General features: G+C 42.6%; 1 long non-coding RNA gene across 8 annotated transcripts; it reads left to right on the top strand.

Annotated features, from left to right (window-relative positions):
• Window positions 1-30,400: 30,400 nt before the first annotated feature.
• Window positions 30,401-59,006, top strand: LOC149128857 (uncharacterized). 8 transcript variants are annotated; one of them, XR_016211332.1, is made up of 4 exons: window positions 40,684-40,964; window positions 46,565-46,666; window positions 56,365-56,501; window positions 56,716-59,006. It is a non-coding gene; the product is annotated as an uncharacterized LOC149128857 (long non-coding RNA). The 8 variants fall into 8 exon arrangements; XR_016211330.1 differs by lacking the exons at window positions 40,684-40,964; window positions 46,565-46,666; window positions 56,365-56,501 and adding exons at window positions 30,401-30,585; window positions 31,331-31,512; XR_016211331.1 differs by lacking the exons at window positions 40,684-40,964; window positions 56,365-56,501 and adding an exon at window positions 31,296-31,512.
• The last annotated feature ends 12,809 nt before the right edge of the window (window positions 59,007-71,815 follow it).

The raw sequence follows: 71,815 nt of genomic DNA, 5'->3' as shown, positions 1-71,815 counted from the left end.
ACTAGAACCCGGTGTGCTGGCGCCACTAGGCGGAGGATTAGCCTAGTGAGCCGCGCACCGGCTCCCTCCCCTCCCCTCCCCTCCCCCCCCTCCCCTCTTTCTTTCTTTCTTTCTTTCTTTCTTTCTTTCTTTCTTTTTCTTTCTTCTTTCTTTCTTTCTTTCTTTCTTTCTTTCTTTCTTTCTTTCTTTCTTCCTTCTTTCCTTCCTTCCTTCCTTCCTTCCTTCCTTCCTTCCTCTCTTTCTCTCTTTCTCTCTTTCTCTCTTTCTCTCTCTCTTTCTCCCTCCCTCCCTCCCTTTCTCTTTCTTCCTTCCTTCCATCCTTCCTTCCTTCCTTTCCCTTTCTCTTTCTCTTTCTCTTTCTCTTTCTCTTTCTCTTTCTCTCTTTCTCTCTTTCTCTCTTTCTCTTTCTCCCTTCCTTCCTTCCTTCCTTTCTTTCTCTCTTTCTCTTTCTCCCTCCCTCCCTTCCTTCCTTCCTTCCTTCCTTCCTTCCTTCCTTCCTTCCTTTCTTCTTTCTTTCTTTCTTTCTTTCTTTCTTTTCCTTCCTTCCTTCCTTCCTTCCTTCCTTCCTTCCTTCTTTTCTCTCTTTCTCTCTCTCTCTCCCTCCCTCCCTCCCTTCCTTCCTTCCTTCCTTTTTCTTTCTTTCTTTCTTTCTTTCTTTCTTTCTTTCTTTCTTTCTTTCTTTCTTTCTTTATTTCTTTCTTTTCTCTCTCTCTCTCTTTCTCTCTTTCTCCCTTCCTTCCTTCCTTTCTCTCTCTTTCTTTCTCTCTTTCTTTCTTTTCCTTCCTTCCTTCCTTCCTCTTTCTTTCTTCCTTCCTCTCTCTCTTTCTTTCTCTCTCTCTTTCTCTCTCTTTATCCCTTCCTTCCTTCCTTTCTCTCTTTCTCTCTCTCCCTCCCTTCCTTCCTTCCTTCCTTCCTTCCTCTTTCTTTCTTTCTTTCTTTCTTTCTTTCTTTCTTTCTCTCTTTCTTTCTCTCTTTCTTTCTCTCTTTCTTTCTCTCTTTCTCTCTCTCTTTCTCTCTCTCTTTCTCTCTTTCTCTTTCTCTCTTTCTCTTTCTCTCTCTCTTTCTCTCTCTCTCTCTTTCTCCCTCTCTTTCTCCCTTCCTTCCTTCCTTTCTTCCTTTCTTCCTTTCTTCTGAGTTAGAGAGAAAGGTCTTCCTTCTGTTGGTTCACCCCCCAAATGGCTGCTATGGCCAGCGCTATGCCACTCCAGAGCCAGGTACTTCCTCCTAGTCTCTCATGTGAGTGCAGGGCCCCAAGCACTTGGCCCATCCTCCACTGCCTTCCCGGGCCACAGCAGAGAGCTGGGTGGAAGAGGAGCAACCGGGACAGAATCCGGCGCCCCAACTGGGACTAGAACCCAGAGTACCAGTGCCACAGGCAGAGGATTAGCCTAGTGAGCTGCGGTGCTGGCCCTGGGTTGATTTCTTATCTTAGCTACTGTGAATTGAGCTGCAGTGAACATTGGGGTACAGATAACTCTTCCATATCTGATTTTTATTGGTTTGGGTAAATTCCCAGGAGTGGGATGACTGAGTCTCTATTTGGATTTGTGAGGTATCTCCATACTGTATTTCACAGTGGCTATACCAGTTTACATTCCCACCAACAGTGAGCCAGGGTGCCTTTTCCCCCACATGTTGCCAACGTTTTTTTGTTGTTGTTGATTTCTGTATGAGAGTCATTCTAACTGAGGTGAAGTGAAACCTCATTGTGGTTTTCACTTGCATTTCCCTGATGGCTAGTGATCCTGAGCATTTTTTCAAGTGTCTGTTGGCCATTTGAATTTCCTCTCTTGAAAAATGCCTGTTCAAGTAATTTGCCCATTTCTTAACTGGATTGTTTGTTTAGTTGTTGTTGAATTTCTTGAGCTCTTTATAGATGCTAGATGTTAACTCTTTATCAGTTGGATAGTTTACAAATATTTTCTTATATTCTGTCAGTTGCCTCTTCACTTTCCTGAGTGTTTTCTTTTGCAGTGCAGAAGCTTCTCAATTTGATATAATCCACTTGTCAGTTCTGGCTCTGATTGCCTTACTTCTGGGGTCTTTTCCAAGAAGTCTTTGCCTATGCCAGTTGTTTCAGGGTTTCCCCAATGTTCTCTAGTAATTTGATGGTATTTGGTCATATATTTAGGTCTTTGATAGATTTTGAGTGGATTTTTGTTTAAGGTATAAGGGAGGGGTATAGTTTCATAGTTCTGCATGTGGAGATCTAGTTTCCCCAGCATTATTTGTTGAAGAGACTGTCTTTGCTCTATGGATTGATTTTAGCTCCTTTGTCAAAGATAAGTTGGTTATAGACGCATGGATGTTCTCTTCTTATTAAAGCAGATGGCAAAGATAGATAAATATATATATAATATATATGTAGTTTATATATTATAGTTTATATGCATATAATCTTTGCAGGGCAATATATAAATAAAAATAGTAATTATTAGTAAAATTATGAAAACTTATCCCTCAATGAATACCACAATTTCAGTTACTAGAGCTTTATAATAAAATGAATTAACTGGAAGCAGACATTTAGCTTAGTGTCCACATCAGAGTACCTGAGTTTGATTTGTGGGTCCACTTCCTGACTCCAGCTTCCTGCTAATGCAGACTCTGAGAGATAGTGGCTTAAGTGATTGCATTCCTGCCAACCATGTGGGTGACCTGGAGTGAGATCCTGGTTCCTGGCCCTGGCCCTAGCCCTAGTCCAACTCCTGCCATTATGGACATTTGGGGAACCAGCACTTGGGAGCTCTCTTTCACTCTCTGTGTCTCCATCTTTCACATAAAAATATTTCTAAAAAAAAGTAATAACTGATAGAGGTAGTTCTCTTTAAATTATTCCTAAGATGTTTAAGTTGTTACTGGTTATTTGTGTTTTCATATGTATCATAACATTATTTTCAATTTTATGTAAAACCTTCTTCTTGGATTCTGACTGGGATTATTGAATGTCCTTTCAATATAAAGTTTCCCAATACATGAACGTGAAATGTCTCTCCACTTACATAAGTATTTTAAATTAAAATCTCCTGGGGCCTGTGCTGTGGCATAGCAGGCTAAGCCTGTGCCTGCAGTGCCAGCATCGCATATTGGCGCCGGTTTGTGTCGCAGCTGCTCTACTTCCAATCCAGCTCTCTACTATGGCCTGGGAAAGCAGTAGAAAATGGCCCAAGTGCTTGACCTCCTGCATGTGTGTGGGAGACCTGGAAGAAGCTATTGACTCTTGGCTTTGGAGCAACTCAGCTCTGGCCTTTGCAGCCATTTGGGGAGTGAACCAACTGATGAAATACCTCTCTGTCTCTTCCTATGTCAATCTATAACTCTACCTCTCAAATAAATACACAAAATCTTTTAAAAATAAGTTAAGGCCGGCACCGTGGCTCAATAGGCTAATCCTCCGCATTGCGGCGCCAGCACACCGGGTTCTAGTCCCAGTTGGGGCACCAGATTCTGTCCCGGTTGCCCCTCTTCCAGGCCAGCTCTCTGCTGTGGCCCGGGGGGTGCAGTGGGGATGGCCCAAGTGCTTGGGCCCTGCACCCCATGGGAGACCAGGAGAAGTATCTGGCTCCTGCCATCGGATCAGCGCAGTGCGCCAGCCACAGCGCGCCGGCCGCGGCGGCCATTGGAGGGTGAACCAACGGCAAAGGAAGACCTTTCTCTCTGTCTCTCTCTCTCACTGTCCACTCTGCCTGTCAAAAAAATAAAAATAAAAAATAAGTTAAAATATCTTTCAATAAAATTATGTAACTCTTTCACCTGTATCAATCATGAACATTTCTTGGTAGATTTGTTAGTACTTTTAAACCAAAGTAAAAGTTTTATTGCAGGTATATAGAGTCCAATTGATTTGTATATATTGATTATGTATTTGTATGATTTGTAAACTCATGCTCATTCTAATAATTTGTAAAAGCTGGATTTCAAATATTTATATTCATATAATTTTCAATAAAGAGGTTTTAATGTCGTCCTTTGTAATATTTTTGCTTATTTGTTTTTCTTGATTTATTGTGCTGGCTTGGACCTTTGTTTTGTTGTTAAACAAGTGCTTTTGTTTTGTTCGATTCTCTAAAGGAAAATGTCAGTCTTTGACCAGATTTTTATTCCTAGCTACTTTTATTAGACAAATGATATTCTTTTCCCAGTGTGTTTAGATTTTAAAAAAATGAATCAATGTTGAATTTTGTTATGTGTTGTTTCACCAGCTATTGAAATGATCATATAATTTTTTCTTTTAATGTGTTAATATTTCAAATATATTAGTTTTTATATTAATATCAATTTTAAACTCTTAGCTTAAATTAAATTTTGTCATGATATACCACCATTTTATATATTACTAAATTCAATTTGTTAATATATTTTTTACTTTTGTGCTCCTCACTGAAATTGATCTGTGATTTTTCCTTTCTTACACTGGATTTGTTGGGTGTTGATATTGAAGAATGCTAGCACCAGAAAATTAATTTGCTAGTGTTTTCTCTTTATTCTCTGATAGTGTGTGTGTTTATGTGTAAAAATTGAAATTATACTCGTTTTCCTTAAGTATTTGGTAGATTTTATTGCAGTTTATTTTTTTTCTTTATGAATATGGGTGAACAGAATTGTAATCCTAATCTTTGGGTCATGAAATAATTTTACCGTTTGTCTTTCATGGGTCTATATTTATTTTAAATAATATAATGAATATCATGAACCTACTGTTTTTATTTTTATTTTCAAATTTTCAATTAAAGAAACATGTAGTTTGTTACTCCTGCTCTTTAAAAAATTTTATTTAAGGTATAAAAATTTCATATAAGGTATAAAAATTTCACATATACAGATTTAAGAACCTAGTGAAACTTCTTACTTTCCTCTCCACTCCCCCCATGCTCCCACCCTTTTACAATGATCTACATTCAGTTTAATTTATACTCATAAGAGTAACCCTACACCAAGTAAAGAGTTCAACAAATAGAAGAAAAATAAAAACACTGTTCATCAATAGTAAAGACAAGGACTGTAAACAATCATTGAATCTCAAAATGTCAATTTCACTCATAACATTACATTTTTGGTACTCTATTATCTACCACAGATCAAGGAAAATGAATGTATTTGTTTTTTTGTGACTGGCTTATTTCATTAAGTATAATGGTTTCCAGTTATATCCAGTTTGTTACAAAAGACAGAATTTCTTTCTTTTTTATTGCTGAGTATTACATTATATATATATATAAAAATTATGGTACATATATTTATATATATATTTAGAAATTATGGTATATATGTATATATACCTATATATATACACATATATGTATATATATACATACCTATATATATATAGATATGTGTATATATATACATATATATATCTATATATATGTATATACCATAATTTCTGTATCCAGTCATCAGTTGACAGACATTTGGGTAGATCCCATATCTTAGCTATTGTGAATTGAGGTGCAATAAACAGGGGGGTACAGATAACTCATTCATGTGTTAATTCATTTCCTTTGGGTAAATTCCTGGGAGTAGGATTACTGGGTTTGAGGTATCTCCATACTGTCTTCCACAATGGCTGTACTAGTTTACGTTTCTACCAACCGTGGATTAGTATACTTTCCCCCCACATCCCTGCCAGAATTTATTGTTTGCTGATTTCTGTATGAGATTTGTTCTAACTGGGTGAGCTGAAACCTCATTGTGGTTTTGATTTGCATTTCCATGATGACTAGGGATCCTGAGCATTTTTTTTTTCATGTGTCTGTTGGCCATTTGAGTTTTCTCCTTTGAAAAACGCCTGTTCAAGTCCTTTGCCCACTTCTTAACTGGATTGTTTTGTTAAGGTTGAGTTTCTTGAGTTCTTTATAGATTCTAGATATTAATACTTTGCAAGTTTTATAGTTTTTTGCAAATATCTTCTCCCATTCTCTCAGTTGCCTCTTCACTTTGCTGAGTGTTTCCTTTGCAGTACAGAAGCTTCTCAGCTTGATATAATCCCATTTGTCTATTTTGGTTTTGATTGTCTGTGCATCTGAGGTCTTTTCCAAGAAGTATTTGCCTGTGCCAATGTCATGCAGGGTTTCCCCAATGTTCTCTAGTAATCTAGTACTTTGATGGTATCAGGTTGTTGATTTAGGTCCTTGATCCATTTTGAGTTGCTTTTTGTATAAGGTGTAAGGTAGGGGAATGGCACTGTGGCACAGTGGGTTAATGCCCTGGCCTGAAGCACCAGCATCCCATATGGGCACTGGTTCTAGTCCCGGCTTCTCCTCTTCCAATCCAGCTCTCAGCTATGGCCTGGGATAGCAGTGGAAGATGGCCCAGGTCCTTGGCCCCTGCACCCACGTGGGAGACCCGGAGGGAAGCTCCTGGTTCCTGGCTTTGGATCAGTGCAGCTCCAGCCGTTGAGGCCATCTGGGGAGTGAACCAGCGGATGGAAGACCTCTCTCTCTGTTTCTACCTCTCTCTCTCTAACTCTCTCAAATAAATAAAATAAATTCTTAAAAAAATAAGGTGTAAGGTAGGGGTCTTATTTCATACTTTTGCATGGTGAGATCAAAATTCCCAGCACCATTTGTTGAAGAGATTATCCTTATTCCAGGGATTGATTTTAGCTTCTTTATCAAAGATTAGTTGATTGCAGTTGCATGGATTCATTTCTGTAATTTCTTTTCTGTTCCTTGATCTATATATTTATTTTTTTGGGAGTACCAGTCTGTTTAGATTATAATTACCCTGTAGTATGTCTTGAAATCTGGTATTGTTATGTTAACATCTTTGTTGTTTAAGATTGCTTTAGCAGGGCCGGCGCCGCGGCTCACTAGGCTAATCCTCCGTCTAGCGGCGCCGGCACACCAGGTTCTAGTCCCGGTCGGGGCGCCGGATTCTGTCCCGGTTGCCCCTCTTCCAGGCCAGCTCTCTGCTGTGGCCAGGGAGTGCAGTGGAGGATGGCCCAGGTGCTTGGGCCCTGCACCCCATGGGAGACCAGGAAAAGCACCTGGCTCCTGGCTCCTGCCATCGGATCAGCGCGGTGCGCCGGCCGCAGCGCGCCGGCCGCGGCGGCCATTGGAGGGTGAACCAATGGCAAAAAGGAAGACCTTTCTCTGTCTCTCTCTCTCACTGTCCACTCTGCCTGTCAAAAAAAAAAAAAAAAAAAAAAAAAAAAAGATTGCTTTAGCTATTCATGGTCTCTTGTGTTTCCATATAAATTTTAGATTCCTTTTTTCAAGATCTGAGAAGAAAGTAATTGGTATTTTGATTGGGATCACATTGAATGTATAAATTGCTTTTGGTAGTATGGACATTTTGATTATATTCTTCTAATCCATAAACGTAGAAGATTTTTCTATTTTTTAAAATGTCTTCTATTTCCTTCTTTAATGTTTTGTAATTTTCATTTAGAAATCTTTCACCTCCTTGGTTAAATATATTCCAAGGTATTTAATTTTTTTGGTAGTTATTGTGAGTGGGATTGATCTTAGAGGTTCTTTCTCAATGATAGCATTGTCTGTGTATACAAAGACTATTATTGATTTTTGTTTGTTAATTAAAAAAAATTTTTTTTATTTATTTGAAAGAGTTACAGAGAGAGGTAGAGAAAGAGAGAGGTCTTCCACCTACTGGTTCACTCCCCAGATGGCCCCAATGGCTAGAGCTGAGCCGATCCAAAGCCAGGAGCTTCCTCAGGGTCTCCCACATGGGTGCAGGGGACCAAGGATTTGTGCCATCTTCTACTGCTTTCCCAGGCCATAGCAGAGAGCTGGATCAGAAGAGGAACAGCTGGGACTAGAACCGGCACCCATATGGGATGCCGGTGCTTCAGGCCAGGGCTTTAACCTGCTGCAGCACAGCACCGGCCCCATTGTGTGTTAATTTTATATCCTGCCACTTTCGCAAACTCTTCTATGAGTTCCAGTAGTCTCTCTCTTTTTTTAAAGATTTATTTTATTTATTTGGAAGACAGAGTTACAGAGAGATGTAGAGACACAGAGAGGTTTTCCATCTGCTGGGTCACTTCCAAAATGGCTGCAATAGTTGGAGCTGAGCTGATCCAAAGCTAGGAGCCAGGAGCTTCTTTTGAGTCTCTCACGTGGGCCATTCTCAGTTGCTTTCCCAGGCACATTAGCAGGGAGCTAGATTGGAAGTAGAGCAGCCAGGTTGTGATCAGGTGCCAATATGGAATGCCAGTACTCCAGGCTGGAATGCCAGTACTCCAGGCTGGGGCTTTAACCCACTGTGCCACAGTGCTGGCCCCCAACAGTCTCTTAGTGGAGCCTCTTAGATCCACTATATATAGAATCATCTCATCTGCAAATAGGGGTAGTTTGACTTCCTCCTTTCCAATGTGTATCCCTTTGATTTCTTTTTCTTTTCTTTTTTTTTAAAATATTTATCTTATTTATTTGAAAGACAGTTACAGAGAGAGGTAGAGACAGAGAGAGATGTCTTCCATCCGCTGGTTCACTCCCCAGATGGCCGCAATGGCTGGAGCTGCACTGATCCAAAGCCGGGAGCCAGGAGCTTCCTCCAGTCCTCCCATGTAGGTGCAGGGGCCCAAGGACTTGAGCCATCTTCCACTGCTATTCCATGCCATAGCTGAGAGCTAGATCGGAAGAGGAGCAGCCGGGACTAGAACCGGCACCCATATGGGATGCCGGCACTTCAGGCCAGGGCGTTAACCCATTGCACCACAGAGTCGGCTCCAATTTCTTTTTCTTGCCTACTGGTTCTGGCTAAACCTTCCAAGACTATTTTGAATAGCAGTGTTGAAATTGGGCATCCTTGTCTGGTTCCAGATCTTAGTGGAAATGCTTCCAGTTGTTCCCCATTGCAAGAGATGCTGGCTCATGGGTTTGTCATAAAATGTGTTAAGGAATATTTCCTCTATACCCAATTTGCTTAAGGTTTTTATGGTGAAAGAATGTTGTATTTAATTTGATTTATTTTTAAAAATAATTTATGTATTTGAAAGTAGACTTACAGAGAGGCAGAGGCAGAGAGAGAAATAGAGAGGTCTTCCATCTGCTGATTCACTCCCAAAATGGCCACGATGGCCAGAGCTGTGCTGATCCAAAGCTAGGAGCCTTCCTCTGGATCTCCCACTTGGGTGCCAGGGCCCAGGGACTTGAGCTATCTTCCACTATTTTCCCAGGCCATAAAAGAGAATTGGATTGGAAGTAGAGCAGCTGGGACTCAAACCTGTGCCCACATTGAATGCCTGCATTGCAGGCAGCGGCTTTTCCCACTACACCACTGTGCTGGCTCCAAGGATGTTCTATTTTAGCAAATGCTTTCTCTGCATTTGAGATAATTCTATGGTTTTTATTCTTCAGTTTATTAATGTGATGTATCACATTGATTTGGGCATGACAGATCTGCTCTGAGAATGTCAGAAATAGTCACTGAATAGAAGAGACTGTGTAGACCATTTATTGTGGGCTGTGGAAGCAAGACATTAATTTTATGCCTTTTCCCTTTTACCTGGATGACAGTCACCTGTGGAGCTTGTTGTAGATGAAGACTTTTGGGCCTCACTCCATAGTTCTGATTCAATAGGTCTGGGACAACACCTAGAAACTTGCATTCTTGCAACACTTCTTGGCTTCTCATGTGGAGAAGTCAAAGAGTTGCATATTTAGCTACACAGATCTTGAGGAAAGCCCACAGTTTCCAGGGGAAACATTATTTTTAAATTTCTCTTACTCCCTATGGAACCTCATAGTATTTGCAATATATAAAATGAAGAACATTTCTCACACTTGAGAGTAATTTTGTTCCTTGGACACTTTTCTTATTACTTTGAGCCAATCACATATGTCAATTTTTCACTGTCACTCAAAAGGGGAAATCAGTTTCACTCCTAAGGCACTCCAATTTCCATTAGGAAACTTTCTGAGAAGATTCTTTAAATATTAATTAGTCTCCATGGTATTTTTACAAGATCACGTCTAACCTGTGGCCTACCCATGGGACTAAGCCCCACGGTGTCTTATGTAACTTCTACTCCCTCTGGATTGGCAGCACCCCAAGAGGCCTAAACTGTAATGAAGCCCCATGAAACCCAGCTGCTGCAGAGCAGTGAGGATGTTAGTTCGTGACTGGACCTGACATTGTGGGAATAGTGTCATAATGAAGACCCAAGGAGGGGCAGAGAAAGGAAAGCATTATGGCTATCTTGGTTCAGCACACTTTGTCAACAAAGTGTGCCCTTGTGGTTTGCAGAGCTAAGCCAAGTGGCTGCTACTCCCAGAGAACCATTAGGAAGGTCTCAGAGGGCTACTGGAGTATCTGCAATGAAGGCTGGGCTGGGTGAGGGCTGCAGGCATTTTACTGCTCCTGGAGCCAAGAAGCACTTCCCAGTGTGACTCCAGCTCCTTTCCCCATTTTCCACGTCTCTGTGTCAAATGGACATGCAGATTAACCAATACAACATTTCCCCATGTCTTTACCTTCTATCTCTCTGAAGGACTTGTTAACACTGTGCTAATAGCACAGTGCCCAGAACAGGTCAAGGGCTAGTCTATGTCCACAGCATCTATTAATTTTACACGGAATATATAACTCTAGTAATTGCATATTATCATTGACTTTTTATGGGATTATGTCTCAATAAACCCACTGTAGATTGAAAATATTGTAACTGTAGAATGTATTTTTTTTTTCATTTTCAATTCTCTTTATATACAGAAGATTAGTTTAGCATATATTAAGATTTCAACAGTTTGTACCCACGTAGAAACACAAAGTGAAAAATACTGTTTTAGTACTAGTTATAGCATTAAATCACAATATACAGCACATTTAGGACAGAGATCTTACATGAGGAGTAAGTGCACAGTGACTCCTGTTGTTGACTTAACAAATTGACACTCTTGTTTATGGCATCAGTAATCACCCTAGGCTCTTTTCATGAGTTTCCAAGGCTATGGAAGCCTTTTGAGTTCACCTACTCTGATCATATTTAGACAAGGTTGTAGTCAAAGTGGAAGTTCTCTCCTCCCTTCAGAGAAAGGTACCTCCTTCTTTGATGACCTGTTCTTTCTACTGGGATCTCACTCGCAGAGATCTTTCATTTAGGTCATTTTTTTTTTTTTTTTTTTGCCAGACTGTCTTGGCTTTACATGCCTGCAATACTGGAGAATGTATTTCATTCACCTAACCATAGTTTAGCCTCTGTGTTTAGCTGAGAGCACATTAATGGCTCACCAGTTACGCTTCCAGGAGAAGACTTTAATTGTATCATCAAAATCCTTTTTAATTTCCCTTATAGTACTTGTTGTTTTTCAGCCACTGGCAAAACTTAGCACTGGATGAACTGACATCTGGAGAACAGAATTCCAATTTAAGAGAGACATTCATAAACAGAAGCTATGCCATCTCTTAGGCAAATATTTCTCAAGCACATTATTCTTCAAAAAAATCTGTAAATCTGTTGTTTTTTTAAAAATACTTAATCAATAGATAAATTCTTATAAAAACCACTGAAGAATATGCTTTAGTGTAATTCCTCTTTGACCACATTCCCACTCTATCCCAGCCTCACCCCCAGTTATTAATGCCTGTAATCAGTTTGCTGTGTATCTCTAGATCTTTCTTAGGCTTCCCTTGAACCACCTGGTGTTATGAGTTGAATTTTGTCTTACAAACAGCTATGTTGATGCTCTAACCCCGGATTCCTCAGAATGTGAGTGTATTTGGAAATAAAGCTTTAAACAAGTGATTAAATTAAAAGGAGGTATTTAAGGAGTTAAAAGTATGCTTCCCCAAACACCCTAGAAATTCTGATTCAATAAGTTTGGGGTAGGAGGAGAGACTATTTCTAGCAAAGTCCCAGATGGTGCTGATGCTGCTGGCCAGCAAACCACGTTTTGAGCAGCACTGCTCTTGGTCTGTGGTGTTTACATGGGAGGTTTAAGATTTATAATCCTACGCCAATCCAATGCACCACATACTCCAAAACTCAGTAGATGTCTTCATCTATTCATTGGGCTCATTTGTGTCTGACTGAATTTTTGATGGCTAGGGTAGTCATGAGAATGAAGCTGCCTGGCTATCTGATGGGTTAGAACGCCTCATGAGAAGAAATCGATAGATGTTGGATCTTTTCCTATTAATGACATTTTAAAGGCTACACCAACCCTCTATATGAAGTATGGGAAAGAAGGAAGAGCAATAGCAAGGAATATCACCTAAGCATAGGAAACATATTCAAGATTGGGCTGGAATTTCTCCTTGGTCTCAGAGAGGCAGTTTATCACAGTATTTTTTCCTGCTGGCCTATACTGACAAAACAATGGTGATAAGTGGTCTTTTATTCTTGGTTTTTCATTTCTTAAAGAAAATATACTCTTATCCTACAACTATAATATTGTATAAGGTGATTTTTTACAGCCTCCTTAATATTGTTTTAGAGATGACTTTTCTGATTTTCAGAACTTAGTATAAAGTCAGGAAGCATAATCCCAGAAACTGAGAAGCCTGGACAACTGATCAGCTTTACCTACAGTCATTGCCTTTGAACAGAGGGTATGATAGTGTGATATTGCAGACATGTATGCAAGACTGTTTCCTGACCAGTATGATGTATGAAAGGAGCAGAAATTAATAATTTTTCTAAATAAAAAGGATACTTAGTACTACTTGGTATGTATAGTGTTACGCAAATGTTATACAGTTTGCATTGTTCTATAATTTTCTCATAAATAATAGCATGTCTTAAAATAGCATTTTTGTCAATACCTATAGATCTATATCATTCTTTTAAGCTCCAGCAATACATGATGTATTTTATTCTAATTTATTGAGGATTTTTTACTCTCATATATTAGGATTACTCTTCCTTTATTATACAGTAATTTATATTTTCTAGAATTAAGGCTTGATTTTATATACTTCTATATACTTAATTTTTATGTTCTTTTTATTTACTGAAATACAAACACTGATCAAGTTGTCTATATTTATTCAACACATTAATTACTGTAAGAATTTATTTTCTGTAGAAATTTTTCTCCAGATACCCCTAACTTACTGAATATCTACTGATCAATCTCTATACTTGATACTGTGTTGGAATCGTTTTTTTTAATCATTATTCTGAGGATTACTTTTTTTTTTAAATTTTTTTGACAGGCAGAGTGGGCAGTGAGAGAGAGAGACAGAGAGAAAGGTCTTCCTAGGCTGGCGCCGCGGCTCACTAAGCTAATCCTCCGCCTTGCGGCGCCGGCACACGGGGTTCTAGTCCCAGTTGGGGCACCAGATTCTGTCCTGGTTGCCCCTCTTCCAGGCCAGCTCTCTGCTGTGGCCCGGGAGGGCAGTGGAGGATGGCCCAAGTGCTTGGGCCCTGCACCCCATGGGAGACCAGGAGAAGTATCTGGCTCCTGCCATCAGATCAGCGTTGTGCGCCGGCCGCGGCGGCCATTGGAGGGTGAAGCAATGGCAAAGGAAGACCTTTCTCTCTGTCTCTCTCTCTCTCACTGTCCACTCTGCCTGCCAAAAAATAAAAAAAAGAGAAAGGTCTTCCTTTGCCGTTGGTTCACCCTCCAATGACCGCCGCGGCCGGCGCGCTGTGGCCAATGCATCGCACTGATCCGAAGCCAGGAGCCAGGTACTTCTCCTGGTCTCCCATGGGGTGCAGGGCCCAAGCACTTGGGCCATCCTCCGCTGCACTCCCGGGCCACAGCAGAGAGCTGGCCTGGAAGAGGGGCAACCAGGACAGAATCCGGTGCCCCGACTGGGACTAGAACCCGGTGTGCCGGCGCCGCAAGGCGGAGGATTAGCCTAGTGAGCTGCAGCGCCAGCCCTGAGGATTCCTTTTGCCTCTGACTTGTGTTCCAGAGTTCCTAGATTTGTTTTCCTTTTTCTTGGTTTACTCCCTTTTTTGGTGAACATCTTTCATTAGTTTCCTGAGAAAGCATGTGGAGTGATAACTTATTAAAGACTTTGAATGTCTGAAAATATTTTTGTTCTACTTATGATTTGGCTGGCTATAAAATTCTAGATTGGAAATTATTTTCCTTTACAAATTTGAAGTTATTGATTGTATCATTGTCTTTGCTTTGCAGTGTTGATGTTGCGAATCCTGTCCATTCTGATTTTTCATTCTACGAATGCATCCTGTTTGTTGGCCCTCTGATAATTCATAGTTTCTTTCCTTTTTCCAAATGTTTTCAGTTTCTTGATGGATTATTCCCACCACTGTTCTGAGAACCTGGACTTTCAATCTGAATGTCTGTGTTTTAGACAATAAAACAAAAATTTGCTTTGCTAATTTCCTTCCCTTTATTTCCTCTGTTTTTCTGGAACTATTTATTATTATACTGGATCTTGTAGATCTTCCTTTTATCATATATTTATTTTAAAGAGCTTTTTTATTCCTTGAATGTTTATTTTTACAAAATGTTCATGTCTAGGAGATGCAATAGCTTCTTTTACTCATTTGAAAAGATCTTTTGTTGCTGCATAATCTCTGTTTCTTCTAGTTTGCATTTTTATTGTTTATTTACTTTGATATGTTTTTCAGGTTAAATGTTTTTGTAAAATGCCTGGTGATCTGTTGTCTGTTCACACTTAAGGTACAATAACTAGGCTGTTGTTAAGTGTGGGGAGCAGGGTCCATCTCCTGTAACATGGCGTGGCGACTGGGAGACAAATAAGTACTGAGACTGGACTGAAACTAACTCTATGCGTCTGATCTCCCACCGTATAGTGCTGAGAGGGAGTAAACAAATCTTACACAGCTGTTTCGTCAATTAGCTGATTCCTGATCCAACCTCGGATTGGAAGAAAGTGGCGTGCTCAGCATGCAGGCAGCGGAGCACGGATTGGTGGGAGAGGACTATAAAAGGGGGAGAGAGACAACATGCGGGGCTCCCTGAGAGAGTCTGTTGGTAAGCTCATTGGTGCCGCTCCTCCACAGAGGTGGGGGAGCGGCAGCAAATCCGGGAAGGACCGGGGAAAGAAAACAGCGTCCAGTCCGGTGTCGTTCCTCCACGAGTGGGGGAGCGACAGTTAAGACATTCTTTTTATGAAGATAAACTTTGTTGGTATCCACCAGAGAGTAGGCTGTTCTCTGTATGAGTTCCTGATGTCAGTATTGTAGGATCTTTGGATCTTTTCTCATAGACCATTTCCTGAGATAAAAAACATTCTGTATCCTTCCTGGAAGATTTTTTTATTGGTTACCAACATTACTGAACTATGTGGTGGGTGTTTATTCAATATATAAGCTTTTATTTAATCTTCCTAATTTAATGTGGAAATAATTCTGATTGCATCTGCTTGTCTTCCTTCCATCTTTTCCTCAATAACTTTATTTTTCATTGACTCATAATAATTACACATATTTATGGGTTATAATTTGTTATTTTGCTACAATTAAATAATGTATGATCAAATCAGGATAGTTTCATAAATGTTACCTCAAACATTCATTGTTTTTTTCTGTTGTAATCAAATTTCTATTTGAGCTGTGAAATATACAATAAATTATTGTTAACTACAGCCACCTTCTAGTTTATAGAATACTAGAACTTATTCCTCTTATCTAACTGTATTTTGGTACTGACTTTCTTCTACACTTCTCAGCCTCTTTTTTTTTTAAAGTTTCTTTTTTTTTTAGATTTATTTATTTGAGAATCAGCATTACACAGAGAGCGAGAGAGAGAGAGAGAGAGAGAGAGGTCTTCCATCCGATGGTTCATTCCCCAATTGGCTGCAATGGCCAGAGCTGCACTGATCCAAAGCCAAGAGCAAGGAGCTTCTTCAGGGTCTCCCATGCAGGTGCAGGGACCTAAGGACTTGGGCCACCTTCTACTGCTTTCCCAGGCCATAGCAGAGAGCTGGATGGGAAGTGGAGCAGCCGGGACTAGAACCAGAGCCCATATGGGATGCCGGCACTACAGGCAGTGGCTTTCCCCCTACACCACAGCCCTGGCCCCCACTTAGCCTCTTTTACCGTACACTACTTTGCACTTCTGTGAGTTCAACTTTTGAGCTTCTACATATGAATGAAAGCATGCAAAATTTGTCTTTCTGAGCCTCACTTTGTTCTTTTAGTTTGTTAATGTGATGTGTCACATGGATTGATTTGCAAATGTTGAACTATCCCTGCATTCCAGGGATAAATCCCACTTGAATGATGAATGATCTTTCTGATGTGTTGTTGGATTTGATTGACTAAGATTTTGTTGAGGATTTTTGTGTTTATTTTCATCAGGGAAACTGGTGTGTAGTCCTCTTTCTCTGTTGTACCTTTTTCTGGTTTTGGAATTAAGGTGATAATGGCCTCATAGAAGGAGTTTGGGAGGATTCTCTCCCTTTCAATATTTTTGAATAGCTTGATAATTGGAGTTAGTTCTTTAAATATATGATAGAACTCAGCTGTGAAGCCATCTGGTCCTGGGCTTTTCTGTATTGGGAGGGTCTTTAGAATGATTCAATTTCCATCTTGATTATTGGTCTGTTTAGGTTTTCTATGTCTTCATGGCTCAATTTAGGTAGGTTATATGTGTTCAGGAATCTACCCATTTCTTCTCTGTTTCCTGATTTATTGGAATACAGCTCTTTGTAGTAATTTCTGATGATTCTTTTTATTTCTATGGTATCTGTTGTTATATTTCCCTTTTGGTCTCTAATTTTAGTTACTTAGGTCGTCTTCCTTTTTCCTGGTTAGTTGGGCCAATGGTGTGTCAGTTTTTAAAATTTTTTCAAAAAAACCAACTCTTCATTACACTACTTTTTGTATTGTTTTTTGGTTTCAATTTTGTATACTTCTTTAATTTTAATTATTTCTTTTTTCCTAATAATTTCTAGGTCCTTAGATGCACTGATAGCTCATTTATTAGGTGCCTTTACAATTTCTTGATGTAGACACCAATTGTTATAATCTTTCTTTTTAACACTGCTTTTGCTGTACCCTGTAAGTTTTTTTAAAAGTTTTATTTATTTATTTGAAAGATAGAGTTACAGAGAAGTAGAGGCAGAGAGAGAGAGAGAGAGAGAGAGAGAGAGAGAGGGAGGGAGGGAGGGAGGGAGGGAGGGAGGGAGGGAGAATGTCTTCCATCTGTTGGTTCACTCCCCAGATGGTTGCAACTGCTGGAGCTGGGCCAATCTGAAGCCAGGAGCCTGGAGCATCTTTTGGCTCTCCAATGTGGGTGCAGCAGCCCAAGTATTTGGGCCATCTTCTGCTTTCCCAGGCCGTGGCAAAGAGCTAGATTGGAAGTAGAGCAGCCAGCACTTGAACCGGTACCCATATGGGATGCTGGCACTACAGACTGAGGCTTTACCCACTATACCACAGCGCCAGCTCCCCCAATAAGTTTTGATATGTTGTATTGTCATCTTCATTCATTTCCAGAAATTTTTTTGATTTTTCTTTTGATTTCTTGAATGACCCACTGTTCATTCAGGAGCATGTTGTTCAGTCTCCAGGTGTTTACATATGTTTTAGATTTTTGTAGATTTCTAGCTTCATTCCATTGTGGTTAGAGAAGATGAACGGTATGATTTTGATTTTTTGGTTTTGCTTAGAATTGCTTTTATTGCGTAGCATGTGGTCTCTCCTAGAGAAAATTCCACGCACTGGTGAGAAGAATGTGTGTTCTGCATGTAGGATGAATAGTTCTGTAGATATCTGTTAGGTCCATTTGGTCTATAGTGTCAATTAAATCTGTTGTTTCTTCGCTGATTTTCTGTGGTTGATCTGTCCATGGCTAAAAGTAGAGTATTGAAGCACGCCCTTAATATTGCATTGGAGTTATGTCTCACTTTAGATACATTACCATTTCTTTTAAATAGCCAGGTGACCTATAATTAGGTGCGTATATGTTTACAATAGTCACATCTTCCTGTTGAATTGATTCCTGTTGAATTGATCCCTTAATCATTACATAGAGCCCTTCTCTGTCTTTTTAAATAATTTTTGTGTTAAAGTCTATTTTGTCTGATACCAGCTCTTTTTTGGTTTCTGTTAGCATGCAATATCTTTTTTTATACTTTCACTTTCAGTCTTCCTGTATCTGTTTTTTTTTTTTTTTTTTTTTTTTTTTTTTTTTTTTTGACAGGTGGAGTGGACAGTGAGAGAGAGACAGAGAGAAAGGTCTTCCTTTGCCATTGGTTCACCCTCCAACGGCCGCCGCAGCCAGCGCGCTGAGGCTGGCGCGCTGTGCTGATCTGAATGCAGGAGCCAGGTGCTTCTCCTGGTCTCCCATGGGGTGCAGTGCCCAAATACTTGGGCCATCCTCCACTGCACCCCCTGGGCCACAGCAGAGAGCTGGACTAGAACATGGTGTGCCGGCGCCACAGGCGGAGGATTAGCCCATTGAGCCGCGGTGCTGGCCTGCCTTCACCTTCTTTCATAGTGATGTCTGTGCTTCTGTGTTTCTGTGTGTAGCACATCCTTAAGTATCTTTTGTGTGGCTGGATGAGTGGTGACAAATTCTTTCAATTTCTCTTTGTTATGGAAGGTTTTTATTTCACCTTTATTCATAAATGAGAGCTTTGTGGGGTACAGTATTCTGGGATGACAGTTTTTTTCTCTGAAGACTTTGGATATATCTTGCCATTCTCTCTTAGCCTGTAGGGTTTCTAATGAGAAGTCTACTATGAGTCTAATTGAAGCTCCTCTGAAAGTAACCTGGAGTCTCTCTCATGCTCATTTTAGAGTCTGTTATTTACGTTTTACTTTGGAGAGTCTGTCTACAATGTGTTGTGCAGATCTTTTCTGGTCGTATCTATTAGGAGTTCTATGTGCTGCCTGTACTTGGACATCCCTTTCTTTCTCCAAATAAGGAAAGTTTTCTGTAATTATTTCACTAAAAAGCCCTCTAAACCATTTTCTCTTTCTACACATTCAGGAACTCCTAAGACCTGTATGTTGCATTGTTTGATAGTACTCCGTAAATCTCTGACACCATTTTATAGTTTTCTAATTTCTTCTTGTTTTTGGCCTGAATATACAATTTCCAGAGATTTGTCTTCTAACTCAGATATTCTTTCTTGTGCTTCATAGTGTCTGCTCTTAACGCTTTCTACTGTGTTTTTTAATTTGTTCTACTGAATTCTTCATTTCCAATATTTTGTTTTAATTTCTTTTTTTAAAATGGAATTGAGAGTCAGAGGATCATATTTTTTTAATTTTAAAGATTTTTATTTATTTGAAAGACAGAGAGGCAGAGAGGCAGACAGGCAGAGAGAGAGAGAGAGAGAGGTCTTCCATCTGCTGGTTCATTCCACAGATGGCCACAACAGCTAGAGGTGTGCTGATCAAAAGCCAGGAGCCAGGAGCCTCTTCTAAGTCTCCCATGTAGGTTGAGGGGACCAAGGATTTGGGACATCTTCTGCTTTCCCAAGCCAGAGCAGAAAACTAGATTAAAAGTGTGACAGCTTGGACTTGAATTGGTGCCCATATGGGATGCTGGCTCTGCAGGCAGAGGCTTTACCTGCTATGCCACAGTACTGGCCCCTTAATTTCTTTTTAAAATTTGAATTTTGTGGGGAAAAATTTTCATGGCCTGTACAGATTTCTTTAGTTCATGAATTTGCTTCTGATAAATTCTAAGTAATCCTAAGATCAGTTTTTTTAATTTGTTTCTGGAATTTCATCACTATCTTCATTTTTCACATTCTAGTTGTGTTCTTTTGGGGGCATCATGTTGTCTTCCTTGTTTTTCCTTGAATTGCTGTGTTTATTATTAGATATGGAGGTGATACATGTTGCCCCTCCCCCCCCCCCATGATGACTTTTATCTTTTGGATTGTGTCTCTCTGGCTTAGTGGAGTGTCTGCTCTTTCAGTATATACCCAGAGGCTTGTGTTGGGTGTGGTCAGGGTTCTCTGTTCAGTGCTTTAGGGTGAGGGAGAGTGTCCAAGATGACACCCAAGTTGGGTATGGTATCTCTTATTCTCTCTCTATCTCTTTTTTATCAGAGGGGTGGTTTTTTTCTGAACTGTAGGCATATTCTCATGCTCGCCTCCTCTCTTCAAAGGAGACAAACGCCTGGGCGCTAGCTGCAATGAGTACAGTTTTCATCCATTCTGCCACAAGAACCACACAAAGGATCCATGCAGTCCTCAGTGTGAACACGGATCTTGCAGCAGTGACCCTCGCCAGGGAATCAGGGAGCTCTGAGCATGTGGAGCCATGCCCAGTGACTGCCCAAAATCCCAACAGTACTCTGGGCCCTCCCACTCAACCACAGTGTTTCCAGTCCCAGCACACAAGGCTCCCACAGCAAGGAATGGCCGGCCCCCTGTCAGTGCTCGCAGCCAGACTCAGGTGTCTCCTCTCAGCTGGTTGCTGGGGGTGCCGACACGAGCTGGCCCAGCTGTTGCCGGTGTCCAAAATGGCACCCTACCTCTTGGCTCTTTACAGGACACTGGTGCCTGGTGGTCGAGGAGAGAGAAACATGCCCTCTTCGGTATATGTGCTGCCGAAGTGAGCACATGTCCTCTTCAATAATTAAATCGTCAACTTAGCAAAAGCATCTACGAAGAATGTAAATCACATCCAGTGAGGTCCTGATGCTAGTTTGCAGCTAGGTATAACAATGAGGGTTTCCATTATTCCGTTGCCACGGATGTCTGTTCTTGCATGATGTAGGCTCTGTTAATATCCTGCCATATGAGAATAATGATGAAGTGTAATGCATTAGAGTACTGACCAAAAAGCTGCCTTCTTTTTTTTTTTTTTTTTTTTGACAGGCAGAGTGGACAGTGAGAGAGAGAGAAACAGAGAGAAAGGTCTTCCTTCCGTTGGTTCATCCCCCAAATGGCTGTTATGGCCGGCACGCTGCGCCGATCCGAAGCCAGGAGCCAGGTGCTTCTCCTGGTCTCCCATTGCGGGTGCAGAGCCCAAGCACTTGGGCCATCCTCCACTGCACTCCCGGGCCACAGCAGAGAGCTGGACTGGAAGAGGAGCAACCAGGATAGAATCTGGCGCCCCAACCGGGACTAGAACCCAGGGTGCTGACGCCGCAGGCAGAGGATTAGCCTAGTAGCCGCGACGCCGGCCAGAAGTCTTCTTGAAAATAGTGAAAGAGGGAATTTGAACAGTGTAGAGATAAGAAATCTATAGAACTCTTGGTTAGATGAGAAAAGTGTGAAGATAAGAAAGCAGAAGTGTGTAATGGAAGCTCCACTTTGGGATATCAGTTGAGTCCAATGAAGGAGAATGTTTTTTAGGGATGTTACATTGTAGGGTTATTAGCTGGAGCCTTAGGCTGTGCTGAGTACCTTTCTGTTTGGTTTCATAGCATTGCTTTTTAAAATGATCTCTAAATATTGATTGGAAACTGGAAAAAATTATGACCATTTAAGCAAAGAAGACTAGTTTCTAAATTCATGTGGGGAGCAAACCGGACTAGACTGAGTTACTGGAATTAAGACTTATTCTATGCACCTGCTCTCCCACAATATGGCGCTGGGAGAGAAGTAAACAGCTTCCGCACAGCTGCCTCCAGTTCAGCTAATAAACTGTAGGACTTGCTCCTGATTGGAGGAGAGCAGCGTACTTGGCATGTGGGCAGCCGAGTTAGGATTGGCGGAGGAGGACTATAAAGGAGGAGAGAGACGGCATGCACCAGGAACATCTATGGGGAACATCTAGCTGAAGGAACACCTGTGCAGCCCCCGAGAAGAGCCGGCCGGCGGTGTGCCACTCCCCTGCGGAAGTGGGGAATGTGGCCAGGGGGAACTGCCCTTCCACGGAGGTGGAAGGGATAGTAGCCAACCCGGGAAGAACCAGCAGCAAACCCGGGGAGGGCCGAGCAGACAGAAAGAACAGCGCAGGGTCCTGTGTCGTTCCTCCACGAAGAGGGGGAGCGACATAGTGGTGCCGTGACTCGGATATGAAGCCTAGGCAGGACTTAGTGTCGTTCCTCCACGAAGAGGGGGAGCGACATAATGGTGCCGTGACTCGGATATGAAGCCTAGGCAGGGTTCAGTGTCGCTCCTCCACGAAGACGGGGAGCGACAATTCAGAGGCACTGGTAGAACAAAACATGCAGTAAGTGCAGAAAACCAAAGAGCACTGGTGGCCAATAATGACCACTGCTAGCAGGTGGTCAAGAAGAACTTTAATGGTCACAGTTCTTCTAAAAGGAAACTCATAGAACTGGGTATTGGCTCAGAGAACAATGCCACATTATTCCCCAAGTTCTTATTTTCCTTCTAGCGAATTCTCTTCTGTCTTTGGAGTTGGCATTGTCTCCTCCCATATACTTTGACATCATTTCCTCTCACCTGAATCTGACCTTAATAACATATTATGGGGCTGGCATTGTGGCACAGTGGGTTAAGCCGCCACCTGCAATTCTGGCATCCCATATGAGCACAGATTTGAGTCCTGGCTGCTCCACTTCTGCTCTAGCTTCCTACTAATGCACCTAAGAAAGCAGTGGAAGATAGCCCAAGTCCTTGGATCTCTGCACCCATGTGGGAGACCTGGATAAAGTTCATGGTTCCCAGCTGTTGCAGCCATTTTGTGGAGTGAACCAGTAGATGGAAGATATCTTTCTCACTCACTCACTCACTCTCACTGTTTTTCAAATAAATAAATAAATCTTAAAAAACATTATTAATTAAAAGGAGTATATGTATCTTATAAACAGGTTTGCCCCCAAAGACAATTTTTTTGATAGCTTAAAAAGATAAGTGTATTTATGTTTTCTAATTTTCTCCAGCCTGATTTACTTTGGATCTTGAATTCATGTTAATTTTTATAGTCACACTAGGGGGCACTGTTGAGTTATGAACGCCTCTCCGTATGTGTCTGTTTTATATTAATGCTGAATTTGCAACTCCTTTCATTTATGTCAGTGTTTCACCTTCTGTGCTAACAGTACGATATGAAAAAGATGTGTGGGTTTGCTTCCATCGCAGAAAAAATAATGATGACTTAAAACAGTTCATACTGAAAGTTGGGGAAAGAAAAGCGTGTATTTGTGAAGGAGTACTGATTTTTCTTTTGGCATTTTTGGATTATAAATTCACATTAGTGATACAGCCAATATACAAACCACAGTTGTAGCAACCAGAGAAAGAAACAGGATATGAACCCTTTTGTAAGATGCTCATAATATTCCCAAGGAGGCAGGAAGAAAACTCCATTCATTGTAGTTTATTTAGAATGTTCTTTTCTGTTGCTTGTCATTTTGGAATGGATGTAACTGTTGCTAAAAAGTTACAGGAACAACAACTTCATAGCTAGAAACCACTTGTTTCTTCACAAGACAAGTTCACCCAGATCAGCCACGTGACCTGGCCCAGCCGTGCCCAACCCTGTGACCTGCGTCGTGATGGAACAGCATCTCTTTGGGGACCGAGAAAGAGTTTGTGTTCTAAGTTCTCCCTGCTAGTTCTCCTAAGTGTGGTGCCTGCTGGGATGGAAAGTCCTTTTCCCTTTCAAAGAGGATACTAAAAAGTAAATCTGAAAATCCAAATCCATTCAACAGAGAGATCAATGTGCAGTTTTAAGGTAAAATAAGCCACAAACATTTGATCAGTGTCATACCGATGCAACATTAAAGATATGGTTATGATGACTTTAGTTTTCTCATGGTAAAGATAATGTAGTTTAAACTCTTGTCAATATTATTTAAGCTGAACCTCAAAAGATTTTTACATTTCTTTTTGATTCTTTGTATTAATAGCCAACAGATCCAAGTCTGCTTTTTTCCCCATCTATAGTTAACACAATTATATCATTTAGGAATCATGTGCCCTTATTGACTTCCATGAAAAAGTATTTATTAAAAACATGCATTGTTTATTCAGTTGCAGTGTGCAGCTAGTCATTTGTGATTCTTCTTTACCTGATATCTTTTGAGCAATGAAGCCCCAATTATACCAGGGTGTGCATCCCAGTTCAGTGGATTGCTATCAGCACAGCTCTTGTGGACAACATATTTGATTCTCTGAGTCTCAGATTGATGAAAATAATAGCTTCATCTTGGTGGCATTGTAAGGATTAAATTGTGTACTATGTAAAGAATTCAAGTTGGTAAAGTAGTCAGTGGAAACTTGTGGGCTCCCTTTTGCCTCCACTTAAGACCCAGCCAGAATTGAGTAGAAATAGTGAGACTCCCAACTGCTGCATGCTGTGTGTTGCCTGGATAAGCATCACAAGGAGCATAGCAAAAAGAGAGAGGTGCATGTCTTGCTTTATAGTGTCAAAACAAAGCATGTCTACTGTCTAAACCTAGAATAAATTTCAACTATTTATAGTATATGCTGTACTCCAGAGTATTTAATCCAAATTTTGTGATTAACTTTGGCCAAAGAAATAATCAACAAATGTGCAGCCTTAATTTCCTAAGTGCTTCATAGCCATGCTTAAAATATTGTGCTTTATTTAAAGCATTTACATGGGTGCGAGCAGTTAGCCTAACATTTGGGATGCTGGTGAAGATGTCCATGCTGCATATTGGAATGAATGCCTGTACCCAATTCCTGGCTCTGGTTCCTGGCTACAGCTTCCTATTCACACAGACCTCGGGAGGCAGGGGTTATGGCTCAAGTAGTTGGGTTCCTGCCACTCATGTGGGAGACCTGGTGTGAGTTCTTGTTTCCCGGCTTTGGCGCAGCCCATCCCATCCCAGGCTGTTGAGGGCATTTGAGAAGTGAACCAGCAGGTAGATGGTCTCTCTCTGCCTCTCTCTGTGTGTGTCTGTCTCTGTATCTGTGTAGCTCTGTCTCTCAAATAAATTTTAAAAACTTATATGAAGTCGTGGTTATATTAGAAAATAGCATAGTTGTTACTAAAAAGCTAAAACTAGAATTACCCTACAGTTCAGCAATCACACTCTGAGTATACATCCAAAGGAAGTGAAACCAATATGTCATAGCAATATCTGCACTCCCATGTTTGTGGCAGAATTAGTCCTGATAGCCAAGAGATGGAATGAATCTTTATCTATCAAGAGAAGGATGGAGTAAAAAATATGGCATACAAACACGATGGAATGCTAGTCAGACTTAGAAAAAAAAAAGCCAAGAAATTCTGCCATTTGTGACAACAGAGATGAAAACTGGAGAGGATTATGCTAAATGAAATAAGCCAGGCATAGAGACATATACCACATAATCTCACAGTGTGTGAAATTTAAAGAAATTGAACTCATAAAAGTAACTGCCAAGGGCTGGGAGACACGCATGTAGACAGGGGAAGGGGAGACATTGCTGGTCAGAGGGTGCAGTTCTTCAGTCAGGAGGAATAAAGTCTTGTGATTTATCGCATGGCATGGTGATTATCGTTAACACTGATGTATTGCATATTTCAAAACATCTAAAAGAGAGGACTTTTAAGTGTTCTCATCAGAAAAAATTATAAATATTTGAAGTGATGGGTGTATTGATCAGCCTGATTTGATCATTGTACAATATATACATGTACAGAAGCATCACATCGTACCCCCAGAAATATGTATATAAAAAAAATTTTTTAAGAAAGATGATTTAAGGCCGGCGCTGCGGCTCACTAGGCTAATCCTCCGCCTTGCGGCGCCGGCACACCAGGTTCTGGTCCTGGTCGGGGCGCCAGATTCTGTCCCCGTTGCCCCTCTTTCCAGGCCAGCTCTCTGCTGTGGCCAGGGAGTGCAGTGGAGGATGGCCTAAGTGCTTGGGCCCTGCACCCCATGGGAGACCAGGCTAAGTACCTGGCTCCTGCCATTGGATCAGCGCGGTGCACCGGCCGCAGCACGCCAGCCGTGGCAGCGGCCATTGGAGGGTGAACCAACAGCAAAAGGAAGACCTTTCTCTCTGTCTCTCTCTCTCATTGTCCACTCTGCCTGTCAAAAAAAAAAAAAAATGATTTAAATGTCCATAGGTTACCTAGAAAAGAAGATGCAAATGGGAGTATAATTGGATATGAAGGATATAGGCTTCCTTTCTTCCTTGTACCCTATTACCCATAGCCCTTCCTGGAGACAACCTCTGCATATTCTTGATTTCTTTCTATTGAGCGTGGTTGGATAGGTAGATAGACAAATGGATACAGATACCGATATGAATATAGATGAACTGAGATAAGTGTTGATACAGTCTTCACACATGTGAGCTATAACTTTAGGATAAATTTCTAGAAAGGACTGCTGGGTCAAAGGTTTTGTGCGTTTATAGTGGCTATGTGGCTAAGCTACCCTGGGCATTTCTGTTATATATAAGAGGTGTCTCTTGTCTCGTCCAACAGCATGAACCATCGTGTATTGTAGTTGTATTTAAACAGGGTCATTGGAGAAATTTTGGTTGCTGAGAAGTATACTTGAAAAGAGCTTCTCAGTGATTAAAAATGGTTAAAGAAAGGCAAGGGCTGGTTCTCTTTGCTGGCGCCACCTTCTCTGTCCGTCTCAGGAGCTTCTTGCTTGTGTTACTAAATGGCTACCTATGGCTCTTGTTCAACAGCTGTAACTTAACACGTTTAGGGCTGATTTCTTTGAGTGGAGGCTGCTGGACTGCTCTTTTCCCAGTAAATATAGAGTCTAATTTTTTTTATGTGAAGCAGACAAAGATGCCCTTTGAAACATGTCGTCTGAGCACCAAACACTAGACGCATTGTTGCTGAGACAATAAGTGCCACATTGAGTCTTCAGAGCCACTGGCCCATCGCTTGCATTCAAGAGTCATAGTTTGATATATCTAGAAAAGTGATGCCTTGCCGAGTGTCCAAGAATGCTAATCTGCACATGTGAGTGTGGCTTACCGCTGTGATGTGCCCTGGATTGTACCCTGGCTGGCATGTGCCACTCGTAGATCAGCCTTGGACTGCTCGTGATGAGTTCTCTGCTGTTCCTATTCGTGAAACCCAATGACTTCAAACACAAGTAGAAAGCACTCCCCTGCATGCGTGGTTTTGCATTTAAGTATAAAGAATTCTATGTCACACACATTCTGGATGTAATGAGGCATTCAGAACTAGGCATAATCTTAGATGAATTTATGCAGAAGGAAGCACCAGATTGAGGATTTATATGAAAATGATATTAGGAAGTTGCTTCCAGCAGAGACAGGTACGACAGTGGGAGAAGCAGAAGTAGGAAAGGGGAAACTAAGCAAGAGTTGTAGCCTGGACTGTAGGGTACAGAGGAACTGTGACTGTAGCTCAGAATTAGTCCCAACTTGAGGCAAGGGAGTTGGGCTTTCATAAGTCAGTCATGGGCTGTGCATACCCAGGGATCTCAAACGCTCAGGTTTTTGTGTTCACTGCACAAGCAAGCAAAAATAGTAGAATAGGCATCTGAAGACAGTCACAGGTATGGGCTATGAAAGTAAAAACACAGAAAAGCTCGCAGTGGGCTGGCAGACTGGAGAGTGGGCATCAGGTATAGTGGTTAAGGTGCCAATTGGGATCTTTGTGTCCCACATCAGGGTGACTGGGTTCACGTTCCAAACCCACTGCCAATTCCAGATTCCTGCCCATGATCCATTCTTTTTTTTTTTTTTTCATTTTTTTTAATCTTTTATTTAATGAATATAAATTTCCAAAGTACGACTCATGGGTTACAATGGCTTTCCCCCCCATACCGTCCCTCCCACCCACAACCCTCCCCTTTCCCACTCCCTCTCCCCTTCCATTCACATCAAGATTCATTTTCGATTATCTTAGTATACAGAAGATCAGCTTAGTATACCTTAAGTAAGGATTTCAACAGTTTGTTCCCACACAGAAACATAAAGTGAAAAATAATAGATGATTTTTTTTTAAATGATGATGAAATCAGATCAGACCTATTGTCATGTTTAATCCCAGTGAGAGTCAAGTTGGGAATTGATAATTTCTTTTTTTTTTTTTTTTTACAGAAGATCAGTTTAGTGTACATTAAGTAAAGATTTCAACAGTTTGCACCCCCATAGAAACACAAAGTGAAATATACTGTTTGAGTACTCGTTATAGCATTAAGCCTCAGTGTATAGCACATTAAGGACAGAGATCCTACATGAGGAGTAAGTGCACAGTGACTCCTGTTGTTGACTTTACAAATTGACACTCCTGTTTATGGCATCAATAATCTCCCTATGCACCAGTCATGAGTTTCCAAGGCTATGGAAGCCCCTTGAGTTCTCCGACTCTTATCTTGTTTAGACAAGGTCATAGTAAAAGTGGAGGTTCTCTCCTCCCTTCAGAGAAAGGCACCTCCCTCTTTGAAGACCTGTTCTTTCCACTGGGATCTCACTCACAGAGATCTTTTTGCCAGAGTGTCTTGGCTTTCCATGCCTGAAATACTCTCATGGGCTTTTCAGCCAGATCCGAGTGCCTTTAGGGCTGATTCTGAGGCCAGAGTGCTATTTAGGACATCCGCCATTCTATGAGTCTGCTGAGTATCTCACTTCCCATGTTGGATCACTCTCCCCTTTATTTATTCCATGATCCATTCTTGCATCTTAACTCTTCCACCTAGAATAATTTCCCTTCAACTCAAAGAATATTCTTGAGTAGTATGCTGACCAATATGGTGAACACACATGATGTCAATAGTGAGCACTGGGAATACTCCTGGTCAGAACTGAGATTTACTGTAAGTGGAAAATACATCCTGGGTTTCAAAGAGCTAGTACAGCAAAAGTAAAACACTTCACCTATGACTTCTATGTTGACTACATGTTGAAATGATAATATTTTGGAATTATTGGACTAAATATACTATTATTAACATTGATTTTATTGAGTTTTTAAAAAATATTTATTTGAGTGGCCAGTGCTCAAATAATCCTCCGCCTGTGGCACCAGCATTCCATATGGGCGCCGGGTTCTAGTCCCAGCTGCTCTACTTCCTATCCATCTCTCTGCTGTGGCCCGGGAGGGCAGTGGAGGATGGCCCAAGTGCTTGGGCCCTGCACCCACATGGGAGACCAGGAAGAAGCACCCGGCTCCTGGCTTCGGATCTGCGCAGTACCGGCTGTAGCAGCCATTTGGGGAGTGAACCAATGGAAGGAAAACCTTTCTCTCTGTCTCTCTTTCTCATTGTCTATAACTCTCCCTGTCAAATAAAAAAAAATAAAAATTTATTTGAAAGACACAGAGAGAGAGAGAGAGAGAAATAGACTACTACTAAAATTAATTTTATTATTTTTTAAAAAATTTATTTATTTGAAGGCAGAGTTAGAGAGGTAGAGACAGAGTGAGATTTTCCATCTGCTGGTTCACTCCTCAAATGGCCGCAATGGCCAGAGCTGGGCTGATTCAAAGCCAGGAGACAGGAGCTTCTTCTGGATCTCCCACGTGGGTGCAGGGGCCCAAGGGTGCTGCAGGCTGGGGCTTTAACCTGCTCTGCCACAGCACCTGCTCCCCCCCCCCACCTTTTTTCTTTTAAAAATGTGTGGGGCAGGCATTGTGGCACAGCAGGTTAAACCACTGCCTGGGCTACCCATATTCCATATTGGAGCACCTGGGATTGTCTCACCTCTGCTTTCTGATCCAGCTTCCTGCCAGTGTGCCTGGAAGAGAGCAATGAAAGCCCAAGTATTTGGGTTCCTGTTAGGCATGTGGGAGACCCACATTGAGTTCCTAGCTACTGACATTGATCGGGCCCTGCTCTCACTGTTACTGGCAATTGATGGTAGAAGAGCTCTCTCTTTCTCTGTCACTCTTCCTTTTAAGAAGTAAGTGAATGAATGACTTTTTAAAAATATGTGCCTACTAGCACATTAAAATGTGCACACTGCTCATATTATACTTCTATTGGACAACTCTTAGAATTTTCTTTAATGGTAGCAAATTATCAATTTTGGTTTTGTCTGAAAATGTCTTCATTTTTCAGTTGGTCTTGAAATTTATTTTCACTAGGAATACTGTGCTAGATGGAGTTATTTTATTGAGGATATAATTTTCCTTTTTCTGACTTCCATTTTTGCTATTAGAACATCAGGTATCATTGTCACTCATTTGACACTACCTTGAATCTTGTTTGAAAACTTTTCTGGTCTTTAACATTCTGATATTTCATCATGAATAATCTAGATATGGGTCCCTTGCTATGCATCTTGGCTGGAGTTCACTGGAATTGTGTGTTTTTTTCTATGAAATCTGGGAAATTACTAGTCATTATCTCCTCATATTGTACCTCCTCACCATTTTATTTCTTTCCTCCTTCTGGAACTCCAGCTACACATTTGTTAGACTTTCATCTTCTCTAATGACTTCATTTTCATGTTTTCTACCCTTTTGTATCTCTAAGGAGCACAATTAATTCTTCATAACCATCTAAGTTTTGTTCACATCATCTGTGTGTAATCTTTCAACTCCTTCATGGATTTTATTTTCATGATCTTATTTTATTTTGCTTCTAGGAGTGCAATTTGGTTCCTTTTCAGATCTGCTTATTTTAATAGTACTGCTTTTTTTAAAAAAATATTTATTTATTTATTTGAAAGTGTTACAGAGTAGGAGAGGCAGAAAGATTGAGAAAGGTCTGCCATCTGTTGGTGCACTCCCCAAATGGCTGAAGCATCTGCAGCTGGGCCAATCTGAACCCAGGAGCCAGGAGCTTCTTCCAAGTCTCCCACATGGGTTCAGGGGCCAAGTACTTGGGCCGTCCTCCACTGCTTTCCCAGGCACATTAGCAGGGAGTTGGATCAGAAGTGGAGCAGCCGGAACTAAAATAGGTACCTGTATGGGAGGCTAGTGTCTCAGGCTGCAGCTTTACCCACCCAGCCATGGAACTGGCCCCAGTCTATTGCTTTTTTAATCAATTTTAAGCACTTTTTTTTGAGAATTTTAAATCAACATACATTTTCATATTAGGTGTTTAATAATAACAATATCTGAACTGGTTACACGTCTGATTTTTTTCTTTTTTCTTTTCTCTCTCTTTTGGCCTGTTATTGTAGGCTTTTTCTTATGGTAACTTCTTCCTTTGAAAATTTTTTTATTTTTTTAAATTTTTTAATTTTTTGAAAGGCAGAGTGGACAGTGAGAGAGAGAGACAGAGAGAAAGGTCTTCCTTTTTGCCGTTGGTTCACCCTCCAATGGCCACCGCGGCCAGCGTGCTGTGGCCGGCGCACGGTGCTGATCCGAAGGCAGGAGCCAGGTGCTTCTCCTGGTCTCCCATGGGGTGCAGGGCCCAAGTACCTGGGCCATCCTCCACTGCACTCCCTGGCCACAGCAGAGAGCTGGCCTGGAAGAGGGGCAACCGGGACAGAATCCGGCGCCCCAACCGGGACTAGAACCTGGTGTGCCGGCACCACAAGGTGGAGGATTAGCCTAGTGAGCCGCGGCACCGGCCTCCTTTGAATATGTTGTGATTTTTTTTTAACTGTACATTGCTCATAGTACTTGAAATTTTGGGGGTAGGAATTGCCTTTGTTGAGGAGTGGTTAATTCAAAAATGTTTATATCTGCCTCCTCCAGGAGCCTGGGAGCACTGACAGCCCAGCATGACATCTTTAAACTGCGCGCTCAGCTTCAGGTTTGCTGGATCATCTGTTAGAGGGAATTTCAGAGTCAGCCCCGGATTGAAGTTACAAGCTGTCTTCACTCGTCTCCAGGTTTGAACCAGACAGTTTTCTTCTGCCTTCCCCTTAGCGTGTGAGGTAAGTTGGATTCTGCTCATTTGCCACCAATGTGAGTGTAGCCTTCTGGGGATGTATGCATCATTGAAACCATTTGCTGTGAGATTGCCCATTTTAGGGAGCTTTGTTTTCTGACCTTGGTAACTGGGGAACCTGTGCACACAGAGGCCAGAGGTCTTCTGGCTTCAGAAAATGCCTCCGGCCGGCGCCGCAGCTCACTAGGCTAATCCTCTGCCTAGTGGCGCCGGCACACCGGGTTCTAGTCCCGGTTGGGGCGCCGGATTCTGTCCCGGTTGCCCCTCTTCCAGGCCAGCTCTCTGCTGTGGCCAGGGAGTGCAGTGGAGGATGGCCCAGGTGCTTGGGCCCTGCACCCCATGGGAGACCAGGAAAAGCACCTGGCTCCTGGCTCCTGCCATCGGATCAGCGCGGTGCGCTGGCCGCAGCGCACCAGCCGCGGTGGCCATTGGAGGGTGAACCAACGGCAAAAGGAAGACCTTTCTCTCTGTCTCTCTCTCTCACTGTCCACTCTATCAAAAAAAAAAAAAAAAAAAAAGCCTCCAACAAAGCCCTTTATGTTTTTTTGTTTGTTTGTTTGTTTGTTCTTTTTAGGTTTTGTTTTTTGAGGATTGTCTAATTTTTTTATCAATTTCCTGATTATTTAAAAATAAGTTTTGCAAAATATATTCAGCATTTTTCATGCAATTCACCAGGGAATCAATCATGATTTTTAGTCCGTTAAAATTAACTTCGCAGCAGCAGGTTTTGCAGCCATGTGCCATGTTTTGTTGTTGATCCTGACACAGTGACTTCTTGAATCCTCTTTCAACTACTTCAGCTGTAGAACGTACTTCAGGTCATTTCTATCAAGGGTAGATTTGTGGCATTTTGCTGTATTCTTTTTTTTTTTTTTTTTGAACAGGCAGAGTGGACAGTGAGAGAGAGAGACAGAGAAAAAGGTCTTCCTTTGCCATTGGTTCACCCTCCAATGGCTGCCGCGGCTGGCGCGCTGATCCGATGGCAGGAGCCAGGTACTTCTCCTGGTCTCCCATGGGGTGCAGCGCCCAAGTACCTGGGCCATCCTCCACTGCACTCCCTGGCCACAGCAGAGAGCTGGCCAGGAAGAGGGGCAACCGGGACAGAATCCGGCGCTCCGACCAGGACTAGAACCTGGTGTGCCGGCACCGCAAGGTGGAGGATTAGCCTAGTGAGCCGCGGCGCTGGCTTTTGCTGTATTCTTGCGTGAGAAGTTCTTCCAGTTGCTTTTGTCTATGAAAGAAAAGTTGACTATGTTTAGAATGTTGGTTCACTTGTTTTTCCCTCTCATATGCTGTAGTCATGCCTTCTGGAATCTATACAAATATGTATGATGAAGACTCTGGCAAGCTTAGATTTTTTTTCTTTTCTAGGTAAAGTTTTTTTCTTCTTCTTCTTCCTTTTTTTTTTTTTTAAATTTATCTATTTATTTGAGAGGCAGAGTTACAGAGAGAGGAAGAGACGGAGAGATCTTCCATCTGCTTGTTCACTCCCCAAATGGCTGTATCGGCCGGAGCTGGGCTGATCCAAAGCCAGAAGCCAGAGGATGGAAGACCTCTCTCTCTCTCTGTGTAACTGACTTTCAAATAAATAAATAAATCTTTAAAAAATTATATTTTTCTGCCATGATTTAAATTTTTGTTTTCATTTCCTCTCTGTGTAGTGACAATATCTCAAGTTTGTCTTCAGTATATTTGCTCCATGTTTTATTCAACATGACTTCTATGTTTACATCCTTTGATGGAGATTTAGCTTCACTATGATCTATTGGATTCTCACATGTTTTTCTTATTTCAACTGTTCCTTCTGCCTGTCTCCATTCATTTAAGTATATCACTCATTAGAATTTGCTGTTTTGGTTTTTAAAAGGTTGTATCATATTTACGTAAACATTGGGCAACCTGGTTGCCAGAATTTTCTTGTGATTTCTTGGAAATCCTTTGATCATTTTTAGAGTCTACTTTTCCTTTTGTCGCTCCCCTCTTCATGGAGGAACGACACAGGACCCTGCGTTGTTCTTTCGTCTGCTCGGCCCTCCCCGGGTTTGCTGCTGGTTCTTCCCGGGTTGGCTACCGACCCTTCCACCTCCGTGGAAGGGCGGTTCCCCCTGCCACATTCCCCACTTCCGCGGGGGAGCGGCACACCGCCGGCCGGCTCTCTCGGGGGCTGCACAGGTGTTCCCCTCAGATGTTCCCCTTAGATGTTCCTGGTGCATGTTGTCTCTCTCCTCCTTTATAGTCCTCTTCCACCAATCCCAACTCTGCTACCCACACGCCAAGTACGCTGCTCTCCTCCAATCAGGAGCAAGTCCTACAGTTTATTGGTGGAACTGGAGGCAGCTGCGTAGAAGCTGTTTCTCCCGTCTCAGCGCCATATTGTGGGAGAGCAGATGCATAGAATAAGTCTTAATTCCAGTAACTTAGTCTAGTCCGAGTTGCTCCCAGTTGCTCCCCACACCTTTGAGTTTTCATGCCTTATTGTTGGCACCCTCTCTTTTGCACTTTTTTTTTTTTTTTTGACAGGCAGAGTGGACAGTGAGAAAGAGAGACAGAGAGAAAGGTCTTCCTTTGCCGTTGGTTCACCCTCCAATGGCCGCCGCGGCTGGCGCGCTGCGGCCGGCGCACCGCGCTGATCCGATGGCAGGAGCCAGGAGCCAGGTGCTTTTCCTGGTCTCCCATGGGGTGCAGGGCCCAAGCACCTGGGCCATCCTCCACTGCACTCCCTGGCCACAGCAGAGGGCTGGCCTGGAAGAGGGGCAACCGGGACAGAATCCGGCGCCCCAACCGGGACTAGAACCCGGTGTGCCGGCGCCGCTAGGCGGAGGATTAGCCTAGTGAGCCGCGGCGCCGGCCTTCTTTTGCACTTTTAAAAAAATTTATTCTATATTGATTTTATTCGTTGCTCATTTAATTTTGAATATTTAGAACTATCCAGGCATGACATGATCTGGGTAGAATTAGGGTAGAAGTTTATCTCTCTATCATCTATTCATCTATCTATCTATCTCACACTTAAGGAATTGATTGTTTTGCACAGTGTTTTCAAAATATGGTCTATAGATTCCTAGGTTTCCTGGAAAGGTCTTTTTGGGTAGCCTCGGGGGTCAAGAATGAGCACAAGTACCCCAGTCGCCTGAGAATAGAGGGGCTCCGATCTTTCCTATTTCCTACCTTAAGCTTCTGCACGGACTCATTTTTAGAAAGGAGGTGGCTGTTTAGGATGTATCTGAAAGCTATTCTGATGTATGAGGAACATCTGGGGTAAGGGGATGCTTTTGGAAACCTCACTGATTGTTTCTGGACATGAGAGTAGCAACAAAGAAATGAAGATACAGAAGCTGAGGCAAACAGGTCCCAAGAGGAAACAATGAATCAATAACTGCCTGAAAGGACTTCAGGGAGGGCAGAGATCCAAAGAGAGGAAATGGATGTAAAGTACTTTGTCTGCCTGTAGCTGCCATACAGAAGTGCTTCACAAAAATGAAACATGCCTTGCACGGAACTCTGAGATACCGACGGCTGAAAACGTTCTGGCTCATTTTGTTTCTGTTCACGCTTCTGTGACATGTCTAAGATACAACTGTACCACTACGGAGTGCCTGGGACGGTGTGTGGGGGGCGTCAGAAGTTCTGCTAAGGGACTGCAAGGGTGCCGTTTGGCTGGGAGGAGAGCAGATGATTTGAGAATGTCCATGGTGGAGACATGGTGGGGACATTAGTGGGACTGAAGTCTCAAGACAGTAGACTGAAGTAGGAACAGCTACTTCCACTAAGAAAGGAGATTTTCATACCAGAGTGCCAATTATGTGTTAGAGATTAACTAGGTTAAAAACACAAGAGTAAACTTTAAGTAGGGTGATCATTAGTGTAGGATTTGGGCATATGGTAGAAGATATGGACAGGGGTATAGTTTTGTGAGCTTGATAATTTCCCTTTGGGCTTTTTATTTGCTGTTGTATTTGTATTGTTGTATTTTCAGTTTACATATTGGAGTACAACGCACATATTGCTTCTCTTCCCTTTCTGTGTTCTTTGTTCCTTGTCACCTTATATTGTACCCTATAGATAACCACGTTATTCTCTTACTGGTAGTCACATGCCAGTTTATCTTGTATAATCACATTTTCACTTAAAAATCTTTCCTTTCTATGAAAAGGATGGCTTTTTTAAAATGAGATGCTTAACATAAGAATTTTGGAATATGCTTGTATCTATGTTGGGACATTATTTACCTATACATAGCTTACGAATTCTGAGATAAGTCATGGCTAAATGGCAGGAAGATTGAGTGAACTGGAAGGAGTGGGAGTTACTGTGAGTCAAGGTTGCTTCTGAGGCCGGAAGAACCTTTCCCAGAGGACCTGCTCCCCATGTGGAGGAAATTCAAATGCTCCTACCATGACCCGGTGGAGGCCCGAGGAAAAAATTTAATGCCTGAAGACGAGGGCATCCCTCTGTGGGATCTGAGTTCCCTGCTGCATGAGCGCAGGCCAGGCCAGGATTGCAGGCAGGCCTCGTGTCTGGGCTGCTTCATTTTAGAGGAAAGTGACGTCCCTCAAGCCCCTCATCTTCAGAAGCCTCCTGCCTCCAGTGAGAACCCTGGCCTGTCCCCAGAGCTGGCTGGGGATGCCCAGAGGGACTGCTCAGCTGGAGTGGTTTACACCCTGTAGCAAGCCATCTGGGCCCAGAGAAAACCTCCCTACAGCACTTGTGGGTTTCAGTGGTCTTTTCTGATGTGATCCCACCCAGAAGAAGGAGCTTAAGCTGTGCCTGCCCTTAAGAGTTGCCCCGGGAGGCTGGAGCAGGGTTTCACCACGGACCTACTGAATCAGCACATCTTGGAGCTTGCACTGCTAGCAAGTCCTTTGGCTGATTCTGAGATAGCGAGCCCATCCTCGTTCAGAAGTGAACTTTAGGAGAAACATTTAGGAGAAACCTCGTTCAGAAGATGTAGTTTGGAAACCCCTGATTTGGTCCAGGAACAACTGATGTTGCAAGTATAGAAAGGATGGGCCTGGAGGTTGGATGGTGTTCAGCCCACTTTTGGGTTCAAAAATGTAGACACCTTTCCTATCTAGCATGGTGCAGTGAGCTTGTGAAATTTGGGCACAGACAATAGCAGGTTTTTTTCTTTTTTAAAGATATTTAAAGATGGAGAGATAGAGAGGTCTTCCATCTGCTGGTTCACTCCCCAAATGGCTACGACGGCCGGAGCTGGGGTGATCCGAAGCCAGGAGCCAGGAGCTTCTTCAGGGTCTCCCACATGAATGTAGGGGTCCAAGGACTTGGGCCATCTTCCACTGTTTTCCCAGGCCATCACCAGGGAGCCAGATTGGAAGAGGAACAGAACTGGTGCCCGTAAGGATGCTGGTGCTGCAGGTGGAGGCATAACCTACCATGCCACAGCACTGTCCCCAGCAACAGGTCTGGTCTCAGGCTTTAGCGGGATTGTTGCTCATTGCTTGGCTCTGAACTGCTGTTCCCATTTCTCTGCTGTTCGGACTCACGTCCTAGCTGTTGGCTCCTGGATGTCCCCTGTTGTGATGACCCATGGCTCTGGTTTCCTGATGTCCTGCCCTGCTCACCTTTTGTGTCTGAATGCTTGGCCCGGTGCGGGACAGTCCCTTCTAGCCTTTGCCCCTCAGGGGCTCCACTGCCCAGTCCTTTATCAGCAAATGGCATCTGGACTTTCAGGCTGCCTAGGGAGGGAATGTGTTGTCCTCATTCCCAGTTTTCCCGAGGGAGATTGTCCCCTCGCCCCTGCCCCCGCCCCCCAATGCTCCTCTTGGATTCTTTGCTCTGACCTTTCTCACAATAGGGGTTGAGTGAATTACCTGAGTTGGAATTCTGAGAAGGTATTGAGCATGCATAGCTCAGGGCTTTATTCCCTCCCCTTTCGCAGGAGCAACCTGCCTGCAGGAAGCCCCTCCCCTGCCAGCTTCTCCCTGCTGTCCACTCTCCAGGCCCAGGGCCCAGTGTGTGGAGGCCTGAGCTCACCCTGCTGGCCCACAGTGAGCAGGCAGATCTGCCTGATGCCTGGCAAGGCCACTGGGCTTGTGGTCCAAACGCCGTGCTCCTTTGCTTGGCTTTTATCATAAGAAAAGGAGGTATGTTGGCCCCAATCAGCCTCCATGGTAATGGTGTCTGTGTAAAAGTCACTATTTGTAATTGTTTCTTATGATAGCCCAAATGCTGCAACCTAGCTGAGAAATTTATACATCTAAAAATCAAAGCAAAATACAAGTACAAGTCAAAGACACTAAAACACAATATGAATTTTCACTGTTGTTTGCTTGAGGAGATGAGAGAAAATGTTTCAATGTACACCTTAGAGCAGAATTTCCTAGAAGGTCTCTTTCAGCACCGTTTCTCCTAAAGTTCACTCCAGGTGGCAACTGCTGTATCTCACTTTCTTCCTTTTCTTTGCTTGAAGCTCCTTACTCATGCCTTGGAATACTCCCAGCATGCTTCACTCAGACATCTGATGCCAGCTGAAGGCAGTCGGCCAATGGAAAACTCAGTCCTTAGCCACAGTGCTGGTCAGCCTTGGCCCTCAGCAATGCCCACAGGGAGCCTCCATTCATGCCACCAGCCAGTTGTGGATCACTCAGTGGAAGGGAGAACACCCTGAATTAGAACTCAGAAGACTTCTGCTACCAAGAGGTGGTGCCATGGCAATAGTTATCCAGTGCTGAGCCCCGTCTTCTTGTTCTAACACCTTCCTGATAGGGCTGTGTGAAGGCCAAGTCCAATGATGCATGTGGTGAGTGTACTTCGAGAGAGTTTTAGCCTAAGAATGCGATAGCTGGAGGGGTCTTCGAGTTATCCTTCCTACCCTTTGCTTTAACAATGCAGAAATTAAAACCCAGAGAGTGCTGTAAGTCACTGGCAGTCCTGTAGACTTGTGTTTGAGCTAGTTTCCCCAACATGATAGCCTAGAATTAGAGTTTTCAACTTTGAATAGTGAACTGAATACAAATTGGCCAAATGGCTGTCAGTGTTGGAAGTGATGCCAGCAGTTCAAGGGTGAAGAAGAAACACGGAGATACTGCTGACAGTAGACAGCAAGGAAAAACCAAATAAAACAGGTATTCACGTGCGAAACAGGGAGGAGTCGCTGGTTAGGGCTATAAGAAGGCAGCGGCATTTGGCATCCTACCTATTCTAAAACGCTACATGAAGATGCCTTTTGTTTGCAATATTCATTGATTTTGAATGGCCCCTGATAGGTCTCCACTGAAACAGAACCGCCTGAGTCCGGGCTTAATTATGGCTCTATAATAGACGTGACTGTGTGTCAGAAATCCAGTTACTGGAATGAGAAAATTTCTCTTACTCATGAGTCATGAGAATCTTCTTGTCACTGGAGTTTTACTTTAATGAAGCCAATGATTAAGCAACTGGTCAGTTATCTGGTTCACGATGTCCGGATTCTCACAATCTGTGCACGTACATCGCTTATCTCCGAGTCCCGGGTTCTGTACCACTCGGGTGGATAAATCTCAGGTGTGGCAGCTAGCCAGAACGTTCTTTCCTGGCAACAGGCGATGTCAAGAGAGACCAGAGGACCAGATTGCATCGAGGTGAAGAGCTGGCACCCTCCAGATAGCAGACTGAGATGCACTGGGATCTGTGTTTTGTGTTTTTCCTACTTAAGTGTTACATGATGTGTGCTTTTAAAGCTTACTTCATTATCAAGTGTTACCATTTCTCTTAAGCAATTGCTTCACGGGAAGTTTCATTACCTCTTTCTTTGAAATGATACTCTCCATGTGTTTTTATTGGCAACTCAAGGAATGATTTCCAGTACCCAATTAAAGTTATGCAGGCTGATTTTCATTAGTATGTCACCAAACGTTTCTAACTCTTGGGCGTTATTTGCTTAAGGAATGAAAAAAAAAAATCGCGAGGTTCTTTGGTAGTTATTTTCTGAACTTTATAGGGTTTACATGTTCCATGTCCCTCTTCTAGAGGTACTAAGGCTCCTTTCTTGTTATGAAGACAGCAGTATTTTTTTAAAGATTTATTTATGAGAGAGAGAGAGAGAGAGAGACTGATTTTCCAACCATTTGATTTACTCTCCAAATGGCTGCAGCAGCCAGGGCTGGGTAAGGCCAAAGCCAGGAGCAAGGAACTCCACTGAGTCTCCCACATGGAGAGCAGGGACTCAAGTACTTGGGCCATTATCTGGTGCCTCCAGGGTACACATCAGCAGGAAGCTGGATTGTAAGCAGAGGCAGGACTTGAATTAGGCACTTTGACAAGGATGTGGTGTCCCAAGTGGTGTCTTAACTCATTGCGCCATGACACCTGGCCCTAAGCAATTCTTAGTAAGAGGGACAACATTACTGAGGAACTCTTAAAGACAGTAGTGAGCTCCCTGAGGTTCTTACTATGCACAGAGGGCCAGGGTATATGTATACTGCTGGGTTTGAAGTGGGTAACTTTAAAAGACTGTCACAGTTCGGATTACCTTCCTGTACAACTTTGAAGTTTTCGTGTCTTATGTAGAATCTCATCACATTCCAAACTCTTAAGCCTTTTCTCAGGATGAACTTAAGTATGTTAAGAATTTATGTGCTTATTGTGAGATTTACAACTCAAAACAATAAATTTCATTAGAAACAAAACATTCTGAAAGGGACTTTTTCAATTATAGCATGGTTAGTTTTTTTCCTGAAAAAAAAAAATTGTTTGTTGCACAGAAGATAGAAAAAGGGGACAGATCTTGAGAATGTTTGAGAATGAGAAAAAATAACATAGTCTGTTCTCAGGCTGTGGGGGTGGGGGTGGAGGGAGAGAGAGAGAGAACATGAACAAAAATCTCAGCAGGTATTGAGATTTGAAACCCTCTGGGATCCAGTCACCCTGGTACTGGGTCTGTCTTGGGAAAATGAGTGCTTGTGGGTGTGTATAAGGTCTGACTAAGGAACTGAGTTGTGTCTGGCTATTCATTGAGAGGTCCAGGACCCTGTGACCGTCCAGGCACACAGCATGCAGCTGCATTTTCTGTTTTCTCTTTATTTCCCCAGGAGTTTTACCTTGGTGAAGTCAGTGATTGAGCCAGGGCTAAGTCGCTTGATTTATGATGCCCGGGGTTCTCACAGATGACCTGCATGTGTTGCTCATCTTGTAATCCTGGGTTCTCTACCAGTTGGGAGAATAAGCTGCAGATGAGGTCTGTTCCCATTGGTAGAGAGGCTTGAACTGAGTGTGCTTGGCAGTGGTCACAGGTGTCACAAAGCTGATGGGCTGCAAGCCTTTGGCAGAGCTGTGGGCCCATTTTGCTCTAAATCTGGCAAGAAAGAAGCTGAATCGTGCTTTTGTGATTCAGCCATTTGGTGACTCCAGGGAGCAGTGTCAGTCCCGGTGGCAACAGAGAATGCAGCCCTTCTGGTGGGATCATTTTTTTCTTCCTCTATTCCTCCTTGTAACTAGAATGTAAGTTTCCACTGAACAACCTGACTCTTGGGGCTGGTGGAGTTGCCTGGGAAGCAGTGGAGGTGTGTTGAAGGAATAAAAGACATGCTTTGTAGACACACAGAGACGTAAAACTGAGTTTGTTTTAGGTCATGAGCTTGAGCTGCTATTGCAGGGGAATAGCCATTGCATAATTGTCGTTCTGGGAGATTTTCCTTCAAACTAGAAAATAGAAACAGCACTCCCCAACTGTAGAGAATGTTTGTGTTTTTATTACTACATGTGAAGTAGAATACATAACAATTTTATAACAAGGTAGAATATTAATATTCAGATAATGAAACTATGTTATTATGCAAGAACAGGGGATGGCATTGTTGTGCAAAGGGTAAAACCACTGCCTGCGATGCTGGCATCCCCTATGAACACCTGTCCGAGTCCTGGCTGCTGCTCTTCTGATCCAGCTCCCTGCTAATGCATCTGGAAAAAGCAGCAGATGGCCCAACACTTGGGCCCCTGCCACTCACCTGGGAGACCTGCATGAAGTTCCAGGCTCCTGGCTTCAGCCTAGCCCAGCCCTGGCTGTTGTGGCCATTTGGGAAGTGAATCAGTGGATGGAAGATCTCTCTTTCTCTCCCTCTCTGTGTGTCTCTCCTCTCTCTCTGTAATTCTGCCTTTCAAAATAATAAGATAAATCTTAAAAAAAAAAGACAACCTGGGTGACTGCTGTGAGCCTTTGGGCAGGTCCCTCTCCCGCCTGGAAGGAAGGGCTCGTCCTAACAAGCTGTAGTCAGTGCCCTTTACCTGAAAGCCGGGTCTTAACTTGTTTTGAATGCATCAAATCTATGGAGGACACCTTTTGGTGGATACAAGCAAAATTCACAATTATGGGGTGTTAGCATTTTTTATTTGTCTAATTAGAATCGCGTTGAATGCACATATTCCCAAATTAGATATAATTTTTAAAAATCCTAGAAATGATATACCAGACTATCCATTCTGATTATAAAACTTTAGGATATATGATTTTATGACGGTTGAACTCTCTCATATGACTTACCTGCAAGTGAATGGTGAAGAAGAGCATCATGGGAGATGCTAACTCTGCAGTCAAGCTGCCCAGGGAGGAATTGTTGCTCCAGAGTTGACTAGCAGGGTGACCTTGGGGTTCATTATCTTTATCCATAAAATCTACATTATTTTAAAGATAAGAAATTAAAAAAATAAAGTTCCTGGCAACTAACAGTGGCTCATCTAATGGTAACTTTTTATTACTATGCATATTTTTGAGTATGAGAGTTGTATTCCTATGTGTAGTCATTCAGATGCCTATATTCTTACTGTCCTGTCCAGAAGTAGCAGACATCATTTTAGGAACTGTCAACAGTTGACTGCCAGTAAAAACTCCTCTTTGCCCAATAAAACACTTTAAGATGATAAAAGCCATAATTTGTTTTGATCATTGTTTACATAGAAACCATTTTATATTCATTAATAACCTGTAACCATGAAAATCATTTTCTACTTGGACAAAAGGTCTGAAAGGAAAATTAGAAAAATCTGAAACCTTTGGAAAATTATTAGAGAGCTTTAAATAGAATTTTAATAGGCAAAAGAAATGGAAAGATAATTTAGATAATGAAGTTAATGTGAGAAAAAAATCTGTGTTGGAAATTAAGGAAAAGGAAATAATAACACTTGCTAAAGAAATAGCACAGAAAAAGGGAATACCATAAACTAGAGTATAAAATTTTTCAAATGACAATATCCCAAATTTGAAGAGAGTAATAAAAATAATATTTTTGTTTCAGTGAGAGTGTATTTTGCAGGAAAAAAAATCAAATTGCAAGGCAAAGCTGAATATGTTTATCAAGAATCAAAATTGTTTATTCACTTTGGCTCTTAGTATCTAGCCCTTTCTGGGAATTTAGGATGCTTTGAGCCAGGAAAAGGTTATTGATGGTACAAGTTCCTTTCAGTATTAGAATCAGCTTAAATATGGGAAAGAGTTCAACAAATTTCAGCATATTCATCTCTTGGAATATTTATGAATTCAGTGAAAAATCATAAATGCATATGATACATATGAAACATCACTAATGGTAAACTTTTAAAAGAAAGGAAAACTATAAAAATGAAATACATGTGTTGGATGACAGAATTCCAATACATTTAATTGAAAGAGCTTCATCAGATTTTATTTGCAAGTTTCAAGGCTCCCCTGTGGTTGAACAACATATGTGGACAATGAAAGGAAAATGATGAACAGAAAATGGGAGTAAGATAGAGTGACAGCTGGATTGGTTACAGATTGGCATCTGCCGTAATTGAACATGGTTGGATGCATATGATTGGCTGAAGCTTGATGGCTTAGATGGCTATTTGTTGCAAAGGCAAATCCCTAAGTTAGGTATTCAGTTTGTTTCCATGCTAATTCGGGTTGCAGTTTTTTTTTTTAATTTGTTTATTTATTTAAAAGGCAGAATTTTTTTTTAACTTTTATTTAATGAATATAAATTTCCAAAGTACGATTTATGGGTTACAATGGCTTCACCCCATACCGTCCCTCCCACCCACAGCCCTCCCCTTTCCCACTCCCTCTCCCCTTCCATTCACATCAAGATTCATTTTCGATTATCTTAATATACAGAAGATCAGCTTAGTATACATTAAGTAAGGATTTCAACAGTTTGCTCCCACACAGAAACATAAAGTGAGGAATAATAGATGATTTTTTAAAAATGATCATGAAATCAGATCAGACCTATTGTCATGTTTAATCCCAGTGAGAGTCAAGTTGGGAGTTGATAATTTTTTTTTTTTTTTTTTTTTACAGAGGATCAGTTTAGTATGCATTAAGTAAAGATTTCAACAGTTTGCACCCCCATAGAAACACAAAGTGAAATATATTGTTTGAGTACTCGTTATAGCATTAAATCTCAATGTACAGCACATTAAGGACAGAGATCCTACATGAGGAGTAAGTGCACAGTGACTCCTGTTGTTGACTTTACCAATCGACACTCCTGTCTATGGCATCAGTAAGCACCCTAGGCTCTTGTCATGAGCTGCCAAGGCTATGGAAGCCTTTTGAGTTTTCCGACTCTTATCTTGTTTAGACAAGGTCATAGTCAAAGTGGAGGTTCTCTCCTCCCTTCAGAGAAAGGTACCTCCTTCTTTGAAGACCTGTTCTTTCCACTGAGATCTCACTCACAGAGATGAAAGGCAGAATTACAGAGAGGCAGAGAGAGAGAGAGAGAGAGGTCTTCCATCCACTGGTTCACACTCCAGATGGCTACAGGGCCAGAGCCGGGCTAATCCAAAGCCAGAAGCCAGGAGCTTCTTCCAGGTCTCCCATGTAGGTGCAGGGACCCAAGCACTTGGGCCAACTTACATTGCTTTCCCAGGTCATAGCAGAGAGCTAGATCAGAAGTGGAGCAGCCAGGACTTAAACCCACATCCATATGGGATGCCAGCACTGCAGACAGTGGCTTTACTCACTATGCCACAGCACCAGCCCCTGCATTGCAATTTTTAAAGTAAAAACTTGTGTATAGAGGTTCCTCTTGACCAAATTTAGTTTAATATGCATTATAACACATTTTTTTTTATTTCAAAAATTGTTTATTAGGGAGAGAGAGAAGAGGGAAGGAGTTCTTGTCTATCTGTTGATTCACTTCCTAAATGCCCACAATGGGCTGATGGGCCAAACTTTAAAGCTGGGAACTCAATCCAGATTTTCCATGAGTGCCAATCAGTTGAGCTGTCGGGGCTGCCTCCCAGGGTCTGTATCAACAGGAAGCTAGAATCAGATGTGAACCCAGGGACTCTGATTTAGGCATTTCAATTGCTAGCCCCAATGCCCACCCCGATACAATGTTTTTAAGTGGCCCTCCTTCTCTGTTCTTGGAGGAGGCTGGTCTGGCTGATTTCTCAAGTCACTAACATCTACAGATCTAGTAAGTGATGTCTTCCCATGCGTCTCCATTCCCTGATTCTAAAGCCAGCTTACTGCTTACAGAAAATACCTTTAGCCCTCTCTTTCATCCTTCCACACCACCCTTCATTAAACAGACTAAAGTCTTTAAAGAGCAACTCTACCTTGTGTCCTAAGGACAATTCGGACTTGGTCCTTTTATTTTTGCCATTTCCTGTCTTCAGGGCTCCTGCCTAGGGATCACGCTTTCTCTCTGCGGGTTCAGTAGCTCGGATTTTCTCCAGCATGGGCTTTAGTATTTTCAGATCTTAGTATTGTTGTGGTTTTTTTGTGCTGACAGGAAGCAAATATGTTTTTACAGTTTGAGTTTTACTGTTGCAAGGAGACAGGATAAAACGGAGGTAATTGTTCTAGAAAGTTAAAAAATTATATTTGCGATTGTCAACTACAAGTCGCCAGGTTCACCTTTAACATGGTAGCTGGATCTGTGCTAAAAGTTGCTTTTAAAATTGTTGAACTCTTTACTTGTATGGAGTTGGTCTTCTGTGTATGAAGTTAATTAAAAATGGATCTTAATGGAGAACAGACTGGGGATGAGAGAGGGAGGAGGAGGAGGGGTGGGAGGGCGGGTTGGAGGGTGGGTACAGTGGGAAGAATCACTACATTACTAACGTTGTACTTACGAAATGCATGAAGTCTGTATTCCTTAAGTAAGAGGTTTCTTTGGGGGGTAGAATTTAAAAAAATTCTTTTAGATGATTGAGTCTCAAAGGAAGCTTCTTGGAAGTGAGTCTGAGAGAGCTGCTCCTGCCAGGTATGGTGGTATTTCACATCTTTCATTTATTGTATCACCCACCCATCTATTCATTTCATATTGAATCTCACAACTTGCTGACTCAGGAATGATAAGGCTCAATTTCTGTTTTCAGTGAACTTACTGGTGTAGTGAAGAAAGCCAAGGTGTAAAGGAGAAAATTATTGTTTAATGTGTTCAATATGACACAAAGCAAAAGGCTAGCATGTGGGAGAGAGCGATTAATTCCAGCAAAGACTTCAAGAGAGAAAATGATACCTGAGCTAGGCTTTAAAGAAAAAAAAAAAAGACGTTTTTCCCTAGGGAAGACAAGGGACTACAGAAACATCCCAGGTAGAAGAAACAGCAAATGCAAAGGCATTGAGAAGAGGCTTATCTGCTCAAATCGAAGGACCAATTTCAACGAGGGGGCTGTGCCTAGAAGTGCAGGAGCTGGCAAATGTTTTTAATTTGTGCACCTCTCTGCCAGTTAGAATTCTGGTGTCCCATCCTTGAAGGAGTATGGGGAGAATGAATACTGGAGAGCAATCAGCAGTCTTTGCCTGATGTAGGCTGAGCTTCAAGTGCCCAGTGGAAATCTGTGGAAATGCTGCGTATGCATTTGAAATCTATAGGGCCAGAGGTCGAGGGAGAGGGCTGAACAGAAGAAAGAGCAATTCGCACTGAGGTATTGACTTTCTGTGAATGCAGAAAGAAACTGCTGATTCTCTCCCACTCTCCATTCTCTCCATCTTCCTACCGGCACCAGGTGGGCAAGTGACTGCTGAGCCTGGACTCTACCTGCCTGCTTTCCTTGCCCACATGAAGTGTTCTGTGTGATGAAGGAATGGACTTTTTGATGAAAATCATTACACATTTTTTTTTTCTGAGATCTTAAACAGAAAAGGAAGAGACTGCCTATTCGAATACTAGAGCATTGGTGGTGCTGGCTAGGAGAAAATGTTGGCAACTCAGTATTTCCAAATTTCACCAGTAAGTATCTTTTCTTTAACTCTCTTAGTTCTTTTTCCAACCGCTAGATTGAGAAGGTCTTAGAGTTACAGCTGCATAATTCCTGTTTATCCAAGAGCAGAGCTGTTTTGCATAAAGACTATTCTTTTATGTAACTGTCTAAGAAAAGCACCAGGAAACTGATTCTAGCCTTTGCTTCCTTCTGCTTGGTTCTTAGTTATGTATGTGACCATCTTCACCTCGAAGCTGCAAACCCTTGACTCATAGCTTGTTTCCTCCTCTTTGTACCTCCATGTCTGCCGTGTTGTAGGTTTCTTATAAAGGTATCCTGAAGTAAATGAAACCAACACATCTCCTGGCAGAATGGGCTGGTTAAAGCGCAACTCTCCTATCTCACCTTTCCTCTTGTTTCCACTCCCTTGCTGTCATTTGTGGAAAACAGCAAAATGGAGACATTTCAAAGACCAAGAGAAAGCAGAAAGCTGCTTAAGAAATTGGTGAAAGTCTGTAGGAGGGAAGTGTGTGAGGGGGTGAGAGGGTGGGTGTAGATACTGCATGCTAAGTGTGACAAATGCCAAGCTGGGAGGGTGCTAGGACACTCTGGGGGCGATAATTAGTGCCCTGCCTCCACTTGAGAGAGGATACGTTTTTAAGCACATCAGAGTCTTCTCTGGGGGAAAGAAATGCTCATTAAAAAGGCCATTTCCAGAAACCCTGGCAGCCAGATAATAAGAAGGCTGGAAAAATCACCACTATTTGGCCTGCTACTCCCTCAAACTTTGAACTTTTTGCCTAGAGAATAATAAAGTATGTAAATAATAGATTTAATTTCAGCTTCTTAAAAAGTGGAGTGACATAGCTAGAGTTGATTTTGATCAATCTGAGACCTCCCAAAACCTCAAAAATTTCTTATCTAGGAATATGTACAAATTCACCCTGGGGTGTCTTCCTGTCCCATTCTCATGAAATACTTACAGCTTCATATATAAATGCATCTGAAGTTGTGCTACTTACGCTGAGGGAAAATGCTGGGAAAAAAGAAAAAGCAAATGGGCTTCTGTTTTGATTTCTGATGCAGTATCTCTGGTTCATAGAATTTTTTCCCTCTCCATCTCCCTCATTTATGCCTAGGTGGTGGATAACTGCAGAATATTGATGGCAGGGAACATATCTTCATTACTTTTAAAAACTTTAAGTTTTAGAACAACTGTAGGCTTATGAAAAAGTTGCAGTATTATCCTAAGGAATACCCTACATCCTTCGCCCCACTCCTCCTAATGTTAGAGTGTGTGTTAACTATGGCCCGTGTGTCCAAACTAAGAAATTGTGTTAGTACAATATTATTAACTAAATGAATGGTTTATCCAAGTTTCACCAGCTTTTCCGCTAGTACTCTTGTACCACTCCAGAATCTGAGCTAGGGTACCACAGCATCTCACTTACAGGTTTCTGTCACCCGGGACAGGGACTGAGAGGCACTCAAGGTATGTTTGTCAAAGGAACACACTAGAGAACAGGCAGAAGTTAAGACAGATGCTTAGGGGTGGCCAGTATGGGAGCCCTGGAGGCAGCAGATCTGGGTCATTCTCAGCCTGTCTCACCAACTGCAGTAGGCGAGAGGAGCAGTGACAGCTTCTGTGGGCTGAAGAGGGAGTGGAGAGAGGCGCTCCGCTTCCCAAGCAGTTTGTGATGAAGGCAAAGGCGGCGGAGGTGCTGTGATTGTGGGAGAGCAAAGATGCTAAAAATAATTCTGGGGATGGGAATGGTGAGTTGGTCTGTGGCCTGAGAAAAGGGAAAGCTGTGAAGGTGGCTTTGACATGAGGAAGGAAGACCCCATAAGGAGGAAGCGACTGCTGAGGGATGCCTGGGAAAAAGCAGGGGAATAAAGTTGGGAGTCTGGGTGCAAAAGCTGATATCTGGAGAGGAGGAGAAAAACATCTTTTCAATGAAATAGGAAGAAAGGGGCGAGACACGGGTGAACGTCATTGACCTATTGCACATTTGTCCTTTCTTCTCCCTCATCCACGTGTGACGGCTTCTGATTTTTTAAGAGAAACAGAAAGATCAACCTCTGAGAGTAAAGGAAGCAGGATTGAATAACACGAACTCGCAGAGACTGATAAAGATTGTTGGATTATCTGCTATGGAAAAAGGAAAATTAAATCAACTGAGAATGAAAGAAATGACAGAGAATCATTGCGGGCCGGAGATACTGAGGTCATTACATTTTGAGCCTGGAGCTAATGACACAGTGGTGTCACTCTTGGGCTGCCAGACTCCCTGAGGACGTGCTCGCTGCTAGAAATTCACTTTTCCATTTCTGTTCATATTACTACATCACACGGGGCAATTTACTGACTTTGTTCCAGAATTCAGTAACTAGCTCCATTGAACTGGTAATAACTTTTGTGTTGGATTTCACAGAGTAACCTGGACAGGCTAACAATGAAACTTTTCTACTTTGTTTATGGTAAATGGCTCTAGCACTGCGTATTCAAATAAAAACAGTAGCTATGCAAGTTTTGAGTATCTGTTATGTTTTAGCACTATACTGGATATTATAAATATGTCTTCAAGGCATCTCCATTTCGGACCTGGAAACTGAGTCTTGGAGAGAGTCATTCTTTCACCAAATATTTATGAAGCATCCTCCATGTAATCAGTTTCATTTGAGGCAACTGGGATTCATCAATGAGAGAACAAATCAGACCCTGACCTGTGGGGTCCCATTTTAGCAGAAAGTCTAAGAGGCAAATGATTTGCCAGAATTCACAGTCATAAGTGATTGTGGTGACTTTTCCTAATTTTTTGCTCCTGTGTGATCCTTCTATATTCTCTTGGCAATCTTTTGGGAAGAAGTTATCAATTTCTATATTTTATACAGTTTTGTAGGACGGTTAGTCAAAGTATCCTGTTTTCCCTAGTCAAGATTGAGAATTTGAGTATTTTTTTTAAAAAAAGGTTTATTTTATCTATTTGAAAGGCAGAGTGATAGAGGGTGAGACAGAGAGAAAAAATGAAAAATGAGATCTTCCACCCACTTGTTTACTCCCCAAATGATTGTATTGATTGGGGCTGGGCCAGGCAGAAGCCAGGAACTTGGTAATCCATCCAGGTCTCCCACGTGGGAGCAGGGAACCAAGCACTTGGGCCATCTTCTGATGTTTTCCTGGGCTCATTAGCAGGGAGATGGATAGGAAGCTGGCATTGCAGGCAGCGTCTCAACCTGTGTGCCACCACGCTGGACTTGGCATGTGAGTCTTGACTGGGCCACTCAACATGCTTGCTTCCCTGAAATCTGAATCCTATAGAGAGAGGGGAAAAGTGCTGAGAGTCCCTGAAACTCATTCATTCTTCTGGTTTCCTGAAGACATTTTTGAAAAGAGATTTCTGGGGGGGAGGGGGGGACTGGCACTGTGGCGTAGTAGATTAGGCTTCCACCTATGGTGCTGGCATCCCAGCTGCTCCACTTCTGATCCAGCTTCCTATTGGGAGCCTGGGATGGCAGCAGAAAATGGCCCAAGTGCTGGCGTCCCTGTACTCATGTCAAAGACACTGGGGAAGCTCCTGGCTTTGGCTTGGCACAGCTCAGGCTACTGTGGCCATTTGGGGAGTGAACCAGCAGATGGAGGATGCTTTTTTCTGTCTCCCCACCCCCCAGCCCCCTGTGACTCTGCCTCTCAAATAATCTTTAAAAATAAAAGAGATCTCCTGGTGTATTTATGGCTTTTGTCTTTTCCAAGTCTGATAGACCAGCTTCCTTTTTTCCCGATAGCATTCCATCATCATCTTCATCATTTTTGCTTAACTTAGCTTTAGTTTCTGTTACTTACCATCCAGGAATCTAGATTTGTTGATTCTAGAACCAATCCCTTAACTATACTAAACATTATCAGTATACGTTTCACAGCACATGGAAATTCCTCAAAGATGGTTCTAAGGAGGTTTTGGTGACTCTACATTTTCTGCTTTGAAAGTGTCCTGTATATAGACAGAGCCATATACTGACTCGTCTGTGTTTCTTGATTTTGAGCATTACTTAGAAAAGATAAACCCTGCTACATTTCTCTTCGGGTAGCCTATGGAATACCAAATTAGGTTTTACCTGTTTGACCTTCCTATCATCGTGAAGTGTTTTGAAAATTTGGCAATGGTCTCGCGACAATGACATGAGGCGGGTGTGGCATGATACCTGCCCCAAAGGCTCAGCAAACATCTTCCACCACCTCTGGAGACTTAAATTTCTATAGCATTACACTGCTAGCCCTACCTGTCAGTGCTCAGGTGACACAGCACAGAAGAAAGAGCTGACACTGCTGTCACTCACAAGGATTGTCCTATACTTGTAGAAACATGGAAACACTGCTTTTAGCCTTCCTGCAGGGCTGCAGACTTATACAAATACTAGGGCACCATCAGTGTCATAAGCATCACAAGCATGCTGGAACTCCCAGCATCCCTGACCCCTGGTGTGGGATTGGCTTCTTGTCGATCTCTTCCTGTTTGCTGTGTGTTTTTGGATGATGGCCCGGAGCTCTTCCTTAGGGTTCTTCATGGTTGTTGTCTCATGCCTTCTTTACAAGGTTCAGACTCAGAACTGAGCTCTGCGTTCTGGATGTAGTTTTCTCATCCGTTTTATCCAACAGCCAACTCTTGGATCTACCCCGTGTGTGCAGAGACTGTCAGTAGTCTTCACACTTGGTCTGCCTGACCCCCGACACTGCCTCTCCTGGCTTTCTCTGTGTTTATATAAATACCTGCTCTGTCACTTAATACCTCTTTGTTGGTGTGAGATAGGGCCAACTCCAAAAGTTGGCGAGCCCAGTGCAAGGATACAAATGAGTGTTCACATACTAGGATGTCTAAATGTTTACAAGTTATATTTCAAGGTAATATATTAAGTAAAATATCTTGTGCCCACCTAGCTTGATTAATATATCTTCATAGTGACTTAGAAGGGTAGATTCCTTGGACTTCTAAAAGATCCATTCCTGAACATGGTCACATAGGGAAACCTGTCCCCCAGGCTGCGTCAGATACAATGAGAGATCTTGTGTGGATAACTCAGCCATTTGGTACAAGCTCCTTCATGTCCTTACAAAAGGCTCTCTCTGGGTCCTTCCTTGGGTTCAGGAATATTCTCTCCACTGGTATCGTCTGTCCTCAGGAGGAAGAAGTCTGGGAAGAAAGGTCTGGTTTTGGCTCCATAAGAGGGCTCAAGGCCTTGTGGCAGGTGATTTGGGGTCCAGGTATAAGAAACATGATGTGGAGGGGGAGAAGCAGACTGACATGTAACTTTGGCTTCAGGAAAGCCTTGTTCTGTGAGAAGGAACAGGGACAGAGAGGAACAAGGGTTCTCTTCCCCCAGGCCTAAGGGTAGACTGGCTGGAACCAGTGTTATGGCAGTGGGTTAAGTGCTTGCCGCACTGACATCCTATGTGAGTGCTGATTCGAGTCCTGGCTGCTCCGCTTCCCATCCATCTCTCTGCTAATGCAGCTGGGAAAGCAGCAGGTGATGGCCCAAGTGCTTGGGCCCCAGTACCCATGTAGGAGACCCAGATAATGCTCCAGACTTCTGACTTCAGCCTGGCCCAGTCGTGGCTATTGTTGTGGCCATTTGGGGAGTGAACCAGCTGATGGAAGACCTCTCTTTTTCTCCTTCTCTCTGTCTGTAGGTCTGCTTTTCAAATAAAAAAACCCAAACTTTTATTTAAAAAAAGAGTAGATTGGTCAAGGGTAGAGCCAGTCTCCTCTCCTATTATAATGCTGAAAGTTAATGCCACCGCAGCCATGTTCTTTGTCCTCACAGGGAACATTCGAGGTAAAGAGGAGGTAGTAATTATCTGTATTCTCAAGACAGGGGGAAAGTGTAGAATAGGGTGTTTCTGACTGACTCTTCAGAAGGTGATGAATATGAAAGGTATCATTGTCTCTGATTCTGAGGCGGTTATGGAGGTGACACAGCTAGCTGATTCAGAATGATACCGTGCACTGAAGTGGGGAGTGCGGGTGTGCATGGAAAACAACCTTGTGCAGCCCAAACAGCAGTGGTATTTCACCCTTACGTTCAGGTGATAGCTAGCCGCTAGTCTCCTTATGGCTACTTTGTCTTTTAGTCCGTGAACATTTGTTGAGCACCTGCTATGCTTGAATTCTGACTGGAAGGCTAGCGAGGTGGGTGATATTTGAGCTACACCTTGAGAGTGAAGAAGGGTAATTCTGGGTGAGCCATGTTCGTTCACCTGTGAAAGGAGCCACTGTGATAGTACTTCCCTCACACATCTTTCATAAAGATCAACAGAATAACAAGTGCAGACACACTTGCTCAATAAGTGCTAGCTATTTCTATTAATTTGTCTGGGGAATAAAACCAGACAGTGGAATGAGGCCATAGTGATTTATTTGAAGATCTGGCGCAGGTTGTGTTGTTAGAATACAGTTGGCACACAAGGAGTGACTGGTTATTAGTCTATAGAACTAATTGAAACTAGACTGTACCGTATGTTCTATAGGCATGGGGAAGGTCTTGATGACCAGGCTAACTTGAGAAGGTTACCAGTTTAGAAAATTCATTCTCATTGAGTCATGGAGGATGGTTTGGAGATGGAAGAGACTAGAGTAGGATGATTAACAGTCATTCAGATAATCTTCACCAGGTTTTCAGTAGTGAAATGCATGTGAGGTCACACGCTAGTCATCCTGTGAGTAGCACTTGGTCTAATGGGTTAGGAAGGCCAAACGGGAAACATCCTTGAAGGTTTCTGACTGTTGCAGTGCGTGGAGGGAGAGACTGTGAACAGAGATCAAGGGTGGCAGCTTCTAACCAACAGATTTTTGGAGGGACTAGAGTTTGAGACCCACGAGACATCCGGTGCAGATGCCCAAAGGGCTGTTGGGAACAGAGAGATGAGGGTGGGAATATTATTTGGATTTGTCTCCATTTTTATGATGGCTGAGGTCATGGGCAATGATCGTGTATGGCAGTGAGATTATAGAGCAACGTGTGAAGGAGGAAGGAACATCAGAGAGAAAGGGGAGGAATAGTGAGAACAAGAAGTGTTGCACAAAAGACTGAGGAGTTTCAAGAAAAAGATGGGTTTAGGGTTGAAAAGTGCCACAGATGAGCTGCTAAACAAGATAAAGAGAAAAAATTAGCCTTTGAATTTGGCAGTTGGGAGGTGTTTGGTGATTTTACTGAAGTTAAGAATCAAATAAATAACAATAAAGAGGAAATAACTAATTAGATGTAATTGTGAATGTTCCTTTTTTGGCCACTTTTGAGCATATTCTTCTATTTTTAAAACCCTACATATGTATACACACATATGTATATGAATATATATGTGTGTGTCTCATAGAGATGTAGAAAAATATGCCCTTTGTGGTTAATAGTATTTGCCTCAGATAATGGAAATGAAAGAGTGGTAAAGAAGCCGGCGCCGTGGCTCAATAGGCTAATCCTCCACCTTGCGGCGCCGGCACACCAGGTTCTAGTCCCGGTCGGGGCGCCGGATTCTGTCCCGGTTGCCCCTCTTCCAGGCCAGCTCTCTGCTATGGCCAGGGAGTGCAGTGGAGGATGGCCCAGGTGCTTGGGCCCTGCACCCCATGGGAGACCAGGAAAAGCACCTGGATCCTGGCTCCTGCCATCGGATCAGCACGGTGCGCCGGCTGCAGCGGCGGCCATTGGAGGGTGAACCAACGGCAAAGGAAGACCTTTCTCTCTGTCTCTCTCTCTCACTGTCCACTCTGCCTGTCAAAAAAAAAAAAAAAAAAAAAAGAGTGGTAAAGAGATACTAATAATGCTTTCTTCATAAACTTTGTATCATTTCAATGCTTAAGAGTATTGCTTTGTAATAAACATATTTATCTATTTTTTAAAGATTTATTTATTTGAAAGGCAGAGAGAGAGATGGGGGGTGGATCTTCTATCTATGCTGGCAAAAGCTGGGACTGGCCAAGCTGAAGCCAGGAGCCAGGAACTCCATCTGGGTCTCCCTTGTGGGTAGCAGGAACTCAAGTACTTGAGCCATCACCTGCTACTTCCCACGTGCATTAGAAGGGAACTGGGCTGGAAGCAGAGCAGCCAGAACTTGGACTGGCAGTCTCTTGTGAGATGTGGGTGTCCCAAGCATTAGCATAGCCCTATTATACCACAGTACCTGCCCTTTGTCATAAAAATATTTAAAACATAGAATCTAATAATAGTTGAGAACTGGAAAAATTAGATTTGTACCTATGAAAAATGAATATTAGTAATGATGATATGATAATGACAATAATGATAACAAATCTACTGATTATGAGCCTTGCCATAAAATATAGTGACTGTATATGAAAGCTCCGAAGGGAAAAAAATTATCTCAAGGGAACATAACAGGGTACTTCAAAATGTTTGTGGAATAATGGAATTAAAAGGTAATTTGGGGGGCAGGCAGTTAGCCTCGTGGATAGGATTCCTGTTAAAATTCCCTTGTTGGTGGAAAGCCAAGACACTGTGGCAAAGCAAAAACAAAAACAAAAAAAAACCACAAAACCTAAATTAAAGATCTCTACGAGTGAGATCCCAGTGGAAAGAACAGGTCATCAAAGAAGGAGGTACCTTTCTCTGAAGGGAGGAGAGAACTTCCACTTTGACTATGGCCTTGTCTAAATAAGGTCGGAGCTGGCCAACTCAAGAGGCTTCCATAGCCTTGGCAGCTCATGACAAGAGCCTCGGGTGATTATTGACATCATAAATAAGAGTGTCAATTGTTAAATCAACAACGGGAGTCACTGTGCACTTACTCCTCATGTAGGATCTCTGTCCTTAATGTGTTGTCCAAAGTGAATTAATGCTATAAGTAGTACTCAAACAGTATTTTACACTTTATGTTCTGTGTGGGTGCAAACTGTTGAAATCTTTACTTAGTAAATACTAAATTGATCTTCTGTATATAAAGATAATTGAAAATGACTCTTGATGAAGAATGGGATGCGAGAGGGAGTGGGAGATAGGAAGGTTGCGGGTGGGAGGGAGATTATAGGGGGAAAAAGCTGCTATAATGCAAAAGTTGTACTTTGGAAGTTTATATTTATTAAATAAAAGTTAAAAAAAAAAACCTAAAAAAAAAAAAAGATTCCCTTGCTGGAATTCCTATTGGAGCTCCTGGGTTCCAGTCCCACTTCTGGTTCCTACTTACCCCTTCCTGCTAATGCAGGGCCTGGGGCAATGGTGATGACTCCGATGATTGCTTTCCTACCACCCACATGGGAGACTGGGTTTGAGTTTCCAGATCCCAGCTTCAGTCCAGCCCAGCCTCAGCCTTTGCGGGCATTTGAGGACTGAACCGGTGAGTGGGAACTCCCAGTGTCTGTCTGCTTCTTAAACAATTAAGCAAAAACTTTCTAAAAAGGTAAGTTTATTTTGGTGCAAAAATAATTAAAATTCCAGCATAGGTTTTTTTTTTTATAATATACATTTTCCATGAACTGTCTGAAGGCCCCTTGTGTTTGTTGCTAAAAAAGTCTTACAAAATTTTAAAACTTAATAAAAAAACCAGTTGTAACTAAGATAGGTGACACAAACACTAGATTGGGGAAAACTGCAGCAAATAGGACAGTCTAGTATCTTTATTCTGCAGAGTAAGGAGCATGCAAGCTGTTGTAAGATGCCTGAGGACTTCCAGCAAGTGATGGCACATGATTTTTGCACTATTTGTTTTCTCCCTCTCCTTTGAAAGCCGATCAGGGCTGGAGAGTGTGAGAAGTGACCCCTCAGTGTACTTCCTGTGCACCAGGTTTTAGTACAAGAGAATGATTGTCTTCTGGACTCACTCTCCCTTGGAACCAAGAGTTTTTGTGCCTCATAGAGTGCCAGGTCGGTCTCCATCCCTCTCTAAACCTTGAAGTATTTAAAAATAAAATGACTGTACTCAGAATCTTTTAAACTTTCCAAACCCCCTTGAATGGAAACTATTAAAACAAAAGGCTTGTTTCACTGAACGAATTTAAGCCAGTTTTTTAGGAGTTATTGACAACAAAGTTGTGTTGTCTCTTGGCTTAAGCTGAACCTTTCTTTCCTACCATTTTAGGGAGAACCAGTATTTTATCCTGGTCATTGAAGTTATGCATATGAAGAGCTTCCAAAACATTTCAAAAGAAAAAAAAAAAACCCAAGGATTAGATGATTTCAAGACTCCAAATCTGAAGCCCTCTTGGCCAGAGCGAGTTCCAAAGGGATCTTCCAAGATGCCTTCCCTGAAGATAATTTAGCAGAGTGACAGAAAGAATGAAGCGTCACTAAAATAGAATTCCTAATTGCTTTGTCTGTTGGAGCACAACATCCTGGTCCAATGATCCACCTATATATAATAATTTTTATGGGACTTTTGAAGGATGAAGACATGAATCCTTGAGAATTTACACTCTGAAATAAGAACTAAAAGCTCTAGATCCAGCACGTAACTATGTATAAACACTTAAGTGGGATTCTGGTGTTGGTTCAAGCTCTTTCTCGTTATGTGATGATAACCCTTAAAAGTCCACAATTTCTTTGGTTTTTATCTAGACTGTCACCCCTTTCCCTGTCTTCCTCCATGTCTGCATTAGAGTATCTTTCTTATTTCATATGTCTGCTCAGGATCTGTGCACAGTTCTTAGTTTTTCCATCTACAGATGCCTAATGCTCACTTGCGGTATAGAATTTCAATGTTCTACAATTTGTCCAGTAAAGTGTTCACTATGTGGTTGGGGTTAACTTCTTGTGTAACTTTATTAAATGTCTCCTTAGCAGTAGTCGTTCATGAAAACATTTCTTCTCCAGCGTTATGTAAGCTGGTAGCTAACATTCTAAGTGTAGGAGAGCCTTCTCTAGGATGTGGCTTCTGGTCCTGGCAGCTGTGAGTTGATGTCCACAGAGTGGACTGGTGGTGGGATAGGTGACCATGCCACGAGTGTTAAGTTGGAGGTGAACTGATAGACTTTTTTTTTTAATTCTGTAATTGGAATTTCAATGATGAGTTTAGGAGCTACAGGGTTTCTGAGATACAGCAGTGTCTTGGCTTTCTGTTTCTCTCATACATGGAGGGATTTGAAGGTGCCACATTAGCCACCATCCTCATGCACAGTGATGGGGGAAAGCCTTGTGAATGAGTTGCTTTCTGGAATACTGCTTGATTTGCATTGCCTTAGCAGAGAGACCACTTTGGGCTAAGTGTCTGTCTCTTATAGCTGTTAGGTATGGGATCAGAGGCTGAATTCAGAGAGACAGGGCCTTACTTGAGACCAGGATTCATTTCCACTGAGGTCATCAATGCAAGAGTGAGTAGGGCTTGATTCAGAAGCTTAAAGCTCAAATTTGAGCCCAACTGTGAGACCAACAGGAGTCAATGAAGTAAGAAAAATGAGAGATGCACAGATCTGAATGAGCTAATGTGATTTTGGAGAATTCTAAAGATAAGGATGAATGATTCTAACTAAACTTTCACATCATCGTGCTAGGTCTCTCTATAGTGGAATGTTATTTGCTGGTGGCTGCGGTGGATGGACACTAAAATAAATCTTCCTAGGTCTGTTTTTTAATGGTTTGGCATACTCCAAAAGTATTAATGTTGTTTATGTAAGCGTCAACTTTGTCTCTCCCTCAGTTTTAACCAATTTCAAGCAATAGTGAAAATATTGATATTCTACTGAAGTTTCCTAAGGTGTAAATTATAATTCTTCTCAACTTAAGTCCATCAATTCTTTTACTTTTTAATTTAACAGACATTTATGCTTATCATGTGAAAGACCTATGATATAAAATTTATAAAATTGAAAAAATTATAGAATTCATTTTTATATTTCAAAAACATCTTTTTGAGATATAATTAATATATTATAACATGTATCCATTATAGCACATGTGATCTGTCTATTTTGGTAACTTCCCTTTGGATTTTCTTAGTCTGGATGTTTGATATACAAGTCTTCAAAAAATTCATCAAAATGCACATTATGAAAAAGCTATGCATGAATCTCAAGCTTTTTTGCACCAAAGCAAAAATATTTTAAGAAATTAAATAAAAAATTTTTTTGTATGTTTTGAAAGAGAGACACAGAGAGACGTGAGAGAGAAAGAGATCTCCATCTGCTGGTTCACTTCCCAAATGACTACTACGGCCAGAGAACTAAATCCAGATCTCCCATGTAGGTGACAGGGACCCAACTTTTTTATCCTTCACCTGCTAACTCGCAGGGTGCACATTAGCAGGAAGGTGGAATTGATAATGGCACCAGGACTTGAACCCAGGCACTTTGAGATGGTTGTACCAAATACCCTCCCCTAAACTTACCTTTGAAACCCATTTTCCATGAATTTTGTCAAGTGCCCTTGTAAGTGGAACCCACACAATAAGTGATCTATTTTTTTAAAATTTATCATAATGTCTTTACGTTTTGTTCATGTTGTGGGATGTGTTGGTTCTTTGTTACTTTTTATTGCAAAGTAATATTCCATTGTACAGGTATGACACATTTCATTTATCTGGTCATCATTTCTGGGATGGTTGGATTCTGTGAATATTCGTGTACAAGTTTCTCTTGAGTATATACCCAAGAGTGAATTTTTGGGACATATGGTAACTCGATGATTAACTCTGTGTTGAGAAACTGCCAAATTGGTTTCCAAAGTGATTGAATCACTGTACATTCCCATCAAGAAGGTATGAGGGTTCTAATTTTTCCACATCCTTGCTAACACTTGACTGTCACACAAACTGTCTTTAATTATAGATACTCTTGATTTTTCTACTGTTTACAGTCATTTTGATGTTCATAATAGGATTGTACACAACGGTACATAAAGCTGTATGTTTTGAAGTTATGCTGCTTCAATGGAATGTTTTATCTTATGAAACTTTAGTCTTTGTAAAAGAAAGTACAGCGTGGGAATCCTTGCAGCAAAACAAGGTAGACTGTGTGAGATGTATAAACTCTGAATGAACTCTGTGAACGAAAATGAATTCATACATGAACCAGAAACCTCTGGCGCAGCAAACTCCGCTGCTGGGCGGTGTTTGAGCCAGACCCTGGCAGTTGTTCGCCTGATCACTATGGGAAACTACAAGGAGTCAACGTAACTTCTCAAAAGGCTTCCTCTTGAAAATGAAAAATATGATGGACAGGAGTGAGGAAAAATGCCAACATGGAGAGCAAGACTGGCTCTCTATCATGAGACTGAATAATGATTGCTGGATTAGGACTTGAAAACAAGGGAGCTTTGTATTGCTGCTGTTGGCTCTAATGAGCATGCTCTGTCCTAGGCTGATAATCTTTTACTGCAGGTAACAGCTGCAGGAAGGAAGGAGACAAACTTGCTGACCCCTGCAAGCTGCTTTTTGTCAGTCTGCCCAGAAACATATTGATAGCAGACTTCTAATCCTACAAGACTTGTCATCCTTTCCAACCCCAGCCACCCTTCCTTCCAAATGTAAGCCCTTCTTGCCACCTGATCAGTCCCAGGCTTGCTTGCATTCTATTTTTATGTATTTCGCTCCCTTGACCCAAGTCTATGCTTTTCTCCACTTTGCAAACCTTTCTTGTGTGTTCTTTGGAAAATTCATTCCATGCTAAACACACTGTGTTATCTTTAACATATTTTCTGAACAATCCTACCTTCTGTCTTCAGAGAGGCTCCCACCAGAGGATACATCCCTCCCCCTATAGTCCTCTCAAGTGGAGGCTGCTCGTTCACTCAGTCTCACCAACTACCCAGGTCAGCGTCCTCCCTGATTTACAGCCTATCCAGTTGCAGTTCCGCGGGAAATTTTCCCTCTTGTGAAGTTCATCCTGTCCAGCCGAACCATCCTCTAAGTGCAGATCACTGATGCTAACCATGACTGCTGGACTTGTGACCGTAATCATGGACTGCTTTGGCACCTGGCTCAATCTTCTGTCTACCCAGACTCCTCACGTTGTCTGAATAATTACAATGTCTATGTGAAAACTTCCTTATACTTCTTTAACATTTAAATTCTAGTGACTTGCGAGCACCCACTTTTAAGGCTACATCATAGCCTCATCATCACACCTAATGCACTCATCTCTTAAATCCCAAGTTCTAATCACTCACTCTTTGCCAAAGTCTCCCATTCATCCTGCTCTTTCTTCCTTGTTCTATTCTTATTCTTTGGCCTCATTCTGGACCTACTTTCCCTCAACTGAAAATGTATAAGGATAAAAAAATTATGGCATTGATTATATTTTTCTGGGTTTAAACCTACCTTTATTACTCATTAGCTATCCTTATTTTTATTACCTCTTGGTTGTTTAGATTTTTTTGAGTGATTTTTTTCAGGAAGACAGTATGGCATCTTTTCATAGCTGAGAATACTTTTCTACATGTTATATGGCCTGTATGCAAATTTCCTTTTATTTTTACACCCCCCCCCCAAAAAAAAAAACCCTCAGAAAAAACATGGCTACATAGTGTGGGGAGCAACTCGGACTAGACTAAGTTACTGGAATTAAGACTTATTCTATGCATCTGCTCTCCCACAATATGGTGCTGGGAGAGGAGAAAACAGCTTCTACACAGCTGCCTCTTGCCAACTTGAGTGATGACCTCCAGGAGCTGATCCTGCTCCTGATTGGAGGAGAGCAGCGTACTTGGCGTGTGGGCAGCCGAGTTGGGATTGGCGGAAGAGGACTATAAAGGAGGAGAGAGACAACATGCACCAGGAACATCTAAGGGGAACATCTATCTGAAGGAACACCTGTGCAGCCCCCGAGAGAGCCGGCCGGCGGTGTGCCACTCCCCCGCGGAAGTGGGGAAGGTGGCAGGGGGAACCGCCCTTCCACGGAGGTGGAAGGGTCGGTAGCCAACCTGGGAAGAACCAGCAGCAAACCCGGGGAGGGCCGAGCAGACGAAAGAACAACGCAGGGTCCTGTGTCGTTCCTCCACGAAGACGGGGAGCGACAACATAGCACTTATTACTGTGGAGGAGTATCTGAGTCCAGAATGAGTTTTCTCTCTTTGTCTTCTATGGGCTGTGGTTTTTATCTCCCCACCCCCACCCCCATCTAGTTCATTTGGTTCTTTTGGGAAAATCCACAAGGTACCGTTGCACCTGCTGATAATGATGCTGTACAGGTCCCCTTTCTCTTCCTACTTCCATAAGTATATTAGGCCGGTCACAGTGTCACAGTCAACAGAAAGTGATTCCTTCTTAGGCAGGAACCTGAATCAGTCAGGCCCAATCAGAATCATACAGAATTGATACAAGGACAAGAGAGAAATAATTGTTTCTGCTCAATTTGTTAAGTGAGAGAGTGCATGTGGCATTAATGGTAGCCATGTTGGGGGTTGGTGATGGAGGGGGATTCAGAGAAAGAGAGGGACACAGAGAGAAAGAGATTGAGATTGAGAGAGACAGACAGACAGACACGCCAAACAGAAATGCAATTTGGAGCCTTGATTTAGCTGCCTCTGAAACCATATTTATCTTGGTTTTACCAGATTACTTGAATCAAAACTTCTTCTTCTTCTTCTTTCTTCTTCTTTCTTCTTTCTTCTTCTTCTTCTTTTTTTTTTTTTTTGACAGCCAGAGTGGACAGAGAGAGAGACAGAGAGAAAGGTCTTCCTTTGCCGTTGGTTCACCCTCCAATGGCTGCCGTGGCTGGTGCGCTGCGGCCGGCCCACCGCGCTGATCCGATGGCAGGAGCCAGGTGCTTCTCCTGGTCTCCCATGGGGTGCAGGACCCAAGGACTTGGGCCATCCTCCACTGCACTCCCTGGCCACAGCAGAGAGCTGGCCTGGAAGAGGGGCAACCGGGACAGAATCCGGCGCCCCGACCGGGACTAGAACCTGGTGTGCCGGCGCTGCAAGGTGGAGGATTAGCCTAGTGAACCGCGGCACCAGCCCCAAAACCTTCTTTTTTAAAAGATTTATTTATTTATTTGAAAGTTAGAGTTACACAAAGAGAGAAGGAGAGGTGTGGGGCGGGGAGAGAGAGAGAGAGAAAGGTCTTCTATCTACTGCTTCACTCCCCAATTGACCACAATGGCCAGAGCTGTACTGATCCGAAGCCAGGAGCCAGGAGATGCTTCTTGGTCTCCGATGTGAGTGCATGGCTCCAAGGACTTGGGCCATTTCTACTGCTTTCTCAGGCCATAGCAGAGAAGTGGAGCAGCCAGGACTCGAACTGGCGCCCATATGGGATGTGGCACTGAAGGTGGCGGCTTTACCAGCTATGCAGAATGCCAGCCCCAAAACCTTCTTTTTTCCGGCCCCCAAACCTTCTTTTTTTAAAAAGTGCATTTAAGTTACACAAGTTTCAGGTATTTCATAGATACATATTTAGGAACATAGTGATACTTCCCATACTACCTCCCTCTCATCCAAACTTCAACCTGTCTTCTTCCTCCTCCCTGTCCTATACCCACTCTTAATTTTTACAGATATACTTTTAAGTTTACTTAATGATTGTAAGGTTAACTCTACACTAAGTAGAGTTCAACAAATAGCATGAAGAAAAAAAAAAAACATTGTTCTTGAACAGAAGAGACACAGGCTGTAACAATCAACGAATCTCAAAATGTCCATGCCACTCCAATACATCACATTTTAGATACTCTATTGGTTACCCCAGATCAGGAAAAATGTGCAATATCTGTCTTTTGGGGACTAGCTTATTTCACTAAGTATAATGGTTTCCAATTGCATTCGTCTTGTTGCAAAAGACAGGATTTCATTTTTCTTTTTTACAGCTGAGTAGTACTCCATAGTGTATATAGGCCATGCTTTCTCCAATCAACAGTTGGTGGACATCTGGGTTGATCCCATATCTTAGCTATTGTGATTTGTTCTGCAATTTACATGGGGGTACAGATAACTCTTTCATATCAGATTTCTATCGATTCTTATGTGTGGATTTTATATCTTGCCACTTAACTATTTATGAGTTCCAATAGTCTCAGTGGAGTCTTTTGGGTCCCCTATATATGGAATCTTGTCATCTGCAAAGAGGGACAGTTGGCTTCCCTCTTTCGTATCCCTTTGCTTTCTTTCTCTTGCCTAAGCCTCTGGCTAAAACTTCCAGAACAATATTGAATAGCAATGGTGACAATGGCATCCTTATCTGGTTCCACATCTTAGGGGAAATGCTTTTCTTGTGCATATTTTAGTATCTTTTCTTTATGTTTTACTGTGTAATGGTTTACTACAATGTGTCATGGTGAAGATCTTTTCTGTTCATGTCTATTAGGAGTTCTATGTGCTTCCTGTACTTGGACGTCCTTTTCTTTCTCCAAATTGGGAACATTTTCTGTAATTATTTCACTAAATAGGCCTTCTAATCCATTCTGTCTTTGTATGCCTTCAGGAACTCCTAAGACCCATATGTTGGGTCTTTTGATAGTATAATATTGGATAGTATCCCATAAATCTCCAACACTATTTTTAATTTTTGTAATTTCTTTTTATTCTTCTTGTTCTTTTTATTGGTCTGACTAAAAAATTTCTAAAACCTTCTTTCATAAACTTAATTTGAGTTGTTTCTTTTACTAGTCGCTAGGGATTTTGTCCAGTAGTGTCTTAGTTCCTTTGGGCCACTATAAAAAATTCCATTGACTGGGTGGCTTTCAAACAACCAAAGTTTCTTTCTTGTTGTTCTGGAAGCTGGGAAGTCTACGATGAAGGTGTACCCGACTCACTGCCTGGTGAGGGCATGCTTTCTCGTTCCTAGATGTTGACTTCTTAGGATGTCCTCACGTGGCAAAGGAGCGAGGCAGCCTTCTGGGGTCACTTTTATGAGGACATTGACTCCATCCTGTGGGTTCTTACATAGGTTTGCCAGATCTGTAAAATCAGAATCAGGAAAGGATTTTCTGTCCTCTGGTCTCCTCAGCTCTTGGAGGCCCCAGCTCCGGTACCATCACCTTGGAGGTTAGGATTTCCACATGTGAATTTCGGGGATATACAAACCTTTAGAACATAACAAGAAGAAAAGAATCTACTTGTCCACTCTGAATACTTGTAGAATTCTTCACCTATCCATGAAATTTAAAAATGTCTGCAGAGCATGGTCAAGTTATCTCTTCAGTAGGTTTGTCAGGATCTGTAAAATCAGAATTAAGAAAGTATTTTTTGGCCAGCGCCTCGGCTCAGTAGGCTAATCCTCCGCCTTGCGGCGCCGGCACACCGGGTTCTAGTCCCAGTTGGGGCGCTGGATTCTGTCCCGGTTGCCCCTCTTCCAGGCCAGCTCTCTGCTGTGGCCAGGGAGTGCAGTGGAGGATGGCCCAAGTCCTTGGGCCCTGCACCCCATGGGAGACCAGGAGAAGCACCTGGCTCCTGCCATCGGATCAGCGCGGTGCGCCGGCCGCAGCACGCCAACCGCAGCGGCCATTGGAGGGTGAACCAATGGCAAAGGAAGACCTTTCTCTCTGTTTCTCTCTCTCACTGTCCACTCTGCCTGTCAAAAAAAAAAAAAAAAAAAAAAAAAAGAAAAAAAAAAGAAAGTATTTTTCTAATATGTTTCTGAAGACAGCTTTTGTTCTATTTGTTCTTTTCTCCATATGTTGACTATCTAAGACCAGTCATCTGGGTCTGTCATTTTTCTTGACATTTTACCTTGTTGATCTCTGTCATCTGAGAAAACTCCCAATATTTGAACTTCACATCTCTGATTTTTTTTTTTTTTTTGGACAGGCAGAGAGAAAGGTCTTCCTCTTACCATTGGTTCACCCCACAATGGCCACTGCAGCCGGCGCACCGCACTGATCCGAAGCCAGGAGCCAGGTGCTTTTCCTGGTCTCCCATGGGGTGCAGGGCCCAAGCACCTGGGCCATCCTCCACTGCACTCCCTGGCCACAGCAGAGAGCTGGCCTGGAAGAGGGGCAACCGGGACAGAATCCGACGCCCCGACCAGGACTAGAACCCGGGGTGCTGGTGCCACAGGCGGAGGATTAACCTAGTGAGCTGTGGCGCCGGCACTGACTTGATTTTATACCTTGTACATGTTGATCTTGTCTACTTCCAATGAAATTTTGCCAATTGTTATGTTATTTATTTCTCTGTCACTTCTGTATGAAATTCAGATTTATTTCAAAACTTCTTCCTGTTTCTCAGCTTCTTTGTAATTTTAAAGAGTCTGTAGTTTCTCAAGTTTGTGAAAAGCAAAGAAATTCACATGAAGTTTTTCATTTTCCTTGCAATAACAAATCTCTTTCAAAGGCACATGCTTCCTCTGAAGAATATTTTAATAGATTCCTTTTTCTTCTGTTGACACCTTTTCTAATAAAGAGAGGTCTATTTGTCCTTAGTGTTTACCCATCTAACCATCTAAGGTGGCTGAAATATCCTTGGGTCTCCTCTGTGTACAGCTAACTACTAATAGAATTTTTATTATTTTATTTTAAGCTAAAGGACTGACTAATGAATACTTACATTACCAACAAATTAAGGTGCATGAAGAAGGGGCGTGATCCTGGGCCATCACACAGGCTAGAACTTAAGGTTTGTTTCTCTCTTTTTCTTTGGAGCTGTTACTCTCAATACTATTTGTGCCTTGCTCTCCATGTAGCACAGCTATGTTTGTACCTTCTGTTCTTGTTCCATTGCCCAGGGCATTGAGGTCCTGGCCTCACCAGGCAGAAGCAGTGCTGTTTCAGAGGAGTCTTGCCACTCTGCCCACTTCCTGCTTGGTGCAACAATAGTGCAATGCCTCAGGTCTTCTTAAATAGCTGCTTTTGAATGTTGTTGACTGTCTTAGTTCAGACCTGTAGTAATAAAGCAGTATTAATTGTGTGGCTTCTAAAATGCAGAAATTTATTTCTCATAATCCTGGAGGCTGGGAAGTTGTAGGTGTGGTATCTGGTGAGGGCCCATTTCCTGACACATGGCAGAAGAGAAAGAGCAGCCCTAGAGACCTCTTTTACTTAATTATTTCAATTTATCTGGGAGGGGGTTAGGGAGAAGAGAGAGAATGAGCAAGTACTCGCTCCCATCCACTGGTTCACTCCCTAAATGCCCACAACAGACAAGGCTATGCCAGGCTGGATCTAGATCTCCGAGGGTGTACAGAAACACAATTACTTGAGCCATCACTGCTGCCTCCTAGGGCTTGCATTAGCGGGAAGCTGGAGTCAGGCACTCAGACCAGGTATCAAATCTTGATACAGGCATCTTAACCTGCATGGACAGTGAGAGAGACAGAGAGAAAGGTCTTCCTTTGCTGTTGGTTCACCCTCCAATGGCTGCACTGTGGCCGGCGCACCATGCTGATCCGATGGCAGGAGCCAGGTGCTTTTCCTGGTCTCCCATGGGGTGCAGGGCCCAAGCACTTGGGCCATCCTCCACTGCCTTCCCGGGCCATAGCAGAGAGCTGGCCTGGAAGAGGGGCAATCGGAACAGAATTCGGTGCCCCGACCGGGACTAGAACCCGGTGTGCCAGCGCCGCTAGGTGGAGGATTAGCCTATTGAGCTGTGGCGCCAGCCCCTGGGACCTCTTTTCTCCTTAGAACCCCATTCATTAGGGCTCCATTTCCATGACTTAATCACTTGTCAATGGCTCCACCTCCAAATATCATGACATTGGGGATTGGATGGATTTATAATCTGAATTTGGGGGAACACATCAGCATTAAGACTATAGCACTACTCACAGCTATAATTATACTTCTAGGGGGCACTCCCCTGTGCTCACTGCTACCCCAACCTACAGTCCCTTGCTTGCCACATTTCTGAGCGGTAGTAGGTTTTGCCAGTGTGTTGTTGAGTTAGTACAGACTTAGTAGAGTACAGTTGTGGTCAGTATAGACTCACAGATATTATCTGTAAGTATTATCTTTTAATTTGATTTTTTTTTAAAATTTATTTATTTGAAATCAGAGCTACATAGAAGGAGAGAGAGAAAGAGAGACAGATAGAGATAGAGAGGGAAATAGAGATTTTTCATCCACTGGTTCTCTCCCAGAATGGCTGCAATAGTTAGGAGTGGGCCAGACCAAAGGCACTAGCCAGGAGTTTCATTGAGGTCTCCCACATAGGTGCAGGCCGCCAAATACTTGGGCCCATCTTCCACTGCTTTCCCAGGCCATTAGCAGGGAGCTGGATCAGAAGTGGAGCAGCTGGGACTTGAACCGGTGCCCGTATGGGTTGCCAACACTGCAGGAGGCAGCTGTCTTTACCTGCTATGCTCAATGCCGGCCCTCTTTTGTTTGGTTTTATCAGAATCATTCACAACCTATACAAAAGAATGATTTCTCAGTTTCTAGCACAGAGGCAAGATTTCTCCCATTTTTATATTTTCTTTCCCATGTCAAAACAGTTTTGAGTGGAATAGAGAATTAGACTCAGCTTTCCTAATTGTTTTATTTATTTTTTAAAGATTTATTTATTTATTTGAAAGGCAGAGAAGAGCTTCCAGTCATTGGTTCACCCACAAAATGGCCAAAACAAAGGCTAGGCCAGGCCCTGCTGAAGTCAGAAGCCTGGAGTTTTATCTACGTCTCCTATGTGAGTGCAAGGGCCTATAAGCACTTGGGCCATCTTCCACTGCTTTTCCAGGCACATCATCAGGGAGCTGGGTCAGAAGTGGAGCAGCAGCTGGAATTTAAACTGGTGCCCATATGGGATGCCAGCACCGCAGGTGGTGGCTTAACCTACTATGTCACAATGCCAGCCTGTACCTAATTCTTTATTGCAAAAGTACCCTACTGGCTCTTTGAGTTTCCTTTTTGTCACTGCTTTCCTAGTGCTGGTACTGAACTAAATAGTGATTTGGCTCCTAAGGGATGTTTTATTGTGTTAGGATTAGGTTCAGCTTCAAATAATCAAAAACTACTCTGGTTTCACTTAGCAGATGATGCGAAGTCTTTGGGGTGATCAGTCCAGGACTAGAGACTCAGTGTTGCCGTCAAGTGCATCCTCTGCCTTCCTGCCCTACCACGGCTTCCAGCAGCATCTGCAGCCCCAGACTGTGCATCTGTTCCAGGAGGAGGAGGAGGAGCGAGGCAGCATCAGGAAGTTTCCGCTTGCCTTTCCCTAGCTAGCAGTGTGCCTCAGGGCGCTCCCAGGCGTGGGAGGCAGGGGGCGTTGGAGTCTTCTATGGACTCCACGGCAGAAGCAGGGGAACAAAGGATGGTTTGGCAGAGGTAGTAGTCAGCTAAACTCTGGTGTCTGCTGCCTTCTTCATTCCAACATCTGTTGGTCCTGGGAAGGAACAGTGATAGGGCAAGGCTGCTCTCCTGGCTCCACGGAGGGGGAAAAGGGGCCCAGAGAGGGGAGGAGTGGCTCGAACTGGAGGTTTCTCAGTTTTCTCCCTTAGTTCCTCTCCTCCAAATCTTTGTCTCTCCATATTAAGGGAGGTAACAATCTTTCCAGATTGCCTCCATTTTATTCCACCGCACAAACATTGTTATTGCAAGGATACTGTTATGTGGTCCACAGCACAGTAATTAAGGCTGGAATTTTTTCCTGACTAATCGTGCTTCCTTTTTTTTTTTTTTTTGAGTTATCGTCTACTTTAGTTAATTAATTTAATTTTTAAAAGATTTCTTTATTTGAAACTTAGAATTACAGAGAGAGAGAAATATACAGAGATCTTCCATATGCTAGTTCATTCCCCAGATGTCTGCAATGGCCAAGGCTGGGCCTGTTTGAAGCCAGGAACCAGGAGCTTCATCTGGGTCGCTCAGGTACATACAGGAGCCCAAGCACTTGGGCCATCCTCTGCTGCTTTTCCTAGGCCACTAGCAGGGAGATGGATCAGAAGTAGAGCAGCCAGGACACAAAGTGGTGCCCACGTGGGATATCGGCATTGCGGGTGGTGGTTTTACCCGCTACTCTGCAACATTGGCCCTTTTGGTCCACTTTGGAGAACAGAGATTTACATGTATAGTTTATGTTATGGGTTCCCACAGAATCCCTGTCCTGCAGATGCAGATGGGTCTGTGGTCCTGGATCTTCAGGTTCTTCTTTGCCTTATTTCTGACAGTCCAGCAATGTGTCCCCCCTTCTTTTTTCTTACTTTTCTCCTGTCTGCGTTTACTGCTCCTTGGCATTTTGGACCACTGCGGAGCATTGAGTGGCTTTTTCCATTTCTTTTGTGTGACTCAATAGCCACAGCAGGCTCCCAGTGGAAGTGACACTACTGAGAAGGTCAGAGAATGCTAATGGGACATTTAGCAGCAAGTGTTCCTCTTGACTTCTTGTTGAAAGTAAAATGGAATTGACAGGAGAAAATGCAATTCCAACTTAATGTAGAAATAGTCTCACCTGAGGGTTTTTATATTAGTCATTGACAGACATAATTAAAGATGTTATTTTATAAGCAATAGTGGCATCACCCCCATCCTCACTCTAAAAATTGCCTGTGAGTGCAATATGGGGTGAGTCACCAGAACACATCCTTTGTAAACTATAACCTGGGCTTTGGATGTGCTCACTACGTACGCAGTAAATTGATGTACATTCGAATTGTGTTGAAATTTGAAGATGAGGATAAGTGGATAATTTGGGGACATATACTACTACCACAATTATAGAGTGGATAAGAAAAATTTTTATGCACCTATCTCTGGAAACATCCCTGCTTCTAAGTGTTATATATTCTCACTTTCCTGGTTAGGCATCATGATAAATGAAAAGGTCAGGTGAGTCAGGGTTAGAAGTTGTAAGAGCATGTCCTGAAACTCACGCTTACTAGTTACATGAATTCAAATAAATCACTTGATTTCCGGTTTTATAATCTGTAATGGTGATATTAGTACCCTTCATTAGAGTTATTAGAGGAATTACATGGCCAATTCAGTTTGAAAATCATGAAGCTTTATGTCTTTGTAAGTATATACTATTTTGTAAACTGTTCCTCCATGTAACAAAGGTATACTATACTTTCTAAGTAGGTACATAATATTCATGATATTCTGTTATATGGAGAAATCAAACATTTATTTGTTTTATGTATGAGACAAATATATGTTTGAAGGTACTTCAAAACATTTTTTGGAAAATGGAATTAAGAGAGAATCCAAGACAGCTAAATAGGGAAAAATGTGCTAATTTTGACCACAGGAAGATAATAGAAGAGAAACAGAGAAAGTGCATTCCCAGGGGAGAGTTGGAGAAGAATGTGCAGTGGAAACTCTACAGGAAGAAAAGAGGCACTGCGGAGCAGTGTGCACAGTGGAAACACACAGCAGCAAGCTGAGACGCTATTGGTGACTCCCACTGCTGGGGGGCTGGAGGAGACGCTACCCTCTCGGAGCGAGGTGAGAGGAGACTGCAGTAGCCCAAGTCACTGGTGACACTGCCTGAGGGAGAGCCTTGTGTACTGCACTGATGTTGAGTCTGGCCTAGTGTGCTAGTTGAGGGCAGGGTGCCCATCTGTCCCCATGAAGGGAGAGCACATTTCTTCTCTCCATCTCCCATAAGGGCGCCTGGTGACTAGCAGGGAAAAAGCACCATCTTAATAACATGAGTAGGGGCCGGTGCCATGGCTCATTTTGTTAATCCCCTGCCTGCAGCGCTGGCATCCCATATGGGCGCCAGGTTCTAGTCCCAGTTGTTCCTCTTCCAGTCCAGCTCTCTGCTGTGGCCCTGAAGGGTAGTGGAGGATGGCCCAGGTGCTTGGGCCCTGCACCCACGTTGGAGACCAGGAGGAAGCACCTGGCTCCTGGCTTCAGATTGGCGTGGCTCTGGCCGTAGTGGCCATTTTGGGGGTGAACCAGTGGAAGGAAGACCTTTCTCTCTGTCCCTCTCTCTCTCACTGTCTAACTCTGTCAAATAAAAAAAAAAACAATAAAAAAAATATAACACGAGTAGAAGCTGTGGTGTCTCATGTGCCCCGACGTCTAGGGGATTTTATTAGAGGGATAAATCAACAGTCCCCAGTGACTTTGAGTCTTGCCTGGAGGGTTGACAGAGGGCTGGGTGCCCACTTAGGACTGAGAGGCACTCCTCTTCCCCGACTCTCACAGGTGCCTGTGCTCAAACTGCCAAGGCAGAGCACCAATGGGCAGCTGACTCTGGGGATGCCTCTGCTCTCTACACAGAGCAGGATCGTGGGGCTGAGAGTGGGTGCCCTGCATCCTGTGACTAAGCGAGCCTTGTGTGCTGTGACTGTGGGAATTCTGTGAAAGTACACTAGAGTGGGTGCCCTGCATCCTGTGACTAAGCGAGCCTTGTGTGCTGTGACTGTGGGAATTCTGTGA

Source organism: Oryctolagus cuniculus, chromosome 1, assembly GCF_051225735.1.
Source record: "Oryctolagus cuniculus isolate XC-2025 breed Fujian yellow rabbit chromosome 1, ASM5122573v1, whole genome shotgun sequence".
NCBI classification, from domain to species: Eukaryota; Metazoa; Chordata; class Mammalia; order Lagomorpha; family Leporidae; genus Oryctolagus; species Oryctolagus cuniculus.
Note: the sequence above shows the minus strand (reverse complement) of the source record. Positions and strands in the feature narration are given on the sequence as shown.